This window comes from Adiantum capillus-veneris, chromosome 4 (assembly GCF_014529385.1).
Source record: "Adiantum capillus-veneris isolate H3 chromosome 4, ASM1452938v2, whole genome shotgun sequence".
Classification (NCBI taxonomy): domain Eukaryota; kingdom Viridiplantae; phylum Streptophyta; class Polypodiopsida; order Polypodiales; family Pteridaceae; genus Adiantum; species Adiantum capillus-veneris.
The window spans coordinates 157609021-157681109 of record NC_140934.1 but is presented as its reverse complement, the minus strand read 5'-3'; the positions used below and the strand labels follow the sequence as shown (position 1 = coordinate 157681109).

At 41.1% G+C, this 72089-nt stretch overlaps 1 long non-coding RNA gene and 1 pseudogene across 1 annotated transcript; both read left to right on the top strand.

Annotated features, from left to right (window-relative positions):
- Positions 1–7925: 7925 nt before the first annotated feature.
- Positions 7926–9525, top strand: LOC147460209 (uncharacterized; annotated as a pseudogene).
- Positions 9526–37207: 27682 nt separating this feature from the next.
- Positions 37208–42595, top strand: LOC147460208 (uncharacterized). The gene is made up of 2 exons (XR_015187949.1): positions 37208–37757; positions 38296–42595. It is a non-coding gene; the product is annotated as an uncharacterized LOC147460208 (long non-coding RNA).
- Positions 42596–72089: the final 29494 nt, after the last annotated feature.

Here is a 72089-nt window from a genome sequence, read left to right as displayed (position 1 = left end):
TCGATCAAGTAAATCAGTGATTTGAGTTTGTATTTCCCTGTGTGCGGTAGGATTTACACGATAAGGTGCTCTACAAGGAGGTTCACTACCCGGTATGATGGCAATTTTGTGGTCTTATGGGCATGATGGTGGAATTCTAGGTGGTAGATCATGCATGAAACAATCTTTAAATTGTGAGAGAAATTCATCGTGTGTGGAGTTATGTGAAGTTTCAGTTTCAGCAGAAATTTGATTTACCAATACTAGATATGTTTTCCCCTGTTTTCGAATTGCTCTTTTTGCTTGAGTGTGAGAGAGGAGTGGAAATTTTTGATGTGCCAGTGTTGCTTGAATGGAGAAATTTTTATTATTATGAGTGAGAGACATTGTACGTGTTTTATAATTAATCAACGGGTCAAATTCATGATGAAATGGCATTCCCAAAATCATATCAAGACCATGCAATGGTGCTACCAAAAATGTACGTGCTTGTGTGAATTCACCAATGCAAACTTCAACAGTGACTTGAGTTTTACAATTAAAACGTTGATTATTGAAAATAGTTTTGACCTTGTGAGGTGATGAGATTTCAGAGAGTGATAGTTGTTGTGCCAATCGTGTAGAAATGAAATCATGGCTACTACCATCATCTAACAGAATGGTGACATTTTCACCCTTAACAGTGCCTTACAAAGTGTGAGGAGATATAGGAGTACCTGAGGATGGGTTGTCATCGTTATCATAATCAGGATCATATCCCTCACCGTAGTTAGCTTCCACTTCATTGTCGTCGGGTGTAACATCTTTGATGAGGTTAAGAGTAGCTCCGTTGGGGCGGTTGTTGTTGAAGGGTTTTTGACTTTAATTTCTGTTGACTCCATTGGAATGGCCATTGGATTGACCATTGCCCTTAGCATGACCATTTGGGCACTTATCTGCATAGTGACCATACTAAAAGCATTTAAAACACTTCACCTTTTTGTTACCATTAGAATTTGGAGGAGAACGTTGGTTGAAAGAATTTTGGTTGCCTCGTTGCTGGGTGTTGTTGTTGTTTGTAGGAGGTTGAGCAGTTGTGGGGGAATTGTCGAATCTACGTCTTTTGAAAAAAGTACGATTTTGGTGTTTGTTTCTGTCAAAGTTAGTAGAGAAAGGAGGTCTCTTGTTGCGGTTAGTGTTAGCAAGCTAATCAGTGTGAGAGGATTGTCCACCTTTCTTCTTTTCTACGTTGAGAGCCAAATTAATAGCCTTTGACAGAGAATCTGGTTCGAACATATCTACCTCAACACTAATTTGTAGTGCCAAGCCTGATATGTCCTTTCGCTTCAATTTCCTACGACTAACATGTTCAATAGCTTGCAATTGAATTAAACAATTCCAAAAACGGTCAGTGTAACCCTGTACATCTTCATTTCGACCCTGTCGAATTAAATCCCATTGACGTCGTGCTTTAGCTTTGTACTATGTGGGCAAAAATTGGGGTAAAAACACTTTTTTAAATGCATTCCAGGTGCGTGGTCTTCTTCCATGTTGTTTGGTGGCGTTCCACCACAATGCAGCGCTGTTAGTGAGATGATTTGATGCACATTTTACCATTTCATGCTCGGGAAAGTCTTCATCATGAAAATAGTCATCTAGTTGACTAACCCATGCTAGAACCGTGCTAGCATCTTTAGTGCCATCAAAATCCTTGAAAGTGAAGGCTTTTCTGCTAATTTTGTTTTTCTTGGGTGCCAGTGCAGATTCGGTGCGTGCAGAATGCAATAATTTATCTTCAAGTTCTTGCCTTCGCATGCGTTCATATGTGAGTGATTGTTGCAAATTTTGAAGTTGTTCCGAAATCGTGGGTGCTTGAGGAAGGTGTGCCATGATTGCGTGCTTTTTATGTTTTTCTCTTTTTTTTTAAATATTTTTTTATTTTTAAATATATTTTTTAATAAATATTTAAATGGTAATGCTTAAAAAGGCTATTTGGTGATATTCACAGATGCAATATGAGGAATAAAAGAGTAAAATAAATAACAGAAATGTAATGTACTTAGCTGAGAAATAGCGGTGGCGTCCAGTCCGGAATGGCGATGGACTAGGAAATTGCCAGAGAAGTGGACGGTTCGACGGTGTGTCACCGAGCCAGTTGAATTTTGTAGCGTCCGGTCTCCCTTATCCTCCCGAAAGAAGCCAACAATGTCAGTTATAGAAGAGGAATCCGCACGTTATTCAAGTGAATTGAGGAAATCTCCCGTGCCAGTACTAATCCATTGACTTGTAAGAGGGAGAAAGTCGAGCTTCTTGATCTTACCCTCAATGATTTTCGATATCTCTTGGAAAACGGTGACCGAATGGGGAATACCCGATGGGTTGTTAAGTGGAGGTAGAGTGTGTAGCTCACTTGGTAAGGGACTTTGAGCAAACGGTGTGACTCGAAGTTAAGCAGGGTTTTTTTTTTAAAAAGCAAGGTGGATTTTGGGCGGCCGGCCAAAGGTTTTAAGCCACACCCTTTTTTTTAAGGTGTGTAAAGGCTTATCAAAGCCTTGCATGGCGTGCAGGCAGAACTGGCGACAGCGCGAGTAGAGAAAAGGACTCACAGAGCCGTGCAGGGTCACCTTCAGCCCGCGAGGAAGAACCGTTTATTGCCCAGCAGTCTAGGCGACCATGTTGGTGGTATCTGCAAGCATTTTCGTGCAGGTCGATCTCATGGTTTGGCAACCCTTCCCACGGCAGCTTTGAGTTGGATATGGCAGAATTTCACCAAATCCTTTTGCATGCAAAGGAGGCTTCCCGCAATCGGCAGTGGTAGCCCTCCAAACGAAATGAGTTCTTTTGTTTCTCGAATCATGGTTTGCAGGATTCGTTTGGTGGATTGCCGACGCAACTTCAAAAGCTCTCGCAAACTCTTCTTCTTTTAATCTTCTTCTTGATACTTAGTCTATTCCAAGCTTTAGCCGTCCAAACTTCCTTCTGATTCCTCCGATGTCGGATTCGGCTCTTGTTTTGTCTCTTGCTATTCCTTTCCAACAATCCACAAGAGTTAGCTAATAGACTGAATTTTTTAATCTTGCCATACCGAATTTGGATTGTCGGTAAGTGGAAATAACTAGCCGATTTGCCAATTAATCATCAGATAAGCCTTGATTTGCAAATCCGATGCTGCAAGTTTCAAAATTCCTCTTTAAAATTCGACAATCAGGTTGTCGGTTGCCACGAACTTCGCTCTGATACCATTGTTGGGAGAAGAGGGGGAGATCGATCGCTTAAACTATTCACCAAAAGCTCCCAAGCATCACCATCAACCTGTCCACCTCTTCTTCCAATTTCCAAGCACACACACTCACACCTAGACTATGACACACACACACACACACACACACAATAAACATAAAATTGACATAGACATGCTTGTAAGAGATGTGTAAGAGATGGAGACTAGATTAGAGAGTACACAACAAATAACCATAGCATAAGAGAGTAGAGAAGAGAATCTGCAAGAGAAAGGCCTAAATCTAGCCCCAAACTCCACGGCATCTCTCTTGTGGAGTTGGTATTTAATATATTATTTTTGAGTTTAAGGTGCCAAAAATTGAGGGCCCTCTTTTTACAACCACTTCACTTTTGTAAATGAGTGAAGCTCATTAGTTCTTGCATGACCCATAAGGGGAGTTCCCACTACAACTATTTACAGAGCCATAGTGGCTTATTAAAATGATGTTCTAAGATACTGTGCAAATATAAAATGGCCAAGAGTAATTGCCGTCGCCTCTTCATCAACTCCCCGCATTCCACTCTACAAAATCATCATCAACTCAATTAATAAAATAAATAGACAGCACATAATTAACCATTACGCCAGCTATCCCAATTGCAGCTAACCACTACAACAAGAGGGTGCCCAGTCTCGTAATAGTGGCGCACTGAATTGAAAGATGCAAAATCCTCCTGCAAACCAAGCCCTCGATCTTCTATCTCTTCTTGCGCAGTCCATCCGGCCACTTGCTGCGACCTGCGTAGGACAACTCCATTGCAGGTTGACCGAGAGCAACCCTTGAATTTTTTTTAAAAAAAGAACAGACATCCATGCCCTGTTGCATGAGCGCAACTTGCAGGTGCTTCCCTACTGCGGTCCATAGCCCTTCTAGTTGTCATCTGCTCTCATGCCACTTCGTTCCAATGCCACCTCACGAGCCAGCTGGTGCCTACATCTCCTCCTCGCCACAACAACCACATGGCAGCCTCCGTCCTTTCCTCTTTGACCTCCCTCCTTCCACCTACTCCAACCTCAGCTCTCCCCTCGTCCCGGGAGCTGAGTCATCACCGGAGCTGCTACACAAACAGACCGATGGGCAATGTCGCATGATGTCTCATGTCGGTCAGACAAAAGAACTTTCCTAGTCCTACCTCGCCCAAGGACACGCGTCCATTTCACCCCACTTATTGCTCTCCATGATCTTCATGCAACCTCCTCTTTTGCTTTCATTTTCCACATGGCATCTCCCAAGATACTCCTTAATTTGACATGCTTCGAAAATTAGAGGCACATATTAAGTTTAGTTTTACGTCTGCGTCCTAAAAAAGTGAGGAGAGCTTACTTTTAAAACAAGTGAAAGGGTCACGGTGGCTTTCTAAAACAATGGAAAAGTGATAAAATCTTTAGGTTGATTCTAAGTGGAATCAATGTTTGGGAAAGGATTGCCTCACCTTAGCTTTGAGCCGGTTGAATTCAAGACTAGCTAGTTGCAAAGCATAGTAAAGGAAAGAAAAACCGGTGATATATGTGAGAAAATAGTTCGAAAATTTTATAAATTTTAACATTTTTGCTAGTATTTCTGGTTTACTTCTTTTCGAGGAGAAAACTCAGTCGACGACCGCTTAATAAAAGAGACTTTCCCGAATATCGATTAGAATTAAGCTATAGAATGCAAGAAAAGTCAAGCCATGTGAGGCTGTGAGATGAAAGGTGAAGTAAAAAGAACTCATTAATACACACACACATATATACATATATATGTGTGTGTAAGTATAAATAAATAAATATGCGTATGTGTGTATATACAGAATTTACTAGAATTATGCAAGGTGAAGCTTTTAGCATTTTAAGAACGAAAGAAAAGTCAAGACATGTAAGGATGTGAAATATTGAAAGGTGAAATAAAAAGATCCATTTAATATATCAAAATCAAATTTAAGGTAAGTCTTGATCATCCTTGAAAACATTGAAAGTATGCCTAACTCAACTCTCCTCTAAGGCGTCTTTTAAAAAGCCAAAAAGTGAGGAAAGCTCACAAGGGTGTAGACTTTGGGTGGATGACTCACCACTACCCTTTGAGCCAGGCACCCTCCAACCCTACTACTATAATCCTTATGCAAATACCTATTATAACCGGAACTATACCGCGTCCACTATCAAACTCGTTACACACATGCGCTCCTCCCTATACACATAGTGCATGCACTTGCAATGTTTGTGTCTCCTACTACACCCATGGTTTTTACTAGCTTTCCACTTCTTCTCATGGCTCTAGTTGTTTCCTTTGTAAAGTTTAAAAACTCAATAACATCGATCTCACACTCACTTCTCTTGGCTCTCTTGCCCTCCTCATGTGAAGTTGAGTGTCGCTGTTTATCCAACTTGCATGCATTGATCAACCCACTAGCATCGCCCTAGTGGACGATCGTTGTTGTCAATATTGTGTGCTTGCAAGTTTACATTGGAAGTTTAATTCTAAGTTTATGATTTAGGTTTGGCTTGTAGGTTTGTGTTTTTCAAGATAGATTAAGACTACGGTTTAGGTTTAAAATTTTATTTATTTATGGATATGTGTCAAGGTTTAAATTGTAAATTTAATTTTAAGTTTAAATTGCATGTTTGGTTAAAGCTTAAGTTTAAGTTTCGAGTTCCGAATTAGATTTGAGTTCAAAGCTTAGGTTTACATTTTAGGTTTGGTTTTAAGTTATATTTTTAATTATGACTTATATTTTTTTAAGTTAAGTTTAGTTTGTGGTTTTAGTTTCGATCGTAAGTTTATGGTTTAAATTATAGGTTTATAATTGATTTGTAGGTTTAAGTTTAGGGTTATCATTTACGTTTAGGTTGTAGGTTTACGTATAGCTTAGGTTTGCGTTCGCGATTGCGTTTTTTAGTTTCGATTGGCATTTTTGAGTTTAAGTGTAGTTTACAATTTAGGTTTAAATTCAATTATTATAAATTTAGTTTAAAGTTTACCTTTAGGTTGCAAGTTTACGTTTAGGGTTTTGGAGCTAGTTTTGTATTTTTCAGTTATGGTTTATGATTTATGATTTAAGTTTACGCTTTACGTTGCAGGTTTAGATGAGTTACGGTTTACTTTTATGCTTATGTTTTGATTTGTGTTTTAAATTACGGTTTACATTTTTTAGTTAGAGTCTAAAGTTTTTGGTTTGTGTCTTATATTAAGTTTACGGTTTGTTTGCGAGAGTTAGGGTTCACAAGGCCGGCATAAGGTTGGGCATTCGCTCGACCTGCGAGAGTGCTCAGAGCAAGGAGGTTCAAGAAGCTTCTGTCGGTAGGGAGTTGACTTCACCTTGCGTTGCAACTTTGCTAGTGGCGCCGCTGCGGAGATGGCTTGGTTGGAGGATGAGGGGTTCGTCTCGGGGGGGGGGGGGGGAACCCTACTGCTCCTTCCTTGGTTTCGCCTGCCTTGCACCCCCCTCACAAATTTTGCACCCGGGAGAAACTATCCCACCCCCTCTCTTTGTGAGGAAAATTGGTGGCCAAGGTTCCTTGCAATGCTCCTCGGGTGCGTGTCAGCTCGTGGCAGGGGTGGCTCCTATAGTGGCAACGGGGAGGTTCTTTTGAAGGGGTGACGCCCCCCTCAAGGCCCAAGTCATGATCGGTTCTAGTTCGGCAAGTTTCCTTTGTTCTAGTGGCGCTTTCGGGTTGGTGGCGGCTTGTTATGCCTTCTACACTGTGGTCTGCTAGGCCGGTGATGGGAACGTCGGGCCTCGCCCATTTTCACCTTATGTTTGGTGCTCTTCGTTGGGGGAAGGATTCTCATGTGGCAAGTGAGGCTCTTTGTGTGGCAATCACTGATGGGTACATTGTGTTTACTTATGGTAATGCATACATTGTTTGCTATTCCTAGTGGGGTGGCTCCCCTTGTCAGCCGGGACTCTCTTTAGGTGATGTTGGAAATTCTTTTTGTAACCCTAGCTCGGTTTGTGAGCAGGGTTTGCCATGTAATTTTCTGGTTTGATTGATCCAGCAAGGCTTGCTTCGCTAAGTAGCCCTTAGTAGCCCATCATTGAGAGTTTTTGAATTAAGTAAAGCGTTTAGAGTTAACTTTATGTTTAAGGTTGTGAATACAAAGATTAACTTTATGTTTAGGTTTGTATCCACAAACATTTTGAGTAGCGATGACAATATGGGGCCATCCAATCGAGATGTCTATCTCTCGGCCATGGTAAATCGCTTCATTACTTTTAGACATAATTGTCTTTTTTTTTTCTTTTTTTTGCCAGATCATTTGTGACAAATTACATGCTAAGCACACAAAAACGGATCTCAACTTTTCAAAAAGAAATAAAGGTTAGAAAATCTCGAATAATCCAACCAAAATAGATAAAGGGTATTTTGGGTTTGGGAATTTCAAATTTGGGAATTTTTGAAATTCGAGGGTATTTTTGGAATTTTCACAAAAATTAGAAAATTAGAGGGGTATTTTGGTAATTTTCCCAATGGTTAAAACACGAAAACTGCCGCCTGGCTCGTCTGAACCCGCTGGGGAGGTTGACTCGTGCTGTGCTTCTTGGCGAGTGCATCTCCAAGCTCTCTCTCTCTCTCTCTCTCTCTCTCTCACAGTGCATTCATCCATTGGACATCTTGTTTTCATGGCGCACCACGCATTTATCATTTTCTTCGCCAGGCGATGGACATGGAGGCAGAAGGAGAGGAGGAGGTGAAAGTCTGATTCCGGGGGCTTCCGGAGGAGGTGGTGCTGGTTCATGTGGTCTCAAGATTCCCTGGTATGCCCGCCTGCCCACAGAATCGTCTCCAAACACTGGAGAGCCTTCATCAACACCCTCACTACTCGTCCATTTCTTGCAGCCAAAATACGTAAGCATCAGCTTCTGCTTCTCAAAGTCCTCTTTTTAATTTGCACAGCCAAAGATGCGCAGCTCTTCCTCACTTGAGACCATACAGAAGATGACAAGTGGGAGGCCACAGGTGTGATTCATAGGCACTGGCAAAAACTTCTACCCTTGCATGGCCTCCGTCTGATGTATGTCCTAGGGATACTGGCAAACTATGGTATTCTTTATTTGTGGTCCTACCGGGATTCCAATGTGGTGGTAAAGATGGACTTGGGTCACACAGATTGGACTTGGAGCATGCATCGGGTCCTTCATCCCTTCGATGAGTCGAATGCCATCTTCAAGGGCAAGACCTTTGTGCCTGTGGTTAATGCTACAAGAAAAGCGCTGCTCAGTTTCGACATGATCACAGGTCAATGCAACCGATGCATATTGAAGGGTAGCTTTCTCGATCTGAGGATGCTTCTTAAGACGGGCTCACAGTCCGCATCACATGTTGAAGAGGAACTTGTAGGGTGCAGTTCAAAGTTGACTCTTGGAGGACAAAAATAAAGAGATACCCGTTGATGAATGGAAATGGTCAGAGATATCGCAAGTCCACCTTTTGCAAGCCTGCTACAGAATCAATGTCAACATCACTTGGTGGGATTTCTTGGTTCAACCAATCCTTGCCATATAACTTGGGTCCATATGGAGGGTAGTTTTAAGCTCATTGGAATTGCATGGTTTTTTAAGCTTATACCGTGGATCGTTGTACTGGGCATACCTGGAGTTTGACAATTAATAGGATGAAAGTGATAAGAGGGAGGCAAGAGGATTGTGCAAGAGCAGCATCATGAATCATGAGATTTGCAAGGATGAAGAAGATCAATATTTTAGGCCAGATCTCTTCCGATCCCTTCGATTTTGGGACTCAAGTCCTGCAATCTGAGGCCTGCGATGTGTCAGAGCTATCGTGGCCCCCCTCATTATGAATCATTTGAACAACAGCAAGTAGAGAAACAACAATAGCAACCAAAGGTTAGTTCATTTTCAGAAAGACATAAAGAGAGAGTGTGTGTGTGTGTGTGTATGTATGCTCTAGTGTACACATAAAGAGAGTGTGTGTGTGTGTGTGTGTATGCTCTAGTGTACACATGGAGTAGTTTTTCCCACAAACGTGGCGCTTGTATGGCAATTTTGACCACGCAGCTGGTTGATTGTGCTTTTTGTTTGGTTTTTGATGGATGTGTTTTTTGATCGATGAGGTAGTGCTCCAGATTCTTGAAGTTTTTCTCACATGTTGCATAGTTCTTATAGTGCAAATTATGTATGATTGTGTGGATCATTCTAGAGAGTGGTTTTAGCATGGTTTTGTGCAGCTTATGCCATGTATGCATTTTGTGGATACAGCTTGAGCTAGGTATAGCTTGCAGGTACTAGGTTCATAGGTTTACATTGTTTTTGAACAGGTACATGTCCATAGAGCCGCTCGTTCAGGAGTGAGCTTGTTTGCAAATTTCTAGGGTTTTGGCATGCAAATTTTTTGCAAACAGTTTCTCTTGTGTGATTCATTTTGAGCTAGTTTTCTCACTACTTGCGTATATGGCTGTGCGCTTTATTCTCAGTTGATTTGTTTGTCCCAGATTGTATGCCTGCAATTTGCAAATTTTGGAGTTGTTCTATGCATATATGAGCATCAGTTTTTGATGCGTTTGATCATGGTTTCCATGATTGTGTAGTGGTCAAGTGATCTCCCAGTTTGTTGTCAGTTTTGGCATAGTTTATGGTAGAGAATGTACTTGAGGTTTTTCTCACTTTATAGAGGAGACTGCCAAATTTCTCCTAGGTTTTCTTGCCAAAGTTTCTTGACAGTCAGAGCTTTTGGCGGAGCTTCTGCTTGAATACCCTTGGTGGAGGACAAAGAGGAGACGACCCATGAAGGGAGAAGATCATCTCCCTCGTCGCCGGCAAACCCCCCCCCCCCCCCCCCCCCCCCCCCCTCCCCCTTTTTGGCGTTTCAAAACGTTGTTGCCCCCTCAGCCAATAGCGCTTCCCCGTCGTGTGGACCTTGGGCGACACCGCTGTCTTCCCCACTGCAACGTTTTAGAATGCTGGCCACAACCCCTTGACGACGCATTGGTAACTCCAACGGCACCCTCGCTACCCTCAGCAAATTAAAATGCTCCAGCCCCTGTCCTTGGTGGCACCACTATCTTCCCCACGCTTGCGTTTTGAAATGCCGGCAACACCTTGTGACCCCTCGACTTTTGGCGCTTTAAAACATTGCCCCCTAGCGGCACTCCTTGACAACGGCAACTTGACCCCTCCTTCTTTGCCAACGATAAAAGACCATTACACTACGACCCAACGTTGTGAGCCGGTAGTGTTGGGCGGCATTCGTCTACTGAGAGGGTTAAAATCGGCCACCTTCGAGATAAAGAGAGTGCAAGCCAACGTTTGTAAAGCCGTGAAAAAGCACCTCTTTTGTGGAGCATCTTGGGAGAATTCAAAGAGCGGAGCCCACTTCATGTGGAGCTCTCTACACAGAGGGTGTGGAGCGGCTTCGAAGAGGCGAGCAAATTGGAGCTCAAGAGAGGAACAACGGATTTTGCGGAGCCACTTGGCAATATAGCAGACAAGTGGACCGGCTTGGCAATTGGTACAATTTGGAGACTTTGCAGCTTGGTTAATGTGGCCATCTCTTGGAATGCGAGAAGGATTCCCAGATTTCTAAATCTTGCAACCTCAACATGGCCCCCCCTTACTTGAGCGCCAGTGACAAATTGAACAATAATTACTCTCCTTGGAATTTGAATATGCGACTCTGGTTCTCACGGAAAGGCTCGATGGCTTGGAGCCCCGTCCTACGAGAGATCCCAACATTAGGTACACCCGCCTTCAAGATGATGAATATTTCAAATCGTGTGTCGATTGGGATGTTGTTAATGTGAAGGCAATGTCGCCAACGTGATATCTCTTACAAAGGACATTTCTCCAACCATTCATACTTTGAAGACTGCGAACAATATTTGGTTCAAGCTCGTCGGAATATTTGATCAGGATTCTACGATGCGAGTAGTCACCCTTCTTGGACAGTTATTTGCCATCCAGTTTCCATGAGGAATTTCCATGCAATCATTTCTTATGAAGGCTAAAGTTATTCATGATCAACTATCGGTTATGAAAAGTGCACTGAAGAGTACTCAGTTAGCTTCTTTGGTTCTCACGAAGTTGCTTGAGATGTATGAAACGGTGTCTAGGACACTTCGACAACAAATCACGAAGGAAAAGCTGGAATTTGATGATCTTAGTTCTTTTCTCATTGAGGAGGAAGCCGTGTTTATAACTCATGGTAAAATTCAGATTTTCGAGAAAGGTGTGGAAGCACTTGCTGCTTTGGATTCCAGAAAAAAGACCAAGAACCTTTGTTACAATTGTGAAAAGCGTGGTCATTTGGCTAAATATTGCAGATCCAAAGGCAAAGATAGAGATTCTACAAAGGACAAAGGTAAAAGCAAGCATCATGAGGAAGGAGGTGATATTGACTCTAGGAAGGACAACAAAGAGGCTGTTGGTGTAGTGGAGTCAACACCGGCATGGACTCCCGCCTTCTAGTCACATGGAGATTGGTGCCGCCACTAGCCAGAGAGAGGCTTGTGCATGGCAAAGACGGGCAAACAGTGCTCTGTACAATTAATTTGGACCCTTGTGTTGGAGTTCAAGTTACTGGTGTTTGAACCTGTGGGTCGGAGTTCAAAGCACATGCATCTGGCAAGAACCAATCAGAAGTATCTAAAACACTATGGATGAGTGCACCAATCCATTGTTGTTGGTCAAATATAGACAGGATGTGTTCCATAGATCATTATCTTGAAAGTAATATGGATGTGATGTGTTCGCAGTTCATGAATGGGGATTCTTGGACGTAGTGTGGTCTACATTTCAAATTTTCCAAAAGGCAACCGATGTTGAAGATGGCGTTCTTCTAAGGTACAAAGTTGAGGGTAGCAAATCCGAGGTGTAACCAGTAAGGAGCTATTTGCTGGGGTGTCCATGGTAGCTTCTTCATCGACTTGGTCTCACTATTTATGTCCACTATGAGCTGCAAAGAGGGTGTTAGAGTTTTGGTATCTCAAGGAAACTGCCCAATACGAACCCATTATTTATGTTGGCTTTTAGGTATTTACTTCACTTATTTGTCAAAGTCTGGGTAGGGCAATTTACTAAGGTTGGTATACATGCAACCCCTTGGCTCCATTGTATTACACATTTAGTTATCCATTTCCAAGGTTGATTGGTTCAAGGGACTCTCTCTCTCTCTCTCTCTCTCTCTCTCTCTCTCTCTCTCTCTCTCTCTCTCTCTCTCGTGCTCACTCTCCTTGATCTCTATGCTTCCGCATCGTCGACTTTGGTAGGTATAAGCTATAGGCTTCACTCAATGACCCTTTCTTTAAGGTAAGGCTTATGTCTATCTACTCTTTACAAAAAAATATTTTCTTGTCCGATGGGAAACCTGACAACAAGCCCTCCAATAGTAAGAAGGTGATAGGTACAACAAGCTTTATCCAAACAAATCTTCTTTTTGAACATAGAGTAGCAAACAACAAGTTTTTCTAATAGAGAATAAGGAGCAATAATCAATGGTGATCAAAATAGCGGAAGAGAAATAACAAAAAAAAACTCTCTTGACAATAAGTGAATCCCAACAACACACACTAGTAGGCGATAAGAGTGACAATTGATGTTTTTACTAGGAGGTTCTAACCTCAATGTTTTTGTTCTATTCTTGGGGCAATGTTGAATCCAGCTACATAATAATAATAAATTCAAACATGATTGAAATAACCTTTTAACAGACATTTAAGACCACATTTTGATCAAGATGGATTTGATTCTCTACTTGAGTTGTTAGTGTATGTAAAAGATGTATTGCAAATACTTATCACTCGTTAATACAATTCAATGATTTTGTTTCTTGACTTGGAGCTATCTTTGTCTTCTAAATCTTTATGTGTTGTGTCCATTGTGTATTATGATGTTCCCTATCATTACACTATTATCATAGCTTGGAACGTATGTTGTGTGATATTTGTGGGATTATCAAATATTTTATGTTGCTTCAGGTATGGAATTGCATTGGTGCCTAATGAACATCCAACACTTGGCAATTCTGCTTGAGATCAATTTCCCTAGACTTATCCAAGAAGGGCACAATCCCTTGAATGGCTTAACACCAATTGCTAAGGGATGTTGGTGGGAACCAAGTCTTGGCCAATAGGCTTGAGGCCTTTTGGTCCTTAGAGAAAGAGAACCGCTTGTAAGAACCTGGTGTTGGCCAAATGGTTTGGGGCCTTTGGGACCTTTGAGCTTGCCCCAGCAAACCTAAAAGGTGTATAAATTGCATCTCATTGTGGAGATGATGTCTGGAAAAGTGTTTTTAAAAGGGTCACACGAGAGTGTCCTTTAGCACACACGCCTCTTGCATGAGCTTCATCTACCCATGTCGCTTCATTATACCAAATCATTTGCACAACTGAGAACCATACCCCCCAAACCTGCAGCTAATTTAAACAATAAAATAGGTTTTGAGCCCGTGACCACACCACACAATAAAAGATTTGCTATACTTAGCAAAAGCTAGCACAGTGCCCTCGCTTCTTAGCTTGTAGTGAGATTGAGAAGAATAGGTCTTAAACTTGACTTCTTTGGGGTTACATTAAGCCACATGATTAAGATTTCAATTACTTGAGTTAATGGTGTCCAAATTGCAAGCTTGTGGTCTCTACTAGAAGGTTAACGAGAGCTTTGGAATGAGGTGAGAAACGTACAAGGTTGTTGATGCCAAGAAAACTTAATTGAAGGTGAGGTGAGAAACATACAAGGTTGTTGATGCCAAGAAAACTTAATTGAAGGTGCAAAATTATAAAAAATGGTGCTAAATATGCTTAAAGGAGATACTCTAATGTTCCAAAGAAGTAATCAATCAATTAAATCATCCATTGGCCATCCCAACTGAAGTATTTGGAATCTATTGTTATTTAATCGATGACTTAGCCGATGGGATTATTGACAAATGGACAATGAAAAAACCCTACTTGATTATGTATACCTCTTAATCAAGCACTGATTATGTATACCTCTCAATCAAACACTAATTAGCAATGGAGGGTAATGGCTCATTTGGTTCTTTCAAGGGCATGCTCGCACATGACTACTCAAGTGCTTGGTTAGTGAGAATGACAACTAATTAGAATGCTACATGCATAAGAAGTTAACTACTTCTCATGGCTCTTATTCACATTGTAAGCATTAGGGTGGGTTGATAAGTGTAGCATTCATAATGACAATTTAACAATGATCAATGGCACAATACACAAGATGTAACAAAAAAAATTTAATTAAATTATTGACCTTATATAAACTCATACTAGAAGTGTGTATAGGATGGGCTACTCAAGTAAAAGTAGCTAGTATATTACAATGCAGGCATACCAATGAATCCTAGGAGGCACCAAGAGGCACCCCAAGTCAACCCTACAAAAGTGACAACAACCTATGAGCTAGGGAGGTGGTTTAGACTCATGTACAACTCATTTGGATGCTATTACATCTCATACACATCACATGCAAGTCACATGATGAAATGCCACATAGAATAATGATTTTAATTTTTTGAGATTGGGGAGACCTAATGACTAGGCTAGGAAAGTACACACCATATGTTGGTGCACATGCCAAAGGCCATATACCCAACATTTAAAAGACCTACCCTTGATCTCATTAACTTCTAATTGACTTCTTGATATATTCAACATATTAAGTGTCTCCCACATGGTTGCTTCTCTCACCCCAGATAGGTTGTGTGATCTTCAACAATTTACCTTGCTATTTTAGAGAGTATTTACCCCAAGATGATGTCAAGTTTATGGTAAGTTGTAGCACCAATCATTAAATAATTCTATTAATAATCATCCCTTAAGGACAACTCACTTCAATCTAGAAGCTCACTGGATTGACTCCCAATAATACTCCATGTCTAGGTCATTTTGGGCTACCTTCATGTAAATAGCCACTTTGTTCTGGACTATCTTGTAAAAGGCTATACGGATTGGCTCACAGTCAAGGAGACTGGGTATAAGCATTGGATGGTGCTTCTAATGTCATAGACAAGAGGAGAATCTAGTACCATTTTTTTTTCACATCTTGCTAACAAAGAATTGCTTGGTCTTCTATATCGAATGTTTTCCCCTCTCCATCCTCAACCTTTTACATGGAAAACTAAAATACTAGGAAAATCCCACACTTTAGATGTTCCTCTTTGTTACTCAAGTGAAGGACATGATTTTATGAGTTGATTAGATTCATACAATCTCTTATGGTTACGCAGATAGATCATTCATGTATAAAGGCAATTCCATATCGCCTCCAAAAAAAAAACGTGAACTTATCTTCATCCCCCTCCCAAAAAAATTTCACAATGGTGAGTAGATTATATTAGCAAAATCATAGAATTACAGGAAATGTGAAGTTATCCTACGCTTGAATTCAATAAGCTACGAACTTGAGCATGGAGATCTTGGGATGGAGATGTGCATAAGATTATGAAGGAGCTAAGATGGAAAAGCTATTGGCTTCATAAGCTCTCTAGATTTTACTTAGACAAAATTTTGATCTCTCATTTTGAACCTTCATTTTGAACCTTAAGACTAACTTGCACCAAAGTATTTGTGGATGACACCATCCATGCCTTTCTAAAAAATGACAACTCTCCCTTGGCTTCTGACCTAAGGCACCTTCGTGTCATTGATATATTTACCAACCACAGAGTAGCGACAAGTGGAACTTGTGCAAGATTTTTAAAATCAAACGTATGTTGCATGTCAATATTCGAATCCATGGCGTTTTGTGCTATGCTAGCAAGAGAAAAACTATACCTTAGAGAAAATTGCTTGGCGCTCTAAATTGGGCTCTCAAGGAAGAAAGTGAAGCGTGGGCATGGTGACTTAGTAGGCACAAAAGCAAAAACGGCCAGCAAAGAATTGCAAGGACAAGGGATCAAAAAAATTGCGATGAGGATAGGGGAAATTTTTGCTTCTCTCTCTCTCTCTCTCTCTCTCTCTCTCTCTCTCTCTCTCTCTCTCTCTCTCTCTCTCTCTCTCTCTCTCTCTTTGTGGTGCATTCTGCAACTCTCTTTCCCTCTCGGCCCGCGCTACCTGCCATCACCCCAGGTTATAGAGCTTGGATATTTCCCACTTGGGGGTGCCCAAAGTCACCCTTTAGGGGTTGAATTTCAAAAAATAATTAAGCAAGGGAGGGTGTCCATGGCTAGCATCCCCCCCCCCCCCCTACTTCTCTCCTCGGTTACTAATTTGGCAAGCTCCCAAGGAAAGGTAACCAAGGCAAGTTAAATCAAGTGCAACTATAGAATCTGTCTAAACTTAGAAAATTTCAAAGATTTTCTAGAATTTTAAAAGTGCAAATTGTTCAATATTATTGATTTAGTGACATTTTTTGCTTGGAAAAAACAGTGTCTACCATGAGATCCACTATATCAACCGGTCGATGCTAGTAGTACCTTGTTGTTATCTACGAGTGGACAATTGGTAGATTAGACACGGTTCTTTTCAACGGACATTCCAATATCGGCAAAGTTCGTGCTTGGGTTGAAATTTTTGTAGTTTGCGATCGCCATCGACGATTTTCTATGACTTTGCCGTATTGAATTACCAAGGCTAATTCACTTCATAGCTGGGTACGGTATGTTCTTGCCAATAAGCACCCTCAAACCGTTCAGATTGTCCCCGGCCTCTGGCCCTTGTCTGACATAAGAGGTATGTTGAAAATCTATATGAGTATGAATAGACAAAGGTGCATCCAATAAACTATCACACAAGGTTTGCACCAACCATCTTGGCATTTCTACAGCTTGTTTTTTTTTTAGCCCTGTCCTTATCAATTATCTTGTAGCTACATCAAAAAATGGCTGATCTGTGATGTCATTTGAAACCTACATAGGTTGCATATGTGCTTCATTAGGATTTCCATTTGTACTCCAACCATTAATTGAAAATAGTGAATAAAGTATCACATACAATCTATGCGCTCATACCTATCTCCTTGGCACATCTAAGGAGGGTTGAATTGCATCTTCCACAAAAAGAAAATCTCAACTAGCCTTGATACGCTTTGTTTTCAGATGATGCAACCTATAGCCTTTGATTTCAAAATGTATCCAATAGACTATAACCAACAAAAATACATTTCACAGCCTTATGATCTAGTTTTCTATAGTATTTCTCAAGCACCAAAGCATAATTCAAGCAACCAAACAAACACAAGTGACCAATGGATGGCTTTTGCCATGCCAAGCCTCATAAGTAATGATAGACTATAGTATATTAGTAATGGGACACTCTAGGACATACATAGCACACATGACAACTTCAAGCCACAATGCATATGGAAAAGCTTGGCTTCTGACCATACATCATGCCATCTCCATAACTTACCTATTTTTCCTCTTAGAAAAACCATTTTGTTGAGGGTTATATGGAATCGTATATTGGTGTTTCATTCCACAACTTGCCACCATAAGCAAAAAGAAAATTGAGACACATAAACACTTTGGAATTTTCGTGGATACACCCATGCACGCTTACAATAATCATCAATAAAAGTCATGAAGTACAAACGATTCCCAAAAGTGCAGTATGCATTGGAACAATATCCTTCACATATATGTTTCAATGGTGCCTCTTGGAGATTGCAATCCTTGGGGATTCACTCTTTGTAGAAAAAGGCATGTCACTTGTGAGTGGAGAGTCTTTAAAAACCCCTATTTACATTTAGTATAAGCTAATTATGACACCCCTTCTTGCACTTATAAGAGTTATAGTGAAAGAAACTAGTATACCACTAGCTTACATATAAGGTTTTATATGGTTCTTTGGAAACTCAATATGGCTAAATCTGTTGTGTATTAAAACTAATATGGCTAAATCTGTTGTGTATTAAAACTCTCTTTTGTGTTATATTCACCATGGCAAAATAAGATCTCGCCTTTTGAACACATAGCATTTTGGCTTTGCTTTGGCAATGGCGATTACTTAAGGAGGGCTAGAGTTGGTTGTGTGCTTCTCTCCATTACCCCGCTCAAGGCTTGCAGTTGTGGGGTTGCAATCCCAAATTTCTTGACCCTGGTGGGCCGCCTGCCTCTCAAAACTAGAAACCTAGCTATCTTCAGCGCGTCCTATTTTGGCGGTGCCCTGTACATTCAACCTTTTTCGGCGGTCCTATGTTCGGCGCTTTATCTCTCTTTGGAGTCTCTCCCTTTTCATTTATCTTTGTCGCAGGTTGCCTTTTAACTATCCTCTACTAGGCGCCGTGCACACCATGACATAAACCAGTTTGCTCCCCCCCCCCCACTCTTTAGGTTGCTCCATGGCGGTCTTTAGCATGGACTTCGAGATGCTACCCATAGAGGAGTACATCCGATAATTCTCCGAGATACTGGCATCGACAAAGCTATTGATGAAGGAAGGCATCAAGCTGATGGAAGAAGGGGTTGAGCATGCATACATATAGTGCATTAAATGTTATCATCATGAGAGAGGAATCAATGATTAAGGGTCCATCCATGGGGGTTTTGAAGAATGCTTGATGGAGGTGTCTCTCCCAAAAAAAGATGAGCGATCGACAACAACACTAAAGAGTGCAATTTTGAGGTAAAGACGCTAAAGACTGGGGAGCCCCAAGGAACAATTTGTACAAACCCCAACAAGGCGGTTGCCGGCTGTGGCTCTCTCAGACCAGGCATCTCTTTTGCGAGCATCTTGAAGGGTCCTAACCAGTGACACTGGTCTACAACATGCCACAATGTTGAGGGAACTAGAGTTGAAGACCGAGAGAAACTGAAGAATGTAAAGTCTCAGCTCGAGCAAGAACTTAAAGAAGTCAACAAACAAAATGGAGATTAGCCCTAGTGGTATCAAGAGACCTTGTTCACGGAAGGAAAGAGGGGGGCTACTCAAAGATGGGATGGTGGATCTGGCTTATAGTGCTATGAAGAAGTCTCTTTCGCAGCAGCAGGTGGAGGTGGCGAAGACCATCACGGTGGCTATTCCACCAATGCTTATTAAAAAGCAGCTTGTTATGCAAACTAAGCATAGTGTTTGGCTTCAGTGGGAGAGTCCTGAATAGATTCGAGTTGATACAATGGATTCAGGGACCTCAAATCCTTGGGCATGGAGAAGCAGTTGATAGCACATCATACCTCGCTAGGGATTTTGCTCAGTCACGTTCAAGGATGACTCAAACGTTGTGAAGATCCTTGAAAAAGGCTCCCTCTTGTTTAACAGGACAATGGTCTGTGTGGTACCATGGGTGCCCGTGTTTGATTTGGCAAAATCCCCCCATGGGTTACATCCGGTTTGGGTCCAGTTCGCGGGCCTACCAAGTTGGTTGTGGGATAATATCTAGATGTTGGCAAGTCAACTAGGCACCCCCTTGTTTGTTCCCAACAAAAGAGGACTTGGCAGAGCCTCTAATCGAGCGTGCATAGGCTGGAATGTGTCTAAGAAACCTCCTAAGAGCATGATCATCAATGTTGGAGCATAGCTTATCACGATCCCACTCAACTTTGGGACATACTTTGGGGCATGCTTTGAGTGCAACAAATTTGGGCACTATGCCAAGGAATTGTCCACAAAGGTCAAAGTAAATATTGACCCAAAATCACAAGAGTCCAGGATGGAAGCAACTATTGAAGTGAGTGAGAAACAGGTAAAGAATAGCAAGGAGTCAAGAGAAGGTGAAGAAAAAGAGGCTATGATCTACGTCAAAGATGTAACCAAACAGCGGGAGATGGTGGTAGAAAAGCATTGTGTTTCTTTGCAAATCCCTAAAGGACCAAGCAATGAGACTACAAAATCTTGGAAAGAGAGAAACTCTACCCTACCTCCAACCCAAATATAAGGGATTATGTCTATCGTCCCTCTTCACAATCCCTTTGCAATATTACAAGAAAAGAAAGGCCTTGATTTGGATCCCCCGAGAAAATTCATTTTAATAGTGGGGAATGGAAAAGGACCAATGAAGGAGGCACCAGGGAAGAGATATCAAAAGGAGAGTCTCGAGATGTGAAGGAATTTGTTCCCCTATCTCAGTAATGGAGGAGCTGATTATTCAAACATGGAATGTGAAGGGGCTCAAGAACAAGAAGAAGAACTTCCTATTTTGGGAGGAAGCTAGAAAAAGGAATGAAGTTAACTTTTGGGGTGTCCAAGAACATCACCTCCATGCCGCAAGTAAAAGAAAACAAGCAATGGGAAAGAAGCTTTTTTTTTAATGGGGAGGGCAGGGATGGGTACAATGGTGTAATGACGGTTGTGGATAGGGACCTATAACCTAAGGTGGTGCTAAATCATCCATCTGGGAGAGCTTTGGGAGTTAAGATCAAGTGGGGGGACAAACACATCACCATTTCCAACATCTATGGTCCTTGCATGGCAAAGGAAAGAGCTAGGCTCTAGGATAACTTGACAGACGTACACGTGGAAGGGGAATGGCTTATGATGGGAGACTTCAACATGGTAGAGAAGAGAAAGGATAAAACAGGCTCCTCGAGCATTCTTTTGGGTTCAGAGAGATCTAAATGGCAAAGACTATGTGAGAAGTGGGCTTTAACGGACTTGTGGGAGGTGGGTCCTTGGAATAGCATGCCAGGATTTACGTATACTAGCCTGCAATATGCTAGCACATCATCTTGACTAGATAGATGGTATTGCTCCTATCAAGGTAACTAGCTACCGCCATTGCTTGATTTGAAGGTGGTAACTTCACAATGCCTATCAGATCACCTTCCGCTAAGCTTGAAATTCCAAAAAACTAAAGAATAAGGCCACTGCCCCCAAGGTTCAAGGAAGCTTCTGACAATTGGTTCGCATCTCTTTAAAGACTCTCTATTCAGAAGCTTGATAATAAAGGCTATAAGGAAATTGTGTAAAGTTGTGGATGTGGAAAGCCCTAAGGCTTGGGATATCTTCACCAAGAATATACAAAAAGCAATCAAGACAGTGGAACCTAGAAGAAAAAAACACCGCGAGGAGAAATTAAAGCAACTCGCACACAAAGTAGAGATGTTAACCACCAAAAAGCAAGAAGGGTCGGCTTCTAAAGCCAAGCACAAAAGATGGCTTGAAGCAAAAGGCAACCTGATTGATCAACAACTTAGGAGGTGATGAAGGCCAAAATTTTGTCCAGAGAGCTTTTCTCTAGCCAAAGAAGGCTAATCAATCTCACTTTTTTAGGGCCCTCAAAGTCAGGAGAAATCGGAGCATCGTCCTCTCGTTGTCAGATGAGGAAGGGGTGGAGATCAAGGACCCAAATGTAATGGATCAGATGATTCTTAACCACTTGCAACAGCTTATTGGCTAGCCTAAGGCTAGTTCCTCGAAAGTGGACGGAGCCAGAGATGTTCTACTGAGAGCGTAAAAAAAACAATGTCACGGTCAGATGCCAACATATTGGAGAAGGCATTCTCGGAGGAGGAATGCACTCACGCATTGCAAGCTTTGGGTAAAGAGAAGTCTCCTGGGTGGGACGACTTGACTATAGAATTCTTCATAGAATTTTGGGAGGAGCTTAAGTCCCCGATCACGCGAATGGCTAACCAAGCTCTTGTCAACGGTGCTCTTGACTAGAGTGTCAAAAGGGACCTTATCAAACGAATTCCTAAACAAGTCTCCTGCTCCCAACTCAAGCACTGACGGCCAATAACTATGATGTCATTGGCCTACAAGATAATCACCAAAATTGTTACTCTCAGGCTCGCTCCTCTGCTTGAAAAGGTCATCACCCCCCACCAACATGGATTTATAAAAGGAAGGTCTATCTACAACAACATTCCGACAACTATGATCGGCATAGAGTTTGCATCCTTCACTAAGCAAAAGTGTATATTTCTTGAATTGGATTTAGATAAAGCGTATGATAGGATCACATGGTCTTTCATTGAAGAGGTAATGAAATTGCTAGGCTTCGGGCCGAGGATGTGTCGGTTGGTTTGCACATTGGGTGCTAGTATCCAATCTGATCTCTTATTTAATGAGCAGATTGTGGGGTAAAAGATCTATTAAGCAAGGTTTCACACTAACTCCCCTTTTGTTTGCCATTGGATATCATCCATTGGTGACAATGCTTGGAGACGGTGTTGCAAGAGGGGAGATTCAAGGGATTTCCCTTCCTAATAATGCTCCCCTTTTGTTTGCCATTGGATCTCATCCACTAGTGACAATGCTTGGAGAAAGTGTTGCAAGAGGGGAGATTCAAGGGCTTTCCCTTCCTAATAATGACCAACTTCTAGCAAAGCTGTTTGCGGATGATTCACTACTCTTCCTCAAAGCTTGTCCTCACGTGATCAAGAAGGCTCTATAGATTGTGCAAACGTATGCGATTGCGTCAGGGTCAAAGTGCATATTGAAAAATCTAGATTGATCTCCCTCTCAGAAGATGACTCATTCAACCCGGCAATGTGGTCTCAGGAGATTATGTCTAATGGGACGGTGTTTAGGCTCCTGGGAGCCCCTCTAGGGGTGGATATAACCCACAAGAAAATATTCCCATGGGTGATGGATAAGATAAGGAGCAAGTTACGAAGGTGGGAGTATGTGCTCCTCCCTTTCGAGAGCAGATTGAAAGTGATCAATTTGTTTATGCTCCCTTACTTAGCATTGAATGGCTTGGTGCTCAAGAATGGCTTGGTGCTCAAGATAGCCAAATGCAATTGGACGAAGACCTTAAAACCAGTGAAAAGAATCATATGGAAAAACAACAATAAAGACTCATTGCCTTGGCAATGGGAAAGTTGCGAGGCCATAGCGAGACCGGTGGGGCTAGGCGATCTTGGGATACTTAACCCTAGTGCTCACGCAAAGGCCCAGTGTGTCAAGTTTGTGGTTGCAATCACGAAGCAAGATCAAGCCTGGGCTGTTATGACTAAGGCCATGATGGACAATGCCAAACTATACTCACAAGGTGTCCAGTGGAAAGGGCTTGATCTACACGACAAGTTTCTTGCCCCTCAATTGTCTAACTTGAAGTTGGGGGTCTAATTGGCGAGCTGGCTCAAAAGTACAACATAACAGCGGAGGCCTTGGAATGGGGAGAGATAACTAGATACTTCCACAACTCAATGTCTCACTGGTCCCCTTGGCTGTCTAAAGCAGGAAGCACCTTGTTGAATCCTGCTTGGAGGGACGTAGCCAGAAAGATGAACAACAAAGGACTCCATCAATTGGGCCAATTTTGGGACTTCAATTGCAGTGATTGCAAAGGATCGGACCAACTAGCCTCCCAGTTCATTCTCAATGGGACTAAGAGATTGCTGGTAAATAGAGTGTTAGAATGGCTTAACAATTGCTACCTACCGACTTGCGAGTCTAGGTTTGATTGGAAAGCATGGTGGTGGCCTTTAGATAGACATTTCCTTAAATCACACACTAGGGAGGTGTACAACTTCCTCATGGCCTCGCTGGATTGGTTCTATCCTGAATAAACAATGGAGCAAGCAATGGCCGGAGGCAAGATGGGTGAAAATTATAAAGAACATCTGGTGCCCATGATGGCCGCTTAGGATAAAGGTCTTTATATGGAAAGTGCTATGGGGGCCTTGCCAACTGGGGTGAAGGTCTTAGCTAGAGGTATTGGTCCAGATAGATGCCCACAATGTAGATCAGCAAGTGAGAACCTCCCCCACCTATTCAAGGACTATCCGGGGTTATGTGGCATGGCAAGGAAGATATGGAAGTGGATTCAAAAGACATGGAAAATTGGGTTCTACAAGAAAGATCTCTTCATGGTGTGCAAATAGAAGCAATGGTACCCTTCACTTTGTCTAATTCTTCTTTGGCTAGCATCCATGGTGCTTTAGGAAGCACAATCTTTCCATTGGGGGCACGGCGTGGAGTAGGAGAGGCGAGGAGACATTTCAAAAGCCTCAAATCCTCCCTCGCACCCAAAGAGTCCTTCTTGCCAATAATGTGGTCCCATGGTGTTTGGGCTACATTCTTGAATATGTGCATGGGATCCAAGAGGTGTTGTATTTTCAAGTCCTCCAATATGGAAGCCTTAAAAATATGGAATACCTTGACATACCTTTTGGTGGAGGACAAGGAGCCGAATTGTTGTTGTGGTTCTCTTCCCAAATGGTTGCCCAATCTGCCATCGTGAGCTTTAGAGGGGCCTTCCCATTTGTTGGAGCCTTGTGCTTGCTATGCCCTTGGGGTAAGAAATGATGGTTGTTTGGATAGATTACCTTGCGCAAGGCATTGGGTTTCTCTATCACCAACGATGGCCGGCAAGTAGGACATGCATTGTGCCCCGATGTGGACAATCCTTCATACATATCATATCGTTAGAGAGATGAGTGAACTAAAGGGAGAGAGAGGAAAAGGGTGTTACCAAAAATCTCGCCAAGCCCAAGATAGTCGAGCATAGTCCACATAAGGATTCCCCTCACAATGGCTTCTCTCCCCCCCTTTACAAGTGAGACATCGACAACAGGAATGCCTCTCCATAACTCCTCGATGAGGGGCTTGAGGTAGATGTCAATATTTGACACTTTGCACTTCCCTGGCACAAGCAAGGAAAGAAGTATATTGCCCTTCTTGGTTGTCTCCCATGGTGGAATATTGTAGTTGACGATCACCGCAGGCCAAGTGCTCCATGAAGTAGACTTAGTGCCAAAGGGGTTGACACCATCACTTGCTAACCCAAGCCTCAAGTGTTGTGGCTCCAACCCAAACTCTGGCCATTGAGTTTTGATGTGCCTCCATGCAGGTGAATCGGCAGGAACACGCATCATTTCATCATCTGAGCGATGGGTTGGCGTGCCATGCAAGAAGCTCCACAGTAGACCTGTGTTAAACATGTATTTTGAATGCGAGAAATTCATGTAAAATGCCTCAATACCTTGCGAGATAGGTGCGCCCTACTCACTCCGGTCTTGTATCGTGCCTCCTCGCACACACGGGACATGAGGTAGCAAGTGCGTGCTCATTGAGGTATAGCATGCAATCATTGACGCACGCATGGATGCGCTCATACTCCATTCCAAGTGCAGTGACAAATGATCTAGCTCGTCACGATCTAGAGGCATGTGGTGATATTTTGGCAACATTTTGCCCATCAAACTACAACAAACCACATGTCAGTATAATTGCTAAGAGACAGCAAGGAATAACGAGTGAAGAGTAGATAATGTAAGATCCCCAAATTTTGGGTCTCTTTTAAAAATAAGAAAAATAACTTTCAATATCTATTTCGTCGAATTTTGGCAGTATTGGAAAGTCATAATTATGTTGGATGTTACGGTGTGGTGTAGTCTAGCTACGGTTTTCATTAGTTGGTTAGATATTGTTCGGATGGTCAAATTTAATGTAAAAATTGAATGGTAAGTGGGAGAGTTGACCACCAAAAAGCAAAGGCTTGTTTTTAGGAAAGAAAGAGTCTTTCTTTTTAGAAAAGAGAGGAGAAGCTTAGTTCAAAACTCTTTTCTTGGAAGCTAAGCTTCTTTTTAGAGTCTCTAAATTGCGCATCAAAATCCGTGTCCTAAAATAAAATTTCAAAAATCCAAAAAAATCCTTTTTTTTTTTTGAAAAGCTACGAACATGCGCGAACTTGTCTCTCCTTGCCTCACTCTATTCTTAGCTAGTGCTTTGACCTTGAGAACCTATTATAAAGACCTCTCTTCTTTCACTTTAAAACGGATAGATACACTCTCAGACGCGGAAGCTCTCTTGCTTTGACGTCAGAATTACTTATCTATTATACGGAGTGGTGCAAGCTCTTCATCACCATCTCCATAAACTCTTCTCTCTCGTGAAGAAGAAGAAGAAGGATACTCTCTCTCTAATTGCTTATTATCTTCTCTCTCGTCTCACGGTGTGTACGCACTCTCCGAAAGTTTTCATGGCGAATACCTCTACGTAGCTCTCATCATCGCTCTCTTGCGGCAAAGCAAGAAGCCTTTAGACAATCCCAAATCAGTCCGAAAGCACGGTGAGAAACCATAAACTTCATAGTCATTCTGTATGGATCCATCAAAGTTGGAGGTAATAAAAGCATGGCCTAATCCAAGGAATCTACATGAGCTAAGAAGCTTTATTGGTATGTGTGCATACTATAGACGCTTCATAGCAAATTTATCTCAAATAGCAGGACCATTACATGACTTAACAAAGAAAAACGTTAAGTATTCATGAATTGCTAAGGAGCAAAGTGCTTTTAACAAGTTCAAAGAGAAGCTTATCTCCCAACCAGTCCTTATGCTTCCGGATCTCTCAAAGCCATTTGAGGTCCAATGTGATGCTTGTGGGGATTGCCTTGGAGTAGTCTTACGTCAAGAAGGACATGCCATAGCATATGAGAGCCGAAGGCTCAACACGGGTGAACGTGTCTTAGGCATTTATGAGAAAGAGATGTTAGCTGTTCTACATGCCCTAAACACATAAAAGCACTATCTATTGGGGACTCCATTCATCTTACGAACGGACCATCAAAGTCTCAAGTACTTCATGATGCAAACAAAGCTTTCCGACAAACAAATGAGGTGGGCAAATTTTCTTTCACAACTTAATTTCCACATTGCTCACATTGCTGGTAAGCACAATAAGTGGCTGATGCACTTTCACGATGACCAAAAGTTAATGCTGTGCCAATAGAAACTCACAATGATCTATCTTCTATGATAGATGAGTATGCTACTGACCCTGACTTTAAAGACATAATGTCAGCCCTTGCTTTGGGGAAGAAAGAGGAACCATTCACCTTGCAAGATGGTTATCTTCTCCATGGAAATAGGCTATGTGTTACCCACTCCCTTCGTGAGAAAGTCATGTATGAATCCCATGCTCCTCCTTATGCGGGGCATAGAGGCATTCAACCTACTCTTCGAGGAGTAGAGATGTACTTTTATTGGCCTACCATGAAAGGGGACATACAAGAGTATGTTTCAAAATGTGTAGTATGCCAAAAGACGAAGTATGATAGTGGGAAGCAACCTGGATTACTCTAGGCATTGCCAATTCCTAATTCACCATAGGAGAGTATATCCATGGATTTTATCTTTGGATTACCAAAATCTATCCATGGGAATACGGGAATATAGACAATAGTCAACAAGTTTTGAAGGAGTACGAGCGGAAGTGCGACGCGAGAGAGAGTCCGAGAAGAAGAGCACAACGATATGGTGAACTCACTCTATTGTAATGTGTAGAGCATAGTGAGTTCTTATTAGGTTTTTACAAAAGAATATGTGTACATACCTGGCGGCCCGCCCACTTACCTGGGCGACCACATTGGGCTTTATACCCCAACAACCTCCCACTTAAAGTCCAATGTGGTACTTTAAGTGTGAGAGAAGCCACTATACAAGCTAATATACAAGAGATGTAGAGAAGTGATGTACTACCCTACACCTAACTGCTTGCAAAAATGCACAAAGCTCTCTGAGGGAAGTCCTTTTGTAAGTAGATCAGCAGGATTTTCTGTGGTGTGAACTTTGACAAGCTGAATTTGCTTATCCTCGAGCATTTCCCTGATGAAATGATACTTCACATCCACATGCTTTGTCTTTGAGTGATGAAATGGATTGTGAGCCAATTGTATAGCACTCTGACTATCACAATATAACACATGCATCTCTTCTTTGATACCCAAATCTGTTACTAGTCGATTAAGACAAATTGATTCTTTGCATGCCTCTGATGCTGCAACATATTCAACATCTGTGGTAGACTGAGTAACACAATCTTGTAATCTAGAACGCCATGATACTGCTCCACCAGCCAATGTAAAGACATACCCTGACGTAGACCTTCGGTTGTCTAAGTCACCTGCATAATCTGAGTCTGTAAAACCCTTTATACTTAGCTCCTGACTCCCATAGCATATACGCATACTCTTTGTACCTTTCAGGTATCTCAATATTCCTTTCACTGCCTCCCAATGTTTCTTGCCTGGGTTTGACATGTATCGACTTACTACTCCCACTGCAAATGCAATGTCTGGGTGAGTAGCAATCATTGCATACATCAAACTACCCACTGTAGACGCATATGGAATCTTATACATTTCAGCCCGTTCTTCCTCAGACACAGGACAATCTTGTTTGCTAAGTTTCACATATAGTGGCAATGGAACACTCAATGCCTTTCCCTTCTCCATATTGAAATGTTACAGAACCTTGTCAATATACTCTGTTTGAGATAACCAAATCAACTTCTTTGATCTGCCTCTCTCAATGCGCATACCAAGTATATGACTTGCCTCACCCATGTCTTTCATGTCAAACGATTTTGCCATTTTTGACTTCAAAGCTGAAATTTCTCCCAAGTGCTTGCCAGCAATCAACATGTCATCCACATACAAAATAAGGATCAGCCAACTGCCATCCTTAGCCTTCTTTGTATATAGACAGTGATCGAACTCACTACGTTTGTAGCCTTGAGAAAGCATAAACTTGTGGAACTTATGGTACCATGCCCTGGGTGATTGTTTTAAGCCATAAAGACTCTTTAACAAACTAGCATACCAAATCTTCCTTGCCTTTCTCAACAAACCCTTCTGGCTGCTGCATGTAAATTTCCACATCTAAATCACCATGCAAGAACATTGTCTTGACATCCATTTGGTGCAACACCAAATCTAATATGGCAAACAATGCAAGAAAGCATCTCAATGTAGTCATCTTGACCACCGGAGAGAAGACTTCATCAAAGTCAATGCCTTGTTCTTGCTTAAAGCCCTTGGCAACAAGCCTTGCTTTGTACTTTGGCTGACTATCATGAGCGGTGATCTTATACCTGTAAACCCATTTACAAGGTAGAGCCTTTTTGCCCTGTGGTAATGTAACTAGCTTCCATGTCTGGTTTTTATGCAGAGCTGTCATCTCTGACTGCATGGCCAATTGCCAATTCCCAGAGTCCTTCATTTGCACTGCTTCCTTGTAACATGAAGGCTCATTGCAATCAGTCAACATGACATAGTTCATAGATGGAACAAACCAATCAGGAGGTCGCGTGATACGTCCACATTTACACAAAATAGGTGGCTCAGGCTCAGCCACAACCTGTGGTTCCACTTTATCATGCCCTTGCTCCTCTTGAGCTCTGACATTTTGTCTTGCATGTGCAGGTCCATCTTCTTGGAAGACAACTCTTCTAATCTCCTCAACCCTCTCTGGTTTAGAATGATATTTGGCTTCATTAAAGTGAACATCATTGCTGCGGCGGATAACCTTTCTGGATTCGGGATCCCAAAGTCTGTACCCCATCTCACCAGAATTACCATAGCCTAGAAAGATGCACTTTCTATTCTTTGTCTCAAGTTTGTTCCTAAATTCCTTTGGAACGTGAGTATATGCCTCACTGCCAAAGACTCTGAGATGCTTGTATGAGGGAACCTTGCCTGACCATACCATCTCTGCCCCACTGAATCCTTCTGCAAAACCTTGCTAGGAGATCTATTTATAAGATGAACAGCTATTGATACAGCTTCAGCCCAAAACCCATTTGGCAGTTGTGCATTAGACAACATACTTCTGACCTTCTCTTGTATGGTCCTATTCATCCTCTCAGCAACACCATTTTGAGGAGGATTGTAAGGAGCAGTAAGTTCACGTTTTATACCTTTTGACTCACAAAGGTCCTGAAAGGCCTTTGAAACATACTCTCCACCATTGTTAGTGCGTAAGCATTTAAGCTTCTTGCCACTTTGATTCTCCACAAGTGTCACAAACGTTTTGAAAACACTAAACGCTTCATCCTTGTGCTTGAGAAAGTAAACCCATACTTTCCTCGAGTAATCATCTATAAATGTCATAAAGTAAGAAGCTCCCCCTAGAGATAGGTTAGGCATAGGTCCACACAAATCACTATGAACAAGTGCCAACTGTGTATCTCTTCTACTGCTTCTATGCTTATGTGGCTGCTGTGTTTGCTTACCATACAGACAATGTTCACAGAATTCAAAATCATTAAATGAAAAGCCAGGAAAATAACCAGAACGAGACAAGATTTCCATTCCCTTCTTGGACATATGTCCTAACCGGCTATGCCACAAAGTGACGTTCGGCTGCTCAGTTACATTGATTACATTTTTAGAGACATTTGATACATAAATCATGTAAAGTCCTCCAGACTTTACTCCATGTGCTACTGTCATAGAACCCTTGGATATCTTCCACATGTTCTGTCCAAAAGTGGTGACGTAGCCAGCATCATCAAGTAAACCTGTGCTGATCAAGCTCTTTGTAATTGCGGGAACATGTCTCACATTCTTCAGCGTGAAAGAAGAGCCATTCTGAAACTTCAATTGAACATCTCTAACACCTAAGATCTCACATGTCTTCCCATTGCCTAGCCGAACATGATCTTTAGTGGTCACATAAGAGGTAAACCACTCCTTGTTTGGAGACACATGAAGTGATGCCCCTGAGTCTATAATCCAGTCACTCAATGCATGTCCATCAAATGCTGTAAGAAGAGCTGAGTTCATTGTGTTCTTCAAGAAGTAGATGTCTCCTGACACTAGACTGTCATCCTCTGCAACAGTGTTTGTCACATTTATTTCTTGAATCTTCACTGAGGACTTGTTCTTCTCACCATGGTCTTCAGCTTTTTCTTTGCCTTTTTCTGCTTTCCATTCTCTGCAGTCTCTTTTCATGTGACCCTTCTTGCCACAATGGTAGCATTCTATCTCACTCTTGCCTTTAGCACTGCGGGACTGGCTACGAGACTGATTCCTCTTTCCACCTTTGTACTTTTCTTTGGTCCTTCCCCTGACAATCAAGGTTGTTCCTTTGCCTTTGTCCATTGTCTTTCTGTTGGTTTCTTCAGTAAGCAGACTACCTTCTACACCTTCTATGGTCAAACCATTTGGAGGTGCAGAATTACTCAAAGCTGTGCGAAAAGTGTCCCAACTTTCCGGCAATGTGATCAACAGGAACATAGCTCTAACGGGTTCATCAAACTTGACACCTTGAGCTGACAACTGACTGTAGATGGTGTTGAATTCATTCAGATGATTGGACATAGGTGTCCCTTTTTTCATCTTCAAGTCAACAAGCTTCTTAAGCCAGTATACCTGTGAAGCTGCACTCTGCTTCTCATAAAGATCACTCAGCTTTGTCCATGCTTCATAAGCCGACATCTCGTCTGCTACATTGAAGTAAACGCTTTCTGCCAAAGTCAGCATAATGGTAGAAAGTGCCAATTCATCCATTTTGCTCCATTCATCTTCGTCCATATCTTCTGGTTTTATCCCCTTGAGCTTTATGGGTTTTATCTGCTCCTTTTGTACCATCACGTGCCAAATCTGCTTCTTCCACAATGGGAAATTGGTTCCATCCAGCTTCTTGATATTGTAAAGAGCAGTGTCCTGTGATCTAGCCATAGCTACGCTTCACAGTAGTTTACTTTCCTGGGAAAAATTCGGCAGAGTTTCCCCTGTAAACTGACCTCTGAACCAATATCAAACTGTCAAATGAACCAAGAAAGCTTCAGATTCTGCAAAAATTTTGGCAGAGTCTCCTTTGTAAAATGGCTCTGGTGTACTAAAAAACAGACCAAAAAACAGATTAAAAAACCACTGTCTCTCTAACACTGTAAGATGTGGGTAAACCTGTCCTGCACCTGTGCTGTCTCTCACTGTCCTCTCACTGTCCTATAAGCATGGACTGCGACAATGCCTCAACGGCAGTAAAGCAAAGATGCAATCCCAACTGTCTAACTCACAGTCAATACATCCTAGCTGCCTATCTAAGGGTGCTCGAGGGATCGCTCCAAGACCTGTATCACCGAGAGGATCTCAACATTCGAGAATCCCCCAGCTCAATAAAACCTCACTTGACCCTCAACAAAGGCTGCAGTAAATTTGACAATACATAGACTTTCCACAAAGTTAAACATCCACAAATTTCCCACTGTATGTTGTAACTGCTGCGGCGGTTGTTTGTTGTGTGACTCACAGCCAGCAAACCCTCAACAAACATACATCATCTCTGACAATACATCCCATGTGGAAGTACGTGCAATGTCAGGATGAAATCTGGAATATCAAGCAGCAAACACAAGCTACCTGATGAACTAGTGGATGTCGCCTACAATCTGTGTGTAGATGCGCCCGTGTCGTATGTGACACGCCTCCAACAACTGTGAGCCGTCCTTCGATGTGTAGACAGCCACAAATCAGCACTCTGGGAGTGCCGATATCCTCAGCACCTGCAGTCGTAGGCCGAAATCCCAAATTTGCAGAGTCGGATCCGCACTCGCCTAGACCACGTAGTCAAAAATGGTCCGCGCAGAACTTTGTCGAAGCCGAACGGTGGCCGAGATGACCTCAGAATGAAATTCTGAGAACACCGAGCTCTTCGGGCCTCCCCACCGGATTTGGGGCAATGTCATCGTCTGTCGAATCTCACTTCAATTTGAGCAGGTGACTCTAGCTTCCTGCAATGCTGCCCCGAGCCTCGATCTGAGCTCTGATACCAGTTGAAGGAGTACGAGCGGAAGTGCGATGCGAGAGAGAGTGCGAGAAGAAGAGCACGACGATATAGTGAACTCGCTCTGTTGTAATGTGTAGAGCATAGTGAGTTCTTATTGGGTTTTTACAAAAGAATATGTGTACATACCTGGCGGCCCGCCCACTTACCTGGGCGACCACATTGGGCTTTATACCCCAACAGGTTTAGCAAGCAAGCACACTTTGTCCCTGTCAAGAAGACTATTAAGGCACACCAAATGGCAACTCTCTTCATATCACAGATTTTCAAACAATGTGTAGTATGCCAAAAGTATGATAGAGGGAAGCAACCTGGATTACTCTAGCCATTGCCAATTCCTAATTCACCATGGGAGAGTATATCCATGGATTTTATCTTTGGATTACCAAAATCTACCCATGGGAATACGGGAATATGGACAATAGTCGACAGGTGTAGCAAGCAAGCACACTTTATCCTGGTCAAGAAGACTATTAAGGCACACCAAATGGCAACTCTCTTCATATCACAGATTTTCAAACACCATGGATTGCCAACATTCATCATGTCAGATAGAGATCCTAGAATGACCAGTAATTTCTGGAAAGGTCTCTTCAAAAATCTAGGTACAAGATTGAATTTCTCTTCGGCCTATCACCCACAAACGGATGTCCAAAGTGAGATATATAGCCAATCTTACAATTCTTGATCTACTAAAGACCTATGTTGGAGAAGTAGATCAACGCCACGATGGAAAAAGTACTTACCTCTTGTAGAGTATGCGTATAATAATACTATCCATACTTCTACGGGAAAAACACCTTTTGAAATCATAGAGGGAAGACCGAAAAGTCCCTTGCTACTTAAAGTACATTCGCTGCCGATGAGTATAGCCGTGACCTGCAAGCATTTTTCAAAAGATTAAGAAGGCTATATCCATCTCCCAACTAAGGCAAAAAGCTGTTGTTGACAAGCACAGAAGAGACTTAACGTTCAAAGAAAATGAGTGGGTCTTACTTAAGTTTCCTAAGGCTCGATTGAAGCAAACGACGGGCAAAAATCCTACAAGCCATCAAAAGTATTATGCTAAACTAGCAAAAAGATACTATGGTCCTTTTCAAATTTGGAATCCAATCAATGAGGTGGCTTATCAACTCAAGTTGCTTAACCATTGGCTCATACATAATGCTTTTCATGTGAGCCTACTCGAGCCCTACAAAGGAGAGCCTCCAAATGAACCAATTATTGAAGACCCTCCCAAAATCGAAGATCAAGAAGAGGTACTACAACCCGAAGCTATCCTTTGGCATAAAGACAAGGTACTATGACATGGTAAGATTATCCGACGGTATCTTATTAAGTTCAAAAACTATTCTTTTGAAGATGCTAGATGAATGCAAAGAATCGAGCTTAAGGATAGTATGAACCTTGTCAACGGTTACAATGCTACAGTAGAGTAAGCAAATGTACTTGTTTCTTTTAATGATCAATGTTTTGTCTTATAAGACTAATTCTCTCTTTATTGTGCACAAATTTAAGTAATATGCATACTAAGAATCATGTTTGGACTGACGACGTCTCTCAGACACCATGTAGAATTTGTCACTCTACTTGGGAAGATGAATGGACTAAAGAGCAGACATGCTTGCGGCAGCTATATCTCCCCAGTAGCAAATGGATTAGTCATCCATCTTGGGATGATGTCGTAGGGTAAAAAGGGATCCTCTACCCGCTAAGACAAATTGACTAATAAATATGACTTTATCTCTTTTACCTCATAGTCGAGGATGACTATGATTTCAAGAGAGAGGTAATGTCATTAAATATATAATATCTAACCAACCCAAATGATTTTCTCATATTAAATTGATCATTTAATGTGGGATAATAAACAGGAACAAGGGTTAGAATATAGACATGTGCTTACGGATCTATCTCAACACATGGCCAATGGTAAAGGGATCCAAATGAGAGATGGTCTGTCAAAGAGCAATGTTAACTAATAGAGCTTAAAAGACCTTAGGGTTAGCTTCATTAAAGACCTCCAATGGTTAGTGTTAAAAGTCCTTTGGACTTAAGCAAGCTAGGGTTGATGGAAACCTAACCTAAACTTGTCTTTGACCTTAAGCAAGCTAGGGCTCTGCTTGAGGTGGGAACCCGACCTAAACTTACCTTTGACCTTAGGCAAGCTAGGGTTGAGCTTGAGGTGGGAACTCCATCTAAGGTGCTTGTCATGCTTGATGACTAAGGTACTTGAGGTACTTGTCATACTTAATGAGGAAGTTGCTTGAGAAGCTTCCTATGCATGGGGGGTAAGATGCTTGAGTCAAAAAGATACCCTACACACTTAATGAGGAAGTTGCTTGAGAAGCTTCCTATGCATGGGGGGTAAGATGCTTGAGTCAAAAAGAGACCGTACACACTTAATGAGGAAGTTGCTTCCTATGCATGGGGTTTAAGATGCTTGAGTCAAACAGAGACCCTAACACTTAATGAGGAAGTTTCTTGAGAAGATTCCTATGCATAAAAGTCCCAAAGTTAGGAGAATCTTTGACCTAACCTTCCACTCACCCAAGGGACACCCCTTTTCTAAAAGGACACATGGGACACATGTCAGACTCTCACTTAACTTAACCACATGGGGTGCTTGAATGCTATCGGTTGAGCTAAAGAGGGGTCCAATGAGCTTCTACTTCCATCCAACAAATATCTAGATATATCAAGCTCTCTCTCTCTCTCTCTCTCTCTCTCTCTCTCTCTCTCTCTCTCTCTCTCTCTCAGGGGTAAGGAGGACACTTGTCAAAAGACTACCCATGTACTTGACTGCATCCTGCATGTGATTGGCTAGGGGGAGAGGGGTCCAATGAGATTGAAGCATGTGGAAAAGCTACCACTCTCCCAAAGCAAGGAGGGGGGTGTGCTAGGGGAATATACTCCACACACACACACTCATTTAGAAGGGAATTCTCACTTGGTGAAAGTTGAGGAATACCACCTCCTTCTCCAAGTTTGTGAGAAGTGAGAGCCTACGTCAACACTCTTGGCTATGGAATGCAAATCCAACCAAGAGCCATGCTTCAATGCTTAAGCTTGCCATCTTCTCCATCTCCATTACTATGCTATTATGTATGCTAGCAAGAAGAGCAATGATAAGTGAAGAACTATTTCTTTATCCTATGGAATGTTTCTTCTTCCTCTTCCCAACCCTCATTCCCCGCTAGCTCTCTCCACCTTCGAAGGTGTTTGAGGCCTTGGGATAGTTAATGCTTTCTACAAGTTTATGTTATGCTTGTGATGCATGAAGCTTTCTTCATTGCATCACGTAGGTCACAAGGAACACAAAGATTGTATTGTACCAAGTCTCTCTTGATGGGAGAAACTATAATACAAATTCCTATTGGAGGGGGGACCGGCTCCATATGAATCTGGTCCTCAGCTATTGTCATGTTCTCTAAACTCTCTCTCTTGCAAAAGTATTGTTCATGCCGAGTTAACTAAGTTCCATGTTTATGTTGATACCATCAATTAAATTCACCCGCTATGCTCACAAAGTAATCTCTCAAAAATGCTTCACCTAATTTCCTAATTCCACATAGGCCATTTACATTACAATACACTTCTCATTGGCTCCCAATGGACACCAATTTTTCAAATAACAAAAGAATTTTAGGCTGGTAAAAATGCATTAAACACTATGTCTAAAACCCAATTTTCAATCCAAGCAACGAATGCATGCACTATCCATAGATCACAAGGCTTGACAATGAGCATAGTAGCCTTTGATCCAAGATCAATAAACTCACATAGATTAGTCTACACAGCTCTTTCCCGCATCAAAGATCCATCAAACCTCCACGTTCTCAATCCAATCCAACCAGCTCAAATCAAAGTCGACAAGATTGTGCTTGATGAGCTTGATTGCCTTAGGAATGAAGCCAAATGAGAATACTTGGCAAAATTTCCATTCACATACAAAGCTACACATCATATCAATCAATCGTTGAACATGGTCTCTAGTCACAAATACTCTGTCATATCAAAGAGGATTCAAATTTTGCAAGTTCTGACATTTTGTGCCTCCAAGAAACAAAGTAAAAAAATCTTTCCAAGGATCTTGCACCAGAGTTTAATAATGTCCATCACCAGAACAAAATTGGTGTTTCAATCTACAAGACTTACATAAAGTTGCACTTTGCAAACACACTACTGGCTCCAGGAATAGAAATCATTCAAGTTATTTTAGACATCCATGAACACCTTGACTGGGAAATCATATGCATCTACAAATCTTCAAAAAACTCTTCAGCTTCGTTGGTGTCACAACTCCGTGCCTTGCTGCAACAATCCCATCCTGGACAAATGAGTGTCACCATGGGAGACTTTAATGTAGACAATGAACCCACAAACAATCAATATCATTATCTGGAAGAAGAGCTCCAGTCACATGGCTACACACAACAAATTCATGATGTAACCACTGTGTACAACTCAAAACTCAATCATATTTAGATTAAAAATCCCCCTTGCATCATTCATAGTGGGCACGCGATTTTGCTTTTGGTCGGATCATTCATCCACACATCTTATGATTCCTATATGATTCTGATCACTCCCTCTATCCCTCTCCCCCCCATCCCTTCCTCCCTTCCCTCATCCTCTCCACAAAAAGAAACCATGATTCCATATATTGTGCTGCCTTTATTCTATCAAAATGGCACTAGTTTTTTGTTTCACTTTCATGTTCTTCATTTGTTTCATGTATAGGCATGCCTTTTGAATGTATCACTTGTTTATTGTCGCAACAGGTAGCGCTCAGGACTTTCAGAGTTTGGAATGTCATCTGTTCTCAGCAGATATGAAGCAAGGCCTCTCTCCAGATTCTTGAAGGCATGTGGTTCTACGTGATATGGCCACGAAATCTCACTATTACATTGTGAATTTTTAACAGGCAGCACTCACGACTTTCAAAGTTTGGATTTTCATCTGTTTTTACCAGATGCGAAGCGAGGGCCTCTCTCCAGATTAGTGAAGGCATGTGGCTCTACACTATTACATTGTCGTGTATTTTTAACAGGTTGCATGTGCTTTTTTATCATTGCAGGCAGATCGTAGGCAACGCTTATGACTTTCAATTTCGGACTGTCATCTGTTTTCAGCAAATGCGAGGCGAGGGCCTCTCTCCAAATTCTTGAAGGCAAGTGGCTCTACGCAAGATGCTGATATAGACACAAAATTCAATATTACATTGTTAGCCAGAGGCTGTTGAAAAAAGATATCATGCCCATATTAGTGTGCTTGGCATTGTCTTGGTCGATATGTATGCAAAGCGAGGGCTTCTCTCCGCATGCAATCACCTATGCACAGCATGTGGCTCTACGCAAGATGTTGATATAGGAAAAAAAATTTACTATTACATTGTTATTGAGAGGCTATCGTACCCATATAAGTGTGCTTGGCACTGTCTTAATCGATGTATATGCAAAGCAAGGGCCTCTCTCTAGATGCAATCACCTACGCATGTATCTTGAATGCATGTGGCTCTATGCAAGATGTTAATATGGGTACAAAATTTCACAATATAATTGTTAGTCAGAGATTGTTGAAAAACGATGTCATGCTTGGCACTGCCTTGGTCAATATGTATGCCAAATGTGGAGTGCTTGAGAAAGCACAAAAACTGCTTGAGGAGCTTCATGTTCGGAATGTCACCTCTTGGAATGGACTGATTGCAGGATGTGTGCAACAAGAGCAGCACAAAAATTCTATACATTGCTTACATCTTGAAGGCATGTGGCTCTATGCAAGTGCTCGAGGAGCTTCTTCTTTGGAGTGTGGACACTTGGAATGCACTGATTGCAATATTTTCCCCACAGGGGTAAGGCGAGAAAGCTCTAGTGTGTTTTTAGCAGATGCAAAGCGAGGGCCTCTCTCCAGATGCAATCACCTATGCATGCATCTTGAAGGCATGTGGCTCTACGCAAGATGCTGACACTTTCTCTTGATGTAACAACCTTTGCTTGCATCTTCATAGCTTGCAAAGGCTTAAGATCTCTACAGAAGGTCAAAACGTACATGCAGATATCATTCGCAGAGATTTTTTTGGGACAAACACCACTCTTGACAATGCACTCCTGGACATGTATGGAAAATGTGGTTTGCTTGCAAAGACACGTCAGTTATTTAATGAGTTTCCTGATAGAGATGTAGTGTGCTGGAATGCATTAATTGTAGGATACTGTGAACATGGGCACAATGACAAGGCCCAAGCAAATGCACATCAGTTATCCAATGAGTAGCAGGAATGCATTAATTGCAGGATATTGTGAACATTGGCACAATGAAAAGGCCCTTAGCTGTTTTGAAAAAATGAAATCGATTGGCCTACTTCTAAATTCGGTGACCTTTCTTTGTGCTTTGAAAGCATGTGCAAGCACAATGCAGCAGAGTAGGGAAGAAATATCCAAGAAGAGATTGCCAGTAATGGTTTTCAGGGAAAGAATAGCTTGTTATGCACAACTTTGATTGACATGTATGCCAAATGTCGTCTTCTTTTTAAGGCATGGATGGTATTTGATGAGCTTTGAGTCCTTGATATAGTCTCTTGGAGTACATTAATCATAGGATATTGTTGAAATGGTCGAGGTGAAGAAGCTTTCAAGTGTTACGACAAAATGAAACAAGAGGAGCTTACTCCTTATGCAAGCACATAAACGTGTATTTTAAAAGAATGTGGCAACATTGGAGCAACTGCAAAGAGTGAGCATATACATGAGGAGATTCATCAAAAGGGATTTTTGAGAGAAGACAATGTGCTTGCTACTTCTTTAGTGGATATGTATGTCAAGTGTGGCGCACTTAGTAAGGCAAAAAAGGTGTTTGATCGTATTTCAATTCAAGAGGTAGTTTCATGGAATGCACTTATTGTAGGGTATCGGCAGCATGGACATGGTGACGAGGCATTCAACTGTTTTGGAAGAACAAAATGAAATGGCCTTTCTCCAAACATAATGACTTTTTCTTCCCTTCTAAGTGTATGCGGCAGTATGGGAACAACAGAAAGGGGTAGAGAAATTCACACTGACATTACTAAAAACAGGTTGCAGGGTAAGAGCAGTGAGCTTGGAAATGCATTGGTAGGCATGTATGCCAAATCTGGTGCTCTTGAAAGGCGAAAGTATTTGACAAACTCTTAGTACAAGATGCAGTCTCTTGGACTACCCTCATTGCAGGTTATTGTGAACATGGCCATGGGGAGGAAGCACTAACTTTTTTTGAGAAAATGTTAGAGAAGGGCCCTCCCCAGATGTAGTTACCTTTGCTTGCATTTTTAAGGCATGTGAAAGCTTAGGAGCAATTGAGAAAGGACATGCATATTTAGACTTAATGGTGGAGCTTTTGAGTTGGACAGGACATTTTAACCAAGCAATAGCAGTGATTAACAAGATGCCATCCTCTGGATATCTTGAAGTATGGTATGCTTTGCTTGGTGCTTGTCAAACATGGGGAAATGTTAAGCTTGAACAGTTTGCCTTTGATAATGCAAGTCATTTGAATGATAAGGCAGCTGCCGTGTATGTGTGTATGAGCAAGCTTGAGGGCATGTGGCACTATGTAGAACGCCAATATGGAAAACATAATTCATCATGATATTGTTAGTCAAGGGTCGTTGAAACGAAACATTGTGCTTGGCATTTCCTTGGTTGACATGTATGCCAAATGCGGTGTACTTCAAAAAGCACAAAAATATCATAAAGAGCTCCCTATCTAGAATGTTATGCCTTGGATTGCACTGAATGCGGGATATGCTAAACAGGGGCGGAGCTAGAAAGCTTTGGGCTATTTTCATTTGATGCAAAGTGAGCGCATCTCCCCAAATGTGCAATCACCTATGCTTGCATGTTGAAAGTATGTGGCAATTTGGAAGATGCTAGGATGGACAAAAGAACTCATGATGATATTGTTAGTCAAGGGTTATTGGAAAAAATTGTAATGATTGGCACTACCTTGGTTGACATGTATGACAAATGTGGTAGGGCCAAGAAACTTCAACAGATGCAACGACATCTCTCTAGATGCAACCACCAATGCTTTTGTCTTGAAGGCATGTGACACTACACAAGACAGCGATATGGGCAACAAAATTCACAATGATATTGTTGGTCAGGGGCTATTGAAATAAGTTGTGCTTGGAATTGGCTGGAGTGCATTGATTGCGGGACATGCCCAACAGGGACAGGGCCAAAAAGCTCTAGGTTGCTTACAACAGATACAAAGAGATGGCATCTCTCCAAATGCAATCACTTACACTTGCATCTTGAAGGCATGTGGCATTACGCAAGACGTTGATATGGGCAAAAGAATTCATGATGATATTTGTAGTCAAGGGCTGTTGAAAGAAGGATTCACGCTTGTATGCTAAATAGGTTACATTCATTTTTCTGATAAAGGCTTGTACCAACATTGTTGCTTTGAAACATGGAGAATTGATTCATGCGCAGGTTATCGACAAGGGCCATGAATCACACAAAAAGGTCAGTTTTCTCACATGCATTTGTGCTTTACTGATTTGTCGGCTCTAGAACGACATGCAATGTTGCGGCTAAAATGATGCATGCTTTCTTTGTGGTTCCTTGCCAGCAGCTGTGATGGAAGTGGCGGAGAGTCATTTCCACTCCTTGACCCTGATAATAGCTTGGATCACCCATGGCTCCTTAATGAGCTTCATAGTTAGCTTCAGAGCTGTTTAGATGAGCGTAACCACTTAGCTAGAGAAGCACTTCAGAAGTTCATATTACGAAATGATATGGAAACAATTATTACATTGGAAAATTCCTTGATTTGCATCCATGCGTCCTTTGGGAATCTTGCCCAAGCTAATCAATTTTTTGAGAATTTTGGAGAAAACTTCTGCTTCTATCTACGGTGCCATTATTTCGGCCCATGACATGCTCGGTGAAAACGACCAAGCTATTGCAATTTATATGAGATGCTCAACTCAGGAGTATTGGCAGATGGTTTTATATGTAATAGTTCTTAAAGCATGCTCTACTATTAGAATCCCTTTAGAGACTAGCATGCAGGTGCATGCTCATATCGTCATGAATGGTTTCGAGTCATATGGTTCTGTATGCAGTACATTGATTGACATGTATGAGGGCCCAAAAGCTTGATGTTGCCCAAGTGACCTTTAGTAGATTTCCACACAAAAATGTTGTAACATGGACTACATTGATCATAGGGTATGCACATCATGGTCAAGCAGAGGAAGCACTTTGTTGTGCAAAGAAAATGAAGTGGGAGGGTTGTCAACTGAACAAAGTCACCCTTTTTTGGCTTCTCTTTATCATAACAGCTGAAGAGCACGGCAAATGGGTACACCAAGTTATTGGAAGGGGCCTAGATATCGACCCATTTATTGGCAGCTCCCTTGTTAGCATGTATGGCAAGTGTGGCAACATGGAGGAGGCTCGTGCAATATTTGATAGAGTGCCTTACAAAGATGGTCTTGGAGTGCCTTGATTGAGGGTTATGCACACAATAGATAGGGTGAGGAGGCTCTTTAGCTATTTGAAGGGATGGTGCAAAGAGGAATAGAGCTAGATAGGGTTACATTTGTTCCCTCATAAATGCTTGTACCAGCATTGTTGCTTCAAAACACAAAGAATCGATTCATGCACAAGTAATCGACATGAATATGATTTCCATATAGGCGACAGTTACAAATATGTATGCAAGTTGCGAGAGTCTAGAGGATGCTCACATGCTATTGCAGCGGTTGCTACCGATAAGAAATGTTGTTACCTAGAGTGAAATAATTGTTTGATGTGCTCTACAGAGAAACTTATCCTTAGGATCTGGTTATTTTCAAAGCATGCTACATTCACCACTCAAGCCGAATATGTGACTTTCATCAGTTTTGTTCTCCGCTTGCAGTCATGCAGACGAGATGAGGAGGCATGCTAACATTTCAAGTCCATACGGCAAGACCATAAATTAGAATCTACCCTACAACGTTATTTTTTGGGCATGCTACATTCACGACTCAAGCCAAATGATGTGACTTTCATCAGTTTGTTCTCCACTTGCAGTCATGCAGATGAGGTTGAGGAGGCATGCTGACATTTCAAGTCCATATGGCAAGACCATAATATAGAACCTACCCTACAACGATATAATTCTAAGATGGATATCCTTGGTGGAGCATGACCTTTAAAGGAGGCAGAGGATCTAATGGAAAGTATACCATTCTTTCTGGATATTTTCAGATAGACCTCCTTGCTTGGCTCTTATAACACGCATAACAATGTGACATTAGGAGAACGATGCTTTGATCGGGTGCTTGATAAAGGCGGTTGTGCAACTACTTATATATTAATATCTAGCATCTATGCCAATGCAGGTATTGAAAAGGATGCAGCAAGAATACAAGACATGAGAAGGGTTCTTAGGAGTATAACAAAAGCCAGCCAAGGCTTACACTGAGGTTGAGAATCACCTACATTCCTTCTTGGTTGGAGATGAAATCCATCCATGATCAGATGATGTCTAGCTATACTTCAATCCTTAAATGTAGCCAAGAGAGGGGTTGATTATCAGCCAATACCATAGTTGCAAAAGACAAAGGAGATTATAGCTGTGGGCATTCGAAGAATAGCCTTTGGGCTCATAAGCACTCCCCAAGGCACAACCATCCGGGTGGGCAAAACTCGAGGGTATCTCCTGATTGCCATATAGAAGCAAAGTTCATTTCCAAGAAGGAAATGCAAGAAATCATTATATCGAATTCCTACAAAGGGCACCAATTTAGGGATGGATTGTGTTGCTGTTGCAATGAAGTTTTGGGCTGGTTTAAGGAAACGTCTCTCTCCAAACACTTTTTCTAGTTCAGTCAACTCTTTGAAAGTATGTGGCCTTACACAATGCCTTCACACAAATGAAATCCAGGACAAGATTGCAAGATATACCAATAGGAGCAAGCAAACATCATGTCGGCAAACTCATTCATAAAGCTTTAGTCATCATCATCTTGTTCATTTACGAAAATCGACAAATGAATGTCAAAATAGAAGGGTACGTAAAATACTTTGAATTCTATACTTAGTATCTAACGACGCAGTGAAATGAACACATTGAAAATTGCACATACCGTGAGAATGGCACATTTCCTCGTATCATAAAAATTTGAGTGTAAATTCCCCCGTGCAAGGAGATTTGCATGTTTTCTTTTTTTCCGAACATAAAAAGGGAGCAACATCTAAAAGTGAACATATTTCAAATGATCCATATCATCACTTTATATAAATTTTAACCCTTCTTATGGTTCTTTTGCAAGGTACACGACTAAAAATTGAGGTATCATGATCATAACGTACTAGAGATGGTACCAATTAAGAAACAAGAAAAGTTGCTTTGTGGATAACAAAGCTGAAGATCTCTCTCTCTCTCTCTCTCTCTCTCTCTCTCTCTAGCTAACTCCAAACTTTTATATTCTAGGTTCTCGTTTCTCTTACCCTCGGACTTACTTCAATTCAATACAAATGCGGCTAACAAAGCACTCTAGTTTATCTTGCAATTATCTTGCAAACATCTCCCAAGACTTTATATTGCAGCTCTTCACTCCACAAGAGTCGAGAGCTTCTCTCATGTACATTTTCCACTCGAAAATGAGTAGCTAGTGTGCCCGTCAAAGAGGATGATTCACACTGTGCAGATGGGCATGTTGCACTTTTCCTTGCAATAGTGGACTGCACAGGTGTTGTTGCTTGCTGATTGGATGGAAAGGGAAAGTTCCTCCCATGGGCAACTTGTACTACCTGGAGAAACTTTGTGAAGAGTTTTTTGTGATTCGGCACGCCAACTCCAATGGCAAAGTGGTTGGAACACAACGGTGTGAATAGGGGCAAAAAGGGTGGACCCTTGCATTGGTCCACATATGAGAAAAAAAGTTGGGTGCAATAGTCTAAACCATACCTTAGTTCTCCCTCAACATATGATGATATTTAAATGGTATTGTGGGTTCTCAAGCTGAAATGGCTCATTAGGATTTAAAATGGTGCCCATTAGGATTGTTGTGGGCTCCCAAGCTGGCTCATTAGGATTTTAGATGGTAGTGTGGGTTCTCAAGCTAAAATGGCTCTTCATTGTTAGACATGTAGACCTCTATTTGTAAGCTCATTGGTATAATTTTTTATATAGGACACTTAAAGATAGATTTCAATTATCAATATAAATAAACTATGCAAAGGTTGGAGCAATCCATCCAAAATTGGTACGATAGTATTTTGGGGAAATTTTGAAATTTCACCCCCCCCCCCCCCCCCCCCCCCCCCCCCCCTCCCCTCTCTCTCTCTCTCTACACTAGAATAAGAGTGCCACCACCACACGATGAGTTTCAAAACTCACCCTCTCCAAAGAAGGAAGGATTGAGAGAATATAGCAGTGTGTGGTGCATTTGGGAAGCTTACAAAAATTAGTATGCATAATTTGCAAAAGTGAAAGGTATTCCCTAGCCCAAAATAGAACCTTGACTTTTTCCATCTAATTGTAGGCGGCGTGTGAAGGCACCTGTAGTTTCTTTTTGATGATTTTTTAAACCAACCATGAGAAAGCTTTGTAACATGTCTTCAACTTACGACTTGTTGGATGGGTCTTTGAGACCTCTTGGATCCCTCTCTCTCTCTCTCTCTCTCTCTCTCTCTCTCTCTCTCTCTCTCTCTCTCGCGCGCGCGCGCGCGCAAATCAATATAACTACAACAAATTTTTTAGTCCTTAGCTTTAGTTCTAGTTTTATCATTTTGTCATTTTGTCTGTTTCCTTGTTTGCTCTAGGATAGAAGAGAGGATATATATTTGTCTCATAGGCCGATTTTGACCTCCAAAGATGTTAATAAAATCTTTTCTTTCTTTCCCTCTCATTAGATCTCTTAAGTCTTTGTGGGACGCATGTCTAACCTCACCATCCTATCTTATTGCAGTATTAGCGACAACCACGATTAATTTGTCAAACCATGGGACGAAGCTGACTCAACTAGTGCATAAAGGATACAAGAGGTTGTCAATCTCTCGGAAAACAACTAACAACTCGCATTTAACTCAAGCTACACTCAAGTGACTGAAATCACCAAAAGCCAATCGCTCATTGGCAAGCAAATCACATCCATTACAACATCAAATGACATCCAAATGTAACGAAACTTCTAGGACAAGTTTATAAGACCTAAGCACACATGCCTATGGTCTCATACCCCACTTTAAGTCCAGTTACAAAATCACGATTATTAACAGCAGTGGATTTTTGACCTAATCGTTTTTGACTCAGAATGCATCTAAATGCTTAGCAATGATATCCCAATACCCCGCCTATGTTTAGTTTTCAATTTAAAAGTGTAAATTCCTAATTATGATGAAATTAAACAGCGGGTCGCGACGCCAAAAGATACGAAATACTGTGAATGGCTTACATCAATGCGTAGAGCTCTTACCTGCGGTTGCAATGCAACAAACGCAATCACAATGTGATAACCAGAGGGAGTAGGAAGCGCGAGAAGGAGAGGAGTGAGCGCTGTTAGCTCACGCTGTGTATTTCTTATCCAAAAACTTAATAAAATCTTTACAAAGCTAGCTTTTATACCTTAGCCAAGGTCTAAAATGTGTAAAGTCCGGTGCCCAAGACCTTTGAGGCTCCACACTTATTGTATCTGTATCCTATGCACAATAACTGACATGTTCTCTACAACTTGGAACTCCCATTGAGCCCGTAATGCATTAAACTATTACAATGGCTTGAAATAAATCGGGAATTTACAATACGTGACCATTTTGAAAAAACGTGTGATAAATGTGTAACTCCAATCTTTACTGCTTCTTCACTTTGATCTTTGATCGTACATCATTGGTCTTTAACAGCTTCTGTTAATTGATGTTGACTTAGTTAACATTCCCCCCTTCCTATTTTAGTGTCCGTCCTCGGGAACTGTTGAAAAGTGTCATTGGAGGCTGTGGAAGGTTTTTGATTGGTTGTTGATGGGTTGATCGTTTTCATTGATCATTGAATTTGTTGATGAGGTTCAATTTGTTGCAGTATCTTCATTGGTCTGAATATGTTTGGTGTGAGAGATGATGTTTCATTTGTCCGTTGTAATAGCATAATGAGGAGGTTGTCGTTTATTTATGAAAAGCATGTACAAGGGAAGTAGAATGATGAGGTTCTAAATTAGGGTCTAATACCTGGATGACCAAAGGTTAAAAACCCGGTAGGAAAGAAGTGCCTTTGGGATCGCGCATTATTAGAGTACTTATTAGCATGGAAAATATTAATAAAGTACTGAAGGGATTTTTTGCTGATAGATATGGAATTAAAAGGTAGCAAATATGAAAGGGTAGAATGATGGAACATTGGTTTTTCCTGTTGTAGTCCACTCAAGGTGCATAGGTGGAAGCAAATAAGAGTGTCTAATGCATATGTCCAATGATGGGACATCCTATTTATGCATACACAAAAATGCATGGGAAACAATATGATGTGCAAGAAAGATTTTGAGGGGTTCTTCAGAAAGAAGGTGTAGCTATAAAAGCATACGACATGGCTTTGCAAGCTGGCACCCCTTTAAGAATGGTTTTCGTTGACGAGGATATGTGCTCTCATCTTACTGTGCAATGTGCGTGAGTGTTGGACTCTACGACACGCCACCAATTATAAGTTAATAGACTTTGACTCTTATGCTCATCTCATCCAACATGAGCAACATGAATTCAGATATACTCAACTCTTCCAGCTTGAACGTAAGCCTAATAACTACAACTCTTAGCACAAAGTTTAATATGACTTGAAGCTTTGGGACTAATGCTTTGCTCATTTTATGGCTAAGCAGCCCGACTCTGACCATGCCAAAAAGTGTTTTTTGCACCATGGCAACTTGACTTTTTACATTCTTGAGCTTACTACAAACATGTCTTCTGGTATAAGTAAGCTTGAATCCTCAAAAAGAGGATTAGTGAAGGACCAAGTTGGCATTGAAGGTTTCTTTTGCCATACCTGTTTTAGCTTTTTCAAATCTGCATTCTCGTTGTTTGGTTTGTCCTTCTTTGACTGTGAAGACTCCATTCTCTGTTTGATTCTCCAATTGGGACTTGTGATAGGAGCCTTTGATGTTGTTGTAGGCCTCTCTTGACTGTCGGCATCTGGCTTTTGACTAGGAGCATTAGAAGACTTAGGAATCCAAATCTCTTGATGACCTTTGTATCTCCATTGTTGTCTTTGCTTTGCTCTAGGTCTTGTTGATTTCTTGAGATCTTCATGTAGGTTTGGTGTAGCTGCAGTTGGCTTGTGGTTGACTGGTAGCCAAATCTTTGTATAACCTGTGTAGAATCCTTGTCCAATAGGAAGATTCTTTGAGATCCATCTTTGATCTGTATCCTCTTGAGGTTGCGGTTGACTTTACCATCTTTCAATGTTGCTTTTTTGTATACCTGCTGCTTAGGTATCATAGGACATTGTCGAGGTTGATACCTTGTGGGCCTTCTTTCTTGGGAGGGAGTTTAAGTTACTTCATATGCCCTAACCTATCGTGTTGGTACCCATATCTGTCTGTTACCTCCATAGTACACTTGTTCTTTTAAGCTCCATTGTGATGCTATCCATCCCATGTGTTTGTCTTTCTGTGTTGATTTCTTGTCTTTAATCCAACCCGGATCATTGACTTTGACTAAATTGCTCTGAACGAACACTTGCTTAACTTTTCTTTGCTTTCTTGAGTACTTTGGCTGATATACCTTTGCTTTTCCAAGTGTCTCCATTGAGGTTTCAGTTGGGTCAGGAGTTGACTCGAAGTTTTGAAAGCCTGATTTTCTTGAAAAAGCATATGATTTCACACCTTCTTTGCCAGGCGGTGGAGGTTCCACTTTGGCCTTACCTTTTTCTGCAATGCTAGTCTTTGATCCTTGTGACTTTTTCAACTCTGAATCTGGCAGTTATGGTTCTATTGAAGATCTTTGTCTTGATTTTTCCATGGTCTCATCTTGATCTAGCTGTGTCTCTATGGAGGGTGGCTTGAGACTCTGTTTTCCAATTTGTCTTACATCAGCTGATTTAGCTGGCAACGAGTGATTGATCTTTTCCTATTGCTTCTTTGTTTTTTGCAACCCTGTTCTTTTTAACTTCTGGCTTTGATGGTATTCTTTGCTCAATAGCTATTGTGGTTGCCTTTTGCTCTGTTTGATTTGCACTTGCTATTGCCTGATTTGCTTTAAGCTCTTTTGAAGTTCTGTCTGATGGAGATGAATCATCTTCAATAAGCTTTGCTTTGGCATCGGTCTCCATTTTAACCGTGCTTGAGGACCTTGTGCTATCATCCGCGGGTGACCAGTCTTGGTCTTCATTCTTTGTTGCCTCTAAAGGCTGCATCTTCATTGAATTCTGTATCTCTAACATCTTTTGGGCCATTGGCATTCCCATTATGATGTCTTCTGGAATATCCTTTATTGTGATCACGTGGAATTGAGCTTTGATGATCTGTGAACTTACTTCAATGGTATTGGAGATGATTCCCCAGCATTCTGCTCGTTTGTCTCCTGATATGCTCACAAATTCAGGAGCATCTTCCAGTTGTGGTTGACCACATTTTTTCCAAGTGCAAAAGGACATGAGGTTCTTGTCTAACTGAAACTCTAGCTTTACTTTGCTTTAGAGTTTTTCTTCGTTTTCACCAACAATGTTGCACTTGATTAAACTTAGTTGAACTTTATCTGCATTTTCTTTTCTTTGACCACCTACTTTCGTGGATGTTGGCTCATTATGTTGTAATACTGCACATTTTTCTTGCAACTGTTGAGCATTGTGTTCCTGCATTCGAGTAACTTTTGATCTTAGAAGATCTATTGTATTGTCTGGCAAAATCTGTTTCTTCAGAGGAGATTTTGGTGGTGACCTTTGTGTATCCTTTTGGACTTTAGCTCTCATTGATTTTGACTTTTTTGTCACCTGTTCTGGCAGCTTGAGGCTTTGCATCATCTTCAAATAGTCCTTGACTTCAGGTTTAGCATCCGTAGGGCCTTGTACAAGGTCATGAACCTGCTGAGAGTCATTGCCATTTGCATCTCGATATGCATATGCGATCTTGGTCTCATGCAATTGCTTGAGCACTATGGGATTTGTCAGCTTTTGCCTTTGACTCGTGGAGATCAACTGAAACTTTTGTTCCTAATGATCTTCATAGAAGAATTTTTCTGCAGATTTTGATGGTTTCTGGGTCAATGGAAAACTTCCAAGAACCATATGGTCTTCCAATGGTTTTTGCTTTGAAGGGGTTTGTTGGCTAGAAGTTCTTGGGCTTCTAATTGGTGTAGCATTTTCTGTTACTAGAGCTGAGCTTGATGAATTTGCAGCTCCCCCCTTCCTAGGGTGATCACTATAGCCTGCTTCATTGTGAGAGCTCAAAACTGTTTTGGCTCTGGTTGAGTCTCACCTTTTGGGATTGTGAAGGTACACTTTGGGTAGCACTGTTGATGTTTGGCATCTGTAAACCTTCTATGTATAGTTTCATATGTATCTCCATGAAACATGACATATTATTCCCCAAGTCAAGCTGTAGATAGCTTTATCTTTGTCCTGATATTGTCTATCCCATGGGTCTCCTATGATATGAGCTTCTGTGGTTTCAAGACCCGAGGCATCATAGATGCTAGAATCTCGTCTATATCTACGACTGTTTTGGTCGAAGTATATGCTCGTTTGGTCACAACATCAAAGCTTGATTTTTGATGGAGGAGAGTTTGGCTCTGAACAAATTTCTGAGTTCACTTGGGTAATATCCTTCAGCTCTAGAGACAATGGGCTATAATAGATTCTTTTCTCTGAAATGACCATCCTTTGTGATCTATCACTGGACGCACTTCTATGAGCTGGTATGTGGGTCGTTCAAACGCTGGTTGATCCTTTTTGTACAGTTGCCCTTTTTGGTCCACATAGTGTGCATATGAATTATGTGTACCATATAATGCTAACATCATTCTGTTTGATATGTCCCTTAGACTTGTGAATGATTGCACACTTGTGTCAATGGATGCAAAATCATTTGCAAACCTAACAGTCTTTTCAACCTTTGGTGATATCTCAACACCTTTACCAAATTCATGCAAGAATTTGTTGTTTAAAGAATCGATTTTAAGCTTTTCAGGTGCCTGTATATCTTGATGCTGATTTTGTACGTGCAGTGTTTTTACTGGTACTTATAATGTAAATGCAGAATCATCTGATTGCATTAAAAGTGACAAGTTAGATGCACTTACATCGAGATTCGCATTTCCAATTTTTTATGTACCTTGCTTGGCAATTGATGTGTCCCTGTTGTCTGGATTTCTAGGACAATCTTCAGCAAAATGTCCACCTTTTCTTCCATAATCTGAGCAATATGCCATGACTGGTGGTATTTCAATTGGCTCTTTTATGTTAAGCTCATGCTGAGAAGTTTCTACTTCTATGCTTGCCAAATTGTCGGCGTCTTCTTTTAAAACACTGAGCATCAAGTTGTAGAATGCTCCATCTTGACCTTTGTACTATCTTTGGCTCGGTTCTCCAATTAGATTTTCTTCTATTATTTGATATGTTGGATCTTTCATTTCTGGTTCTCGATTATAGATCTGACCACTGTAGTCCATGTACAATGGCCCTGATTGCATATGCACTAACTGTATGTGTTGTTGGCTTGTGCAGATTTTTGGATAAACACTTGGGTTGACTTATTGAACTTCTATCTGCACTTTATCTTTGAGCTTGCAATACCTGGCTCCACTGAAGCCTGTGAACATCTGGGAGTTCTCTAAATCTGGCTTTACTCTGATCAATAGGATCTTGGCTCCTGTGCTGCTTTTTCTATTCATCAAGTATCTATGGCCTTTTGAATCTGTATACAAGACTTTGTCTCCATTGTAGCCATATAGCTGTAAAATTTGCTCTGTTGCAGTTGTGTATGTGTTGCCACTGCTACTAGCTTGCTCTGCTGTACTTTGACTCTCAGCTCGATTTGAGTCCATGTCAACTAGTTTTGTAAAAACTGTCTCCTAGCAGATTTTGGTATTGATTAGTAAAAAATTTTCTGCTCAGGTTTGATTAGACTGCTTTGCCAAAGTACTTTTGGCAATTGATTTCTCTTAAACTCACAAGAGTTGATTAACTCTAGCTCGAAAGTGTCAGAATTGATTGCAGCCTTTGAAATGATAAAAATCTAGGCTTTGGATAACCTAACCTGCAGATTAGATTGTTATCTGTTTTTTCCACTTTGACTTGTTTCAGCTCTTGTCAAGTTCCCAATTCTTTGCCTGCAACCTTGTTCTTCAATCTGAGCTAAGTGAGTCAGCAATTGAGATTTCCAAATTCTATCCTTGCAAGGAGCTAAAGGACTAATCTGCAACTTAAAACTGAGTTAATAGGTACCAATTTGGATCCGATGGAACCCAAAATCGACCAGTGGCCTTGTATTGTGTTGTTCTAGCACTGTACAAGCTCAAAAGTTCAAACTCTTGTTTCTGGAGCTCAAAAGTAAATAATCCCGATTATTTACTTTTCTTAGTTTTTACACTTTTTAGGCTTGTTTTGCCAAGTACTTACTTTGTTGTGGTCTCTCGACAAGTTTGGTTGAGTTTGATCAAGATTTGTCCAAGTTATGAATTGTTTAGTGTCTGCAGACTCTGATTCCAAGAATCTGGCTTAAGTCTCAATTTTGTGATCCAAATTTCACCAAATTTGACTTGTAGAGTCTACTTGATGTGCTTGACCTTGTGGTATACTCAATTGTGCAAAATTTCTCAATTCTGGAGCAAAAGTAAATAATCGCGATTATTTACTTCAATTTTTTTAGAACTTTTTTTTGAGATTTTTTTTCTCAAAAGTAAATAATTGCGATTATTTGCTTTTGGTAATTTTTAGTCAACTGAGCATATACACTTGTTTAACACATCAATATAAGCCTATGAGTCAAGTTTCATTGAATTTGAACAAGATTTACCAAGTCACACTCAAGTTCTCGATATTCAATACAGATTTGAGTTTTTATCAAGGTTTTGGTCTGTTTTGTGATCCAAACTTCATGAGCCTTCACAAAAGATGTTTGCAATCATGATTAGAGTCTATGGGATCAACCTTGGTCAGTTTTGAGCCAAAAGTTAATAATCGCGATTATTAACTTTTGACCTAAAATGAACAATTTTTTCAACTTTTTTCCTAAACAGTCTTTTTATGATCTATTTTGACCCTATAGGTCGAGTTAAAACTTACTTTGAACAAGATCAAGTCAGACACGATTTCTCGACAATGAGAACATATTTCAGTTTTTGTCAAGTTTTTGGCATGTTTTGTGATCCAAACTCGATGAGCCTTCACAAAAGATGTTTGTAATCATGCTTAGAGTCTATGGTATCAACCTTGATCAGTTTTAAGCCAAAAGTTAATAATCGCGATTATTAATTTTTGACCTAAAATGAACAATTTTTTCAACTTTTTTCCTAAACAGTCTTTTAATGATCTATTTTGACCCTATAAATCAAGTTAAAACTTACTTTGAACAAGATTCATTAAGTCAGACACAATTTCTCGACAATCAGTACAAATTTCAGTTTTTGTCAAGTTTTTGGCATGTTTTGTGATCCAAACTCAATGAGCCTTCACAAAAGATGTTTGTAGTCATGCTTTAGAGTCTATGGTATCAACCTTGATCAGTTTTGAGCCAAAAGTTAATAATCACGATTATTAACTTTTGACCTGAAATGACAAATTTTTCAACTTTTTCCCTAAACAGTCTTTTTATGATCTATTTTGAGCCTATGAATTAAGTCAAAACTTAATTTGAACAAGATTCATCAAGTTTATCAACTGTTTCGTGTCCGCAACTCTGATTTCAAGAATCTAGCTTAAGTCTCACTTTTGTGATCCAAATTTAACCAAAATGGATTTGTGAGGTCTACTTGATCTGCTTGACCTTGTGGTAAGCCCAAATATGCAAGATTGTCTATGTTTGGACCAGATGTAAATAATCGTGATTATTTACTTTTGCTAAATTTTTGCAAGTTTTTGTTCCAATATTGACACAGATCTGTTCAGCACCTCAAGTTAAGGTCTCTAGCCAAGTTTCATCAAGTTTGGACAACCTTTGGTCAAATGGTCATCAATTTTCTGTCCGCAGACCTGACTTTGCAAAATTGGTCACAATTTTCAATCCAATGATCCAAATCTTACCAAATTTGGTTTGTGGGCTTATTACAACATGGTAAAACTAGTGGTATGCCTACTTGGTCAAAAAAGTTGAAAATGGAACAGATGTAAATAATCACGATTATTTACAAAACTGATAAGTTTTTCATCTTTTTTATCAAGTGATCATGTACACTTGTTTATCACATCAATATAAGCCTATGAATCAAATTTCATCAAGTTTGGAATTTTTTATTCCCAATTTAGACTCAAGACTCAGAAAGTCAGTACAAACTTTAGTTTTTACCCAATTTTTTGCCAGTTTGGTGATCCAAATCTTTTGTGCCTTCACAAAAGTTTTTCCTACACATGCAATGAGTCAATGGTATGAACCTTGGTCAAATCTGAGCTGAAAGTTAATAATTGGGATTATTAACTTTTGGCTCAAAACTGACACTTTTTTGAACTTTTTCACTGGACAGTCTTTTCATGATCTATTTTGAGCCTATGAATCAAGTCAAAACTTAAATTTGTTACCATATACATGTGGTAGTGATGTGTGTGAACGCACTAGGACCATCGGGGCATTTTTTTCCTCTTTAGGAGGTTTTCTCCCCCGAGCATTGTCTATACGCCCATCACTCTAGGGCTATCTATCTTTCCATTGCACACTAAGTAACAGACTCTCTATTGTGTGCCTTGAGCTTCCTTCGTCTTCTCCAAGCCGTGTGCGTTTCTCTGCAACCCTAATTCCAACAATTGGTATCAGAGCAGGTTACGTCCTCCAGGGCTTAGTCGCCAGCTGCTCCAGCACACGCCTACTCACTTTCTCCGATTTTAGTGAGCTTTGGCAAGCGTTCGCAAGTCGACAAAATATTCGGGTAAACTCGTAGAGCTTAGTCTGCTCGATTTTTTATTCGGGCTCATTTCGGCCTCCGTTTCCACTACAGGCATGTCTGCATAGGCAATTCCGTCATTTTGTGCAGAATTTCTGTCATTGATGTTTTCTACATAATAGGTGCCTTACAGTCTTCTACGGTTTGTGCTATATAGCACGTGTTGTTCCCGCTCCATTTCTCCTGTTTTCGGGTAGTTTTCACATCAAGTGCAACATTTACCATGGCCGACAACAACAACACAGATGTGTTCAAGATGTTTGCTGCTAAGGACAGGTTGGATGGGGACAATTACCCTATGTGGGCTTATATGATGCAACACGTTCTTGTGTCAAAGGGCGTCTGGAATATTGTGCGGCATTGATGTACGTTCTGGTTCTGAGGATGTAGGCAATGTTGAGGATGTTGCGAGTCTTGCTGCAAGAATTGATGTTGTTAGAGTTGTTTTTCCTACGGCAGAACAAGCTCGTTGGGATGTTAAGGATGCGCAGGCTCATGCATTGATTGCGTTGTCTGTGAAGCGCACCATTTTTCCTCACATCCATTCAGCAAAATCTGCAAAACAGGCTTGGGATATATTGGTTGGTCTTTATGCAAGTCGCAATGAGGCTAAAATTGCCTTGCTGCGTAAAGAGATGGAGTCGAAGATTATGCATGAGGAAGATGATATGGACACTTTCCTTGCTAGTGTCAAGGATATCAATGAGCAACTTATTTCTGTAGGTGAAGTCATTTCAGACAGTTCCCTTGTGCAGATTGTCCTTGATGCCTTACCAGATTCTTACCAGACTTTTGCTAGTACTTGGAGACTTATGACCCAAGGAAATCCAAAAGTTGTCAAGTTTGATACATTATGCACATTGCTGTTACAAGAGTAACTTTACAGAAAAAACAGGACTAGACAGCGTGCAATTGAACATGCTTTTATTGCTTCTCAAAGAAAGGGTGGTAACAGCAATGCAGCCACTTCTTATGTTTCTGCTGCGAGTGGCAAAACTTCTGTTCCTGATGCTTCTGCTGGCAGCACTTTATCGGGCAATTCTGGTGACAAGGGCAAAAAGAAGATGCGTTGCCATTATTATAAAGCTAATGATCATTTGATCAAGCAGTGTCCTAGGTTGAAGGCAAAAGCGGCTAAGAAGAAAGAGGGTGGTTCCACTGCAAATGATGGTTCCACTACAAATGCAACCATTGTTGAGTCTTCTGTAAAAGGAGACTGTGTTGCTGATGTCGATGCAGAAAGGGCTTTTAGCACAGAGTGCACTCACAATCCTGTTGTCCATGATGTATGCTTGTCAACTACTACAGATTCACATGTGTGGTATTTCGACAGTAGTGCTACAAACCACATTACCTCACATCGTGAATTATTTACCTCTCTCAAGTCTGTCCCTCGTGGGAATTCAGTCACTTGTGCCAACAATGCCTCTTATCCGGTTCAGGGATTTGGAAAGATTGTGCTTACTACTGCAAATGGGAGTTCCTTCACACTTGTTGATGCACTTTATGTACCTGGGATCAAGAAGAATCTCTTGTCTATATCCGCACTTGCTAGACTTGGACTTGTAGTCAAATTTGTGGGTGACAGATGTACAGTTCATGATCTCAACTTTGGTGATGAAATTGTTGCATCTGGCCTTTTGTGCCGTGGGCTGTATAAGCTCACTTTGTATGACAAGTGCGGATAAAATTTTGCAAATGTTGTTGCAGATTCAAGGGCTATTTCAAATGCAAAACTTTGGCATGCACGTTTTGGTCATCTGAATTTTGCCAGTTTGCTGCGTTTGCAGAAATCTGATATGGTTTCTTCTTTGCCGCCTCTTGAAGCACCTGTCAAACATGTTTGTGAAGGCTCTATTTTGGGTAAGATGAAGCGTTCTAAGTTTCCAAAGGATGGTTCAGTTCGGGCCACTTGCAGGTTGCAGCTTGTGCATAGTGATGTTTGTGGGCCCATGCAAACTCCGTCCTTGGGCAATTATCTTTACTTCATGACTTTTATTGATGATTACTCCAAGCATGCATGGGTATTTCCGCTTAAAGCGAAGTCCAAAGTTTTTATGTGCTTCAAACAATTTTTGACTATGGCTGAAAATGTCTCAAAATGTACTATGGGCACCCTCCATTCCAATCGAGGGGGGGAGTATATGTCTCATGAATTCAATGCATTTCTGGATAGTTGTGGGATAAAACACCAATGTACAATGCCCTATACACCTCAGCAAAATGGTGTTGCTGAGAGGAAAAATAGGTCACTGATGGAAATGGCACGATGTATGGTCAAAAGTCAAGCTCTGCCACATTCTTTTTGGCTTGAGGCCATCATGTGTGCCACTTATGTACTTAACAGGTATCCTTCAAAAGCTTTGTAGTCTATTACTCCATATGAAGCATGGCTTGATAGAAAGCCTTCTATTGAGCACATGCGTGTTTTTGGCTGTTTGGCATATGCTTTGGTGCCACAAAAACAGTGCAGAAAATTGGATGATAAGGCTGTCAAATGTATTTTTGTTGGTTATAGTGCTGAAAGCAAAGGTTACATGTTATATCATCCGCAAACGAAGCATATTGTGGTTTCACAGGATGTAGTGGTTTTGGAAGATTCTGTTCAGCCCTTGCTGTCATGTACTAGAGACAGTAATGTAAGCTCACAGGACATTTATGACACTTTGTTGCCTCTTTTCAGTGGTGGAAATACGAATGTAAGTTCCAATGAGGCAAATGTACAGCCTATGGGGGTTTCTGAAAATGTTACAGATCAACCTATTTACTGATGCAGATGTACATGATGTACTTGATGAGGAAAGGGCTTAAAATGAGTAGGCTAGAGGTATGCCAAAATGGCTGATGCACACTTTGTGTGACAGTAAATTGGATGCACCTTTGTCTAGTCGTACTCGTTCAGGCTCTCGCCATGCATCTTATGCATCAGATTGTTGTGCTTTGGCTGTGTCTACCTTACATGATGTTGAGGAGCCTATGTCTTTTGATGAAGCACAGAATTCAAAAAATTGGATGGCTGCCATGCAATCAGAATATGATGCACTTATAGAAAATGACACATGGAATTTATGTGATTTGCCTCCTGGCAAAAAGGCCATTGGTACAAAGTGGGTTTACAAGTTGAAACGCAAGCCGGATGGTGAAATCGATCGCCATAAGGCTCGACTTGTTGCAAAGGGTTATGCACAGCAAAAAGGCACAGATTATGAAGAGACTTTTGTTCCCACTTGATGTATGACTACTGTGCGTTTTCTATGTGCATTGGTACCTCATTTTGGTTGGGATATACATCAATCAGACATTGTTACTGCTTCCTTGAATGGTGACATATTTGAGGAAGTTTATGTAACGCAGCCTCACGGTTTTTCATAAAAGGACAAGAGGACAAAGTGTGCAGATGTAAGCAGGCTTTGTATGGGTCGAAGCAATCTCCTCGTGCTTGGTATGAGAAAGCTAACACTCATTTGGTCAAACAAGGCTTTCGTAACAGTCCAATAGAAATCACATTGTATGTAAATCATGAGGATGATGTATTTCTCATTGTGGTTCTTTATGTCGATGATTTGTTGATCACTAGACCAAATGAGAGACATATTGCTAAATTTAAGGCTGATTTGAATGCTACTTTCAAGATGAAAGATTTGGGACTGTTGCATCATTACTTGGGTATACAGTTTAAGCCGTGTGATGGTGGTATTGCCTTGTATCAAAAAAGTTACATAGAGACATTGCTATGTAAGTTTGGACTTGAGGATTGCAAACCTATTGCCACTCCCATGGAAACAGGTTTGAAGTTGAGTCTACATGATGCTGGCAATCCTGCTGATGTCACTCTTTACCAAACTGCTATTGGCTGCCTCATTTATGTATGCAACACGAGCCTAGATATTCAGTTTGCAGTCTCACAGGTCTGCAGATTTATGCATAGCCCAAGGTCTAAGCATTGGTAGGATGTCAAGAGGATTTTCGGCTACCTTAGTGGCACTTTACATCTTGGCTTGTTTTATCCCAAGGGGGGGTTATTGCCGCCAGACTTACATGCATTTTCGGACTCAGATTGGGCTGGTTGTTTTGACACGCGAGTGTCCGCAAGTGGTTTTTGTTTCATGCTTGGCAGTTCATGTATATCATGGTTGAGCAAGAAGCAACCTACTGTGGCCACTTCGAGTTGTGAGGCTGAGTACAGGGCAGTCTTCACAGCTACGGTTGAGTGTGTATGGCTCAAACGCCTTATGGCTGATTTGGGTGTTGGACAGGACACTCCCAACACTATATACACTCACAGTCAGAGCACATTGGTAGTTGCGAGGAACCCAGTTTTTCATGCTCGCACAAAGCACATTGAGGTGCATTACCACTATGTCAAGGAGAGGCTCTCATCAGGAGAGATCAGCTTGGCTTATGTGCCAACACAGGACAACCTTGCAGACCTTTTCACAAAGGCATTGTCACGTGAGAAGCTTGAAGCTTTCCGCAAAGCTTTGGGATTACTCCCCTTTGTGGACTGATCATGTCCTCAGGGCATGGCACTTCCCTTTACTCATGTGCCAGCTCTTGTTCACCGCATCACTCCAGGGGGGATTTGTTACCATATACATGTGGTAGTGATGTGTGTGAACACACTAGGACCGTCGGGGCATTTTTTTCCTCTTTAGGAGGTTTTTTTTCCCCGAGCATTGTATATACGCCCATCACTCTAGGGCTATCGATCTTTCCATTGCACACTAAGTAACACACTCTCTATTGTGTGCCTTGAGCTTCCTTCATCTTCTCCAAGCTGTGGGTTTCTCTGCAACCCTAATTCCAAAAAATTTGACCTAAAATGTCAAGAAAAAGTAAATAATCTGAGTTTGGTCAACTCTTGGAAATTTTATCTCGAAGTGTCCTTGAGCTTACCCACTGGTTCATACAACTTTTAGGCTTACTCTCCAGTTGGATTGAGTGGTTTGGAGTCTTTTCGTGCTATTTTTCTCCGTAGACTTGAAACTCTGCAACTTCACATAACAACTCACACTTGATTCTTTCAGAGAGAGGAATGTTTTGAAATCCACCTCGGATCCTACTTACCCTACTCCTAGATTCTCATGCAATGGGGTTGTGGAAGTGTCCACAAACACTTGTTTTCTTGTTTTTTATTCTTTCTTGAGCACTGATCTTAAGACTTGTCTCGCCTTTCAATCATTCTTCAAATTCTAATCTAATCTACAATCCTACAATCCTAAAGGCACTCAACAAGTACGATAACTTCCAAGCTACCTTTACACAGCAAAAGACGACAATCTTAAGCTATGCAGTTTTAAAAAGAAAGTTTTTACTCTAGGTGAACCTAGAGGAAGTTAATGGACAATTACACAAAACGCTCGTGTTTTCTCTAGTTTTGTTCTATTCGTCCCCGGCAACGGCGCCAAATGTGGGACGCGTGTTTAACCTCACCATCCTATCTTATTGCAGTATTAGCGAGAATCACGATTAATTTGTCAAACCATGGGATGAAGCTAACTCGACTAGTGCATAGAGGATACAAGAGGTTGTCAATCTCTCAGAAAACAACTAACAACTCGCATCTAACTCAAGCTGCTCAAGTGACTGAAATCACCAAAAGCCAATCGCTCATCGGCAAGCAAATCACATCCGTTACAGCATCAAATGACATCCAAACGTAACGAAACTTCTAGGACAAGTTTATAAGACCTAAGCACACATGCCTATGGTTTTTTAGCCCACTTTAGGTCAAGTTCCAAAATCGCGATTATTAACAGCAGTGGATTTTTGACCTAGTCGTTTTTTACCCAGAATGCATCTAAATGCTTAGCAATGATGCCCCAATACCCCGCCTATGCTTAGTTTTCAATTTAAAAGTGTAAATTCCTAGTTATGATGAAATTAGGCCGCGGGTCAACGACGCCAAATGCTACGAAATACTGTGAATGGCTTACGTCAATGCGTAGAGCTCTTACATGCGATTGCAATGCAACAAACGCAAGCGCAATGTGACAACCGGAGAGGGAGTAGGAAGCGCGAGAAGGAGAGGAGTGAGCACTGTTAGCTCACACTGTGTATTTCTTATCCAAAAACTTAATAAAATCTTTACAAAGTTGGCTTTTATACCTTAGCCAAGGTCTAAAATGTGTAATGTCCGGTGCCCAAGACCTTTGAGGCTCCACACTTATTGTATCTGCACCCTAGGCACAATAATTGACATGTTCTCTACAACTTGGAACTCCCATTGAGCCCGTAACACATTAAAATATTACAATGGCTTGAAATAAATTCAGAATTTACAATACGTGACCATTTTGGGAAAACGTGTGATAAGTGTGTAACTTCAATCTTTACTGCTTCTTCACTTTGATCTTCGATGTGCATCCGTATATCTTTGGTCTTTAGGAGCTTCTGTTAACTGACATTGACTCAGTGAACAGTCTTTAAAATTTTTCCAAAAACATCTTTTCTCAGTTTGCTTCTTTCTTCTTTTTGTAATAAGTCCAAATTTCAAAAGTCATTGGACCAAACTTTAAGGTTTCTTGAGATTGTTCCCAATGTTTATAGTTCTTCTTCTCTCTCTCTCTCTCTCTCTCTCTCTCTCTCTCTCTCTCTCTCTCTCTCTCTCTCTCTCTCTCTCTCTCTCTCTCTCTCTCTACACACACACACACACACACACACACTAGAATAAGAGCGCTACCACACAATGAGTTTCAAAACTCACCCTCTCCAAGAAGGAAGGGTTGAGGGAATACAGCAGTGTGTGGTGCATTTGGGAAACTTACGCAAATTAGTAAAAGTTTGCATAGTCTGCAAAAGTAAAAGGTATTCCCTAGCCCAAAATAGGGAACTTGACTTTTTCCATCAGGCATGAGTAGTTTCTTTTGATGATTTTTGAGACCAACCATGAGAAACCTTGTAACATGTCTTTAGTCTACGACTTGTTGGATGGCTCTTTGAGGTCTCTCGGATTCTTCTCTCTCTCTCTCTCTCTCTCTCTCTCTCTCTCTCTCTCTCTCTCTCTCTCTCTCCCTCTCTCTCTCTCTCTCTCTCTCTCTCTCTCTCTCTCTCTTGCAAATCAATACAGCTACAATGACTCTTATAGTCCTTAGCTTTAGTCCTAGTTTTATTGTTTTGTCATTTTTTTAGTTTCCCTCTTTTGTTTGGGATAGAAGAGATAGCATAGTTGGATATATATTTGTCTCATACTCTGAGTTTTACCTCCAAAGATGCTTGTAGACGGTGGGAACAACCTCTAGATGAGAATTGAGATTGGCGGCTAAATTGGTAATTATTGAGCTCAGGTATTATGGTAACAAAAGAGTCAATCAGAGGCCCATTGTAGCGGCTATAAATAGGACCCAATATTCATTTTGCAGGGTACACTTACACCTCCACCATCACGGAGTCTAATGACTTGGAGCTCATTATGCTCTTGTACTCTTTTATCATTAAGCCCACAACAGACTTTGGCTCATACTATTGTACTCTAGTTATACTTATCTGAATACATATTCCAGCTCTAGTTTCCATTTCAGTTCTAGTTTTGTATTTCATGATTCTGCTTGTCTGATCTGAACTAACTTCAACTGACCAACCTAGAATAGTTGTCACAAGTGACCACCTCATTCCATTTTGGTGATCAAGGTGGCTTGAGCTAAGTTTCTCTTGACAAACAAACTAGCTCCCACTTGGTGTTAGAGCTAGTTAAAATTCACCATGCCGCCCAGAAGAGTTTCGCGGGGCATAAGGCCAGCGACGAGATTCATGGATGATCCTGATCGTGTCAACACTATCCAGGAGGAGTCAAAGCACGGCTATGATATTGAGAGAGAACTTGGCAATGAGATAGATGTTCCTCTAGACCCATGGGCAACCGATGAATCACGGGATTCTCAGCACTCAACTCATTCTAGGAGGAGACGTGCGGAGAGAGAAAACCGATAGATTTGATCCAGTGGAACTCATAGAAGCAGAAAACATATTGATGATAGTGAGGGTAGCAAGCAAAGTCATAGATCCACAAGAGAGAATCCAACAAATGTTTCAAGCCTTTGTGGTTGAAAGGAGGGAGCTTCCTCAATTAAAGTGCTTCAATTAATGGTGAAGAAGTTTGACCAATTTAATGTAAATATGTAAAATTTTATCTTTTGTGGGTATGTTAAGTAGATGGAGCTGCATCGAGTGCCCAAAACAGAGACAGTACAAAGTTTTGAGCTAGTTGTGGTTTGTGAGATCAAAGATCATGTAAGGGGAATTAGAAATGATCATGTGGGGAACTTGGGAGGCATTCAAAATAGCCTCGAAGGAATATTATTTCATGGAGGACTCCGAGAGGGTAACAAAGAGGAATTTTGTAGAGTGGTTAGTTTGGCCAAAAGAGGGGCTTTTGCCTACCTAACCGCTGAGGTAATTTGAACGCCACTATGATCAACTTTCAAGGACTAAAAAGGCTACCCTAAACTCGGAGAAGACAAAGCTCTTTTTGTAGACTACAGGTAAAGAGGTTCAAGAGAATTTAGAATTACTAGTCTAGGATAAGGATGCAAAACATGGCTTAAAGACCGATTGGAATGAGGTTGAAGATGCAATTTCAATAGACACTGTGATTGAGACTGATGACAATGACAATTGGAAAGCTGACACATATCATTACAGTAAGGACAAGATAAATCAAGGCAAATTGTTGTGAGTTAAGAGCTACGTTGAGAAGATCAAGGAATTGACCAAACAATTGCAGGAACCTTTGTCAAAAAAGAGAATGAGGACTTGGCTTAATGGTTTTACGAAGAAATTCAATGATTTGGTTCAGCAAGCTCTGAAACTGGAAAGAGATACTAGTGATAGTGAAACATCGAGAGAAGTGTCAGATTCGAGCACAACTTTTAGCTCATTTGATAATGACAAAAGAAAAAGGTAAAAGCAAGAAGAAAGGGTCATGGACCAGGAAGTTGGAAGAAATGTCAAAACAGATATATGAGATGGCCAAAACCAAATCTTTAGGAAAGATCGAGACCTGGTATTTGAAGTCAGGTCTAGAGACCACAGGTTAGATGAATGTTCCCAGTGCACGTATTGTAAAGCTTATACGCATGTGTGGAACAATTATGGGATAAGGATTTATCACTTCAAGAACGGAAAGGACTTATCTATGATTGCACTGACGAATCTAGAAGTAGTGAAAACAAATGGGACAAGTGGCTTCAAGGAGAATGAGACTAGCACAAGTGCTAGAGGTGGCATAGGTAGTACTAAGGGGATACTGGCCGGTGCAAAGGCATAGCTGACTTTGGAAAAATGAATTTAAATTGCTATACTTGTGGAAAATATGGCAATTTTGCCTGGAGGCCACCGAACTAGAAGGATCTGAGCAGAAAACACTTGAACTAGTGCCAGTAAGGGAAATGACTAGAAGCAGAGGTATAGTAATTGAGGAGATTTCAAAAGAACTTGAGATGAAGCCGACTCCTGAAACAAAGAAATGGGAGTAGTAGAGAGCCACATGGGAGGCAAAAGGCAACAGAAAGGTAATTGATAAATGGTAAAGAGAACGAAATCTGGCAGCCAAGATTACAGGAAATCTGACAAAGAAGATGCTAGAATAGCCAAAATGTTCAGACGCTAGGATGATCCAAAAACTATAGCCTTAGACTTTAGTGGCTGATGACAAGAATCAACTCATGCAATTGGGTGAGGAGCAAACAACAATGAATTAGAAGAGTCTATGATCGCTGCAGTTCAGAGTCTAGTTGAAGAGGTACGGCAAGTCAAATCATACTTAACCGAGCCTAGAGGTACCCACTCGGTGAAGGATCAATCAGAGAATCCATCACAAGAGCAGCGAGCTACCAAACAAAAGGCTCAATGAAATTGTGAAGATAGCCACTTGGAGGAAAGGATTCCAGTTCAGATAGTAGTTCTGGTAATGAACAAGACAAGATATATGTTAAGGTATGTGAAAGAACCCAAAAAGCTGACAATAGAATTGGATGACATCAAATGAATATTATCAAAAGCTACAAATTCATCCGACAAAGAGGAAACCAGAAGCTGAAGCAAGAGTAGTGGATTTGGCAGCCATCAGTGATGATGAGGTGCCAATCGTTCAGGTAGATTACAAACTCAGAAAGCAATGGGAATCGTTGTCATGAGTAATATTAAAAGGTGGGACTCGAGTTAATATCCTTGCGAGCATCTGAGACAGAAATTGGGGATTCAAGACTTAAAACTTGCACCATTCATGGTACGGATGGCTAATCACAGGGTAGTTCAAGCCACAGGGTTAATTGAGAATCTACAAATCAGAGTGGGTAAAGAAAAACTCAAAACCAGCTTCTTAGTCTTGGATGTACAGGGAGCATATGGTATGCTTTTGGACAGACCATGGCTCAGAACTGTTGGTGTTATCCATGATTATGCTAATCAAACGTTAACCATTTAGGGGTCCAACATGAGAATTTAGATCAAGATAGACGATACAAGAAGTTGGAAAAGGCACTAAGACCATAGGAACTTTGTAAGAAATATGGCACTCAATAAATTGAAAGAATGTTAGCTTCAATGAATATCTTTCCACTTACAGAGATTGAGTGATGATTGATGGACAAGGAACAAGCTAAAAGGTAGAGAAGGTACTACCCAGATCAGTTCATTGAGTCAAACACTAGTGAAAGGATAGCCCAACTGGATGGGTGTACACAAGAATAGCTAAATCATGAGAAGTTTGATTTCAAATCAATTGCAGAGCCCAATTAGAGGAATACAAAGAGTTTAGATCAAGTTGTTGGAAGGAAAGAGATGGAGCGTGGGCTTGCAAATCTAGGTGATCCATTTAATGAATATGCAGCAGGTATTCACAGTGAGAAAGAGGCAAAATCAATGGCCAAACAAAAAGGAGGACGTCCAAACTAGTTACTTCCAGATGATCAGGAGGCCCCTCATAGTCTTTGTATGAAAACACATTGTCTTGCCTTAGAAGACATTCATGCTCAAGCTCTTCTAAGCGCTAAACTTGAGGCACTTAACATACGAGTTCAACTAGATTGCACCAAAGCTTACATCCAAGCACAATCTTTGCTCATTAAGAACCTTCAAAAAAGCTTTGATTACTACCACGATATTGTGGAAGAGAGGCTTCTAGAGCTCACTAAAAAGCTTGCACCCATCTCCTTCCTTAGGGTACTACCTTCGGCGTGGCACAACCAACTCCTTGTTTGGAAGCAATCTTCCCTCAATGAGTTTGATACACTCTTACAAAATGAAATTCTTCAAACTCACTTAGCCTCTTCCTTAAGCTTGGTGGCTCATGGTGCTAGGAAGAGATCACAAATCTCTCTCCTAGAAGAGGCGGAATCCCTACCTAAAGAGGAAACGGTGGGTGTATTGGTACAACACGAGGTCACCGCCCAAATGAAGAAACTCCTCTCACCTCCTCTCAAAACTTCACGTCCTCACCACACTACCCACCCCAAGCCCTCCTCCTTCCAAACCAAACCTTTTAAACCAATCCCTCCCTTGGCTAAAAAATCCCATGAAGAATGCACTCGACAACCATTTAAGAAGCCTAAAACCTCCCCTCCTACCTTTTACCCTCGCCACTCCTCCCCCCCTTGTAATCCCCCCATTTTTAACACTCCAAAGAGTCCCTCTCCCACCTCTAGCAAACTTTCCCTTATACCCGCTCTTCTCCAAACTCCTAACTACCCTCTCATTTCTCCTTCCCCCAAACCCTCCCGCTTACCCCATACCAAACCTCTACATCCCAAGTTTAGCCTACCCAAAGGCTCAAAAAACTTGCAATGGAGGAGGACAAACTAGGGCTAGAGCACCCTACCTCTTGGGTCCACTTGCTCTTCCCAAAACCCCCCCTTTTTCCTCACCTTTGGACCCTTCCTCCATGTACTTTCCCTCTCCTCCCTCATCCCTCCCACTCGGAAAAAAAGCGTCATAAATTTTGGCTTCCTCTAACTAATCCTCACCTCTTTAAAATTTTGGTTCTAAGCAATATTTCTACCTTCACACTTGAAAACAGGATTACTAACCTCTCTTCACACAACCTCTCTAGTCACCCTCTCTCTTCCTCCGAGCATAAACTCTTAGGGCTTGGGTTCAATTATATCCCTCCTTCTCCTCCACCCCCTCAAACTTCCATACTTAAAGCCTACTCTAATTTACAAAGGAACCTCCATCTTAAAATGTTCTTTAAAAACTCTTCTCCACCCTCCAATCTCTCTCTTTCTATTCCCAATCCCACTTGGAATCCACCTTCACCTTCCTCCTCTCTTAACTTTTCCTTCAATCATGTATTCACTCTCCTCAACTCTCTACTCTCCTTTACTCCTCCTTTCCGTACCCAACCTTCCCTCGTGAATGCTCTTTCTTCTTTAAAGAATAACCAAAGCATTGTTATCAAACCCCCATATAAAAACCTTGGACCCGTTGTCCTCGCCAAAGATTGGTATGATAAAGAAGCCCTTCGCCACCTCATGGACCCCGTTACCTACTCCAAAATCTCTTCCCCTCCTTTAGCCTTTGTTGCCTCCCTCCTCACCTCAATGATTTTAGGCTACCCCTTTCTCTCTAGCAATGAGAAGGATTTCATCCTCTCCTCTTCTCTTGCTAAACCTAAACCTTGCCCCTTTTTTCTCCTACCCAAAATCCATAAACCCTTCCTTGTAGGCCGCCCCATTTGTTCCTACGAAGGATATGTATTAGAAAATGCTTCCAAATGGCTCCACGCGCAACTCTACCCTATCCTCCTATCCAAAAAACAACACTTGAAAGACTCCCACTCCCTTATCTTGGACCTCATCTCCACCCATTTTCCTCCCCATATTATCCTCTTCTCCTTTGATATAGAGTCCCTCTATCCTAGCATCCCCATTATAGAAGGACTCTTAGCTCTCAAAAATTCCATCCTTGATGTTTTTCCCTCTCCAAAAGTACACTTCATTATGTCCCAGCCTCTCTCATCCTAAATCATCACTATCTCTCTTTCAAAGGAGAAGTTTGGCATCAAACCAAAGGCACAGCAATGGGTTCAAATTTTGTGGTAGTTTATGCTTGCCTTTTTCTTTGTTCCTCAGAAGAAGGCATGAAGCTACTCACCTCCCCTTCCCTTCTTTATTTCAAAAGATTCATCAACGATGCCTTTGGCATTTGGGATGGCCCTGCTTCCAGCATATCTAAACTATGGACATCCTCTCCATGAACATATCAAAATAACCTCCTCCATCTCCTCTCAAGAAGCTTTTATCTTGGATATCCACTTCTACAAAGGATCCTCTTTTGCCACCTATGGTTTGCTGGATTCACACTGTCACTAAAAAAGCCTCAACACGTACAACTACATACATTGGCAGTCGTGGCATCCTACACACCAAAAAATTGCTTTCATCCTTTCAGAACTCAATAGGTACATTATCTGGGAAAGCTCTCTTTCGGGCTTAATCAATATTCGCAACCTTTTTTATGCAAGGCTTAGTGCTAAGGGCTATCCCCCCTCCCTTCTGGAAGCTTGTTTCCTTTATGTTTCCTTATGAGGTTAGACCATCTCTACTTCGTAAAATGCATAAAACCAAGCTTTCACCAACCATTGTAAAAATTCCCTTCTCTCCCCTTACCCGCACCCTAAACCTCTCCCGCACCATCACCAAACCACTCACAAAGCTTCTCAAAAATGATCCCGAGCTCGCACATCTTCCTAAACCTATTGTATGTTGGCTCAATGCTCCAAACCTTGGCACCCTCCTCTCCCTCAAACCCAACCATACCAAACCCGACCCTTCCTAACCATGTTACCCTCTCCTCCATAAAACCCCTCCACCCCTTAATTTCCCCCCTATATATCCTTTTCTAAATCTTTTCTCATCTTCTCTCTTTGGCTTATTTAACTTTGTTGACTAGCCTCTCTTTCAAAGCTTTCAATAACTTTAAATTAGCCCCTTAGCACTTGTACTCTTATGTCCCTCACCTAAAAACTTTTCCCTCCTTTTTTACATGTACCCCCCACATTTAAAGAGGATAAACTCACCTTCCAAACTCGCCCCTCCTCCTTTACTATGGTACTTTATACAGATTTTTGAACCATGGCTCCCTACTTATACCCCCTCCTCCCTCCCTTTTTTGTATGCACCACTGATGAGCTAATATAGCGAAACGTGTTTGGTGTATGCTTATGAGTTTTTTCCTCTTCATTTCCCAACCCCCCCCCCCCCCCCCCCCCCCAACTTATCTTTAGCAAGTTTCGCTCGCCATGGATTAGTTTTACAAGTTTCTTTTCCCCTTTCTAACCATGTTCAATGATTCTGAAGGAGTTGGTTCCATCTAGCCACTAGAAACTGCCAAGTCATATCGACTGCAAGTCGTTGCCCTATTATAACAACCATCTCCCTCTCCATGTTGAGAGGAGATACTTTTTTTAGTGCCATGGGTCATATGTGACCTCTTGAGAACAATATACACACACACACACATTATATATATATATATATATATATGGAAAAAAGGGAGGGCATGGGTCTTCATATTACAATAGAAAAAAACATCAAAACCATAATGCATTGGAAAAATTATGTAGGCATTATAGATGGGTTGATAATGAAAACACCCTTGGCATATAACAAAATACAAACCATAGAAGAAAACGTACCATGGATGTAAGTTTCCAAAATAAGGAGATACAAACAAAAGTTGAGCACGTATGAGTGAAAGATGATTCTAGAGGATAGTAGCTACTATAGCTATAAGCTACCTAAAATGATGAAAGGTCAAAAAATCTATCTAAGGATCCCCAATGTCAAGCTTCATGCTCTCTACCAAAAGGCGCAATTCAGTAGCTGCATGTGTCAATATGGCCGTAGACAGAAGTGTCATGAATATTAATTTATAACCTTCTATAAGTATTTTCCAACTCTAATTGGCCACTTAAGTCTAGGGAAAATGAAAAGAGAACAAGTGAAATTGATTGAGTGCTACTGGACCAACCGGTTGGGACCAAAAGGGGGAAAGTCCATAAAAGAGCAAGGGTGATTATTGCTAGTTAATTATCTCAGTCAAAGGTACATGTCAAGGAAGGATAAATGTATTGCGGGCAGCCTTGATCAACGGTACAGAACAAAGGAAACGACCAAGAGAAATTATCGGAGTCTAAAAATAAAAAGTGATTGTGGTTTTCTCAAGTTATTAGAGTAACTCTTTAGACTCTAAGTATGAAGTATGGGAAGCTTTAGGATGAAATTCTAACTTTCCACAAATGTCTAAATTTAACAATCTAAATTTAGCAGGTTTTGGGAGCAGCTTGACGGCACCTTCAAAGCATTGTGCTAAGGTTTTGCACAAGAGGTCGAAGTTTTAAATCCCAAAGGGTGAGTTTTATTTTTGCCAAAGTTTATCCTAATTTAGTAGGTCCTAAATTAGCAGGTAGGTTATAGTCGCGGGTCAGCTTCATAAGCCTCCAAGGTTTGTGCAAAGGTCTTGCACCCAAGCTAACTAACTAATAAAAGGGTAAGTTTATGATTTTTATTAAATGAAAGGAAAAAGGTAAATACTAAGGTTGGATCAGCCCTTCCTCAATTAGTAAGTTGACTTTAGTCTTTGTTTACTAAGCTTGTTTAGGCCACATGTCCAAGGTAGCACATGCTTGCTTTGTGTGAACTTAAACAAGTGTGTGTGAGTGTCTGTGGTATCTCCACTTCCCAAGATGAGTCCCAAGAAGGGGCGGGGGGGGGGGGGAGGGGGGGTTCTAGCGTGCAAGGCAAGAGGAAATAGTGTTGGAAGATGGTTGAGTTGCATTAGAAGGCGTTCCCAACTCATTGGTCAAGTGTAAAGCATTCCAATTTAAGACTAGTTGCACTCTTGCATAGCTATATAAGAGAGGGCTCATTGCATTTTTTAGGCTCTTCCTTCTCTCACACACTCTCTCAAGTGCCCAAGGTTGACAAATCAAGAGCTCTCCCTCTCTCATGGGAGCTCTAGAGATGTACTTTATGCTCAAGCTCTTGGCTATGGATGCAAATCCAAGTCAATGAAAGTTTTCCATCTCTAATATTCTAATGCTAACCTACACTAAGGGCTTGTGCATGAACAAATGTACATGGAATATAAATTCTCTTGCTTGAAAAATATTTTTTTCCACTTTCATCTTCCTCTTTTCCCATAGTTCCTTTCTCCCCGCTGGGGTGTTTAGGGTTTGGGAAGGAGGGTGAAACCATGGAATCTTGAAGTCACGATATTCTTGACTCAAGCCAAGCTCTGCAAGATCACATACATGTATTGTAACAAATATCTCTTTTAAGAGGATTATAATACAAGTCCTTTTGGAGGGGGGATTGGCTCCAAGTGAATCCCATCCTCATCAAGTTGTCAATCTTTATTGGTTATTCTCTTTGAATTTTGTGCATGGTTATAGTGTTTGTAATGTGTACTTGTGTAAAGAAATCAGCCCGGCACAACCCATGTTCTCTTTGCTATCTCTGTCTTCAAGGAAAACTTTGTCCTTTCATCGTTAATTTTTGCTAAATCTAAAAGTAAGCATTAGATTCTCTAACAGAAGGCTAAAAGTGAAGCGAGCATCAAAAAATCCTTGGAAAGTAAACAAAAAGGACTCCGAAGAGCCTCTAAAAACTAAAAACCATGAACCAATTGATCTTTGTCATTGATAGTCACAAAAATGAGAGTGCATCCAGTGGGACACACCAAAATGTGCCATACTATTAAGGACAAGAATGGGAAAAAGAAGTATAGACGTGGTAATAGTAGCTCACAAGGGCACTTGTAAATATGTAACACACGAGTGTAATAGAAGGGAGATATTTCTATCACAAAAAAGGGTACCAATCAAGTGGAGAAACATGGATTGAGTAGGAAAAGGGTGTACTATATTCATGAATTAGGGTTTTCAAATTAGGCTTTGAACACACATTATATAAATAGTTCACATATAATGAACTCCTAAGGGTAGCAAAAGCACATCTAGACAAAGAAGACCAAGACTCACAAACTTCAAACATTCCTTGGAGGCAGTAGCTCAACAAGAGGTTTTACTCAAGGTAGTCCTTATGAAGCCATACATGACAAGGACCAAGATGATAAAGAATGCAAAAAAAGTATAACAACACGGTTTGCTCAAGGTAGGTCATATGAAGACATTTAGGATGAGGACCAAGATGAAAAACAATGCAAAGTAAGTACCCTTGTTGAGAGGAAAAATAACAAAGTAAAACGCGCTAAGGAGAGAACATTCCGGTTCCTAAAGAAAAACACAAAAAAACTCACACACAACTACAAGCCAAGCCTTTCACCACAATTGTTGCTTCTTGAAACAACAATAGGTCTAAGAAGTATGGCAATAAATGGAAGAAAGATAAACTCCCAGTATTGTAGGGTAAAATTATAATCTCATCAAGCAATGTTATAAGCTTAAGGCTAAAGAGGTTCAAAAGAAATAGTCAAAAGCGGCCATTGTAGAT